The sequence below is a fragment of the Leptonotus elevatus genome, chromosome 10, assembly GCF_054856555.1.
Source record: "Leptonotus elevatus isolate MCC_2025b chromosome 10, RoL_Lele_1.0, whole genome shotgun sequence".
NCBI classification, from domain to species: Eukaryota; Metazoa; Chordata; class Actinopteri; order Syngnathiformes; family Syngnathidae; genus Leptonotus; species Leptonotus elevatus.
The window spans coordinates 4,451,069-4,523,157 of NC_141248.1; the positions used below are offsets into that span (position 1 = coordinate 4,451,069).

The following is a 72,089-nucleotide window of genomic DNA, read 5'->3' on the forward strand; positions in this document are numbered from 1 at the left end:
ACCTCAAAAATCTTGAATAGCTTTACATAGTTTCACACCATTCAAGATTTTAACTCTCATAATTGACATTACCCATGTTTGTCAATTCTTACTTAAATATTGATTGTGTTCAAGTCTTTCAATACGCTTACATTGACTGACATCTCAGCCTCCTTGTCCAGAACGTAGAGTATGTTCACATTACCTAGAAATCCCACAGTTATCTCTCTTAGGGAACGAGCGCAAGGCTTAATAATAAAGTTAGCGTCTGTCATAATGTACCCCCCGTGGATCACAGTTCATTAACTCAACTATAGCCTTACAAGAGCACAGGGGCTGAGAGGTGACAAGGTATTGATCATGAACTCCCCCACACACCAGACCTATGTTAGCCTTGTGTATATAGTGATGATTCAGCACTTAAACCGGAGCACTGATGTTGAGTCAAATGAGAAAGGAGGGGTAGGAAGGTGGTGGGTGGCAAACTGCCAAGCCATCAGAGTGGAGAATGGGTTGTGGGTGGAAGGGTAAGAGTAGCAGAATGGGGGTCGTTGCCGTTGGTGATGTCGTTCAGCGCTTGGAGTGATGGATAACCTTACCAAGAACACAGAGGTACGCACATAAGAATACTCACCTTATATACAAGAATCATGAAAGACATCCAGCATATGAACATTCAACACTGTTCTACTCTCACTGTAGCTCACTTTTCAAGCACACAAATAATCACACATACACTCAAATGGGGGAATCCACCCACTCGCAGCTAGTTTTTTCTCTTTTTACTTTTAAAGCACTTCTTGGCTCTGATGACTTGTGGCTTATCTGAAGCGCTGTGAAGATGTGAGCCACTGGGGGAGGGAGATGCCGAGATGGCCCGCCAGCCACCCCCATTCTGCTTCACTTTGAGTCGAGTTAAGCTGGAATGTATGTACTAACATTCATTTAAAGTAAAGCAGCAATTCAAACATCATTAGACACCTTGAACTTAACCAGCGACAAAAAACTATTTGAGATAAATACATGAGGAGTTTTTCATTTAATCATCTGAGATCTGTCGAGCCCCTAAAGTGACATGGGAATTATTGTCATTACATTTTCTTGTCCTAACGACAAACGTTCTAATAATAATGAGAATGTTTCTCATTCTAACAAGAAAGTATTCTCGTTCGAAAAAGGGACTTTCTCGTTCAGATGAGAAACATTTTTACCTGAGTGACAACTTATTTAGCATACTATACAACTTCAAATATCTCTCAGATACATCATTGTGACAACTTGCAAGTAAAGTAGCAATGTACCTATAAAAAAGTCCAAGGTAAAAATACAACTGTGACTAAGGACTTGGCCCGCTTTGACTTCGTCGTTTGATTGACAGCCACTGTCGCCAATCAGAAGTTACCGTGTTTGGCTGAGATCGCATTATTTCACTAAGTTGCATAAATTGATGTGCGGACATATGGAGGACCAAAACTGCCAAAATAAAAAATTCAATGACTAAATAAATAAATGACTAAATACATGAATAAATGACTAAAAGTGAAAATAAAAACGGTTATAAAAAATATAATTTTAAAATTAAATCCCCAAAAATAAATATTAATGAAAATAAAAAACAAATATATATATACATAAATAAAGACATTTGTATTTAATTTTTGAGCTATTTTTTTTTATATCCATTTTTATTTTCACTTTTAGTCATGTATTTATTTTGGCAGTTTTGGTCCACACTGTCATCGAAATGTTATTCAAATGAGGGGGCGGTCCTAAGCGTGTCTTGTGATGGACTCCACCGTTGCAAACTGCCTTTCATTGGTCAAGTGAGCGGCTCAGCAAAGAAGGAAGTCTCGCCAGCTTGCATGGAGAGCTCCAGCAATGGACCACTATCTTGTCCACTGTCACCACAACTTGAGACTTGAGTTGCTCGAGTGCTAAGTTAATTTGTATTTTACAAGCTATTCTCGATTGAGGCGTTGTTGTTTGTTTTGTTTACCTTACTTAATCAATGTGTACTGATATGTCTTTATTTTATTATTTGTGTTACAGAACCACACACACATAAATTTGGCTTGAATAAAGGAAGCTGAATCATCTTCGTGCATTCTTACCGATGCCCCCCGGCAATTACAAATATTTAGAGAGATCAAATTTGTATATAGTTTTTTTTTAAATATATTTCCCTATCATAAGACGTGTTACGGGGCTATATTATACAATAACTTATAGTCCAGTGATACATGGCTGGCCTTGGCAGTTTGCATTATGTCCTTAAAAAAAAAGAAAACGGTGTACATGTGTAGGTGCCAGGGTGATGTAATTAGTTGGGTTTCCGTCCACCCATTTTAATTAGAATTTTCAAGAAATGCGAAAATAAAACTGAATGGAAACGCTAGAAATTTGAAAAAGGCCCCAAAATTCGCAAAAAAAGTTTTTACGCTTAAAGAGGGTGGATTTTTAAGCCTATCGAAAAAAGGAAAATACGAATTTTGGCGATGGAAACATCTAGGTTTTGCGAATAAACACTGACAAGACCGGATCCACGTTGCACATTTTGATATTACGTCACACGTACGTTTGTAGTCCCAAAGTAATGTCGGACGATAAAGTAAGGCATGTTTAGGGGGGACGATGCAACAGAAATCTTTTTGGAATTGAATAAGAAGCGAATATTAATGTTATTTTAGATGGAAAACAGCAAAGAAACGCTACGGTTTATCAAGAATTACTAAAGCAAACTCATACGACGTCATCGCACGGCGCAGTCGGTTCCTGGTCTTCTTTTTCTTTTAAATTACAGGTGGATCACATCTCAATGGTGTATACCACCACCTACAGCGGTGGAGTCCCCTCTCAATATACGCAAAAAAAGAACAGATGGAAACGGGCAAAAGTCGCATGTCCGTTTTGCGCATTTTCAGTAAATCCACTTAAAAAAATCTAAATAATTGGATGGAAGCCTGACTACTGACAACAGGAGTAGCTGGGGTCTGTTCTAAAAAGAGCTTACCATTGATGGGACACTGTGACTTAGTAAAATGAAATTAAACAAAAGAAGGTTGTAAAAATGTATTTATTTATTTAAACTTAACATGGGACATACTTGTAATTGTACCAAATATTCTATATAAAAAAAATAAAAATAAAATTGATTGCCTTCAATAGGGTGGGGGTGAAATATGTTTTCATTTACCCAAATAAATTACTGCATTTAAAAAAAATGACATTTTAAAGCTGCAATTTTAATATTGTGATACCGTGACACAGCAATATTTTTGCTCACTGTTATCATACCATCAGAATGTAATATCGGCACATGCCTAGTGGCAACTTAGAACCATGTGGAAACACAGTTAATATATTTTTTTTACAACAAATATTATGCAACTAAGATGCAAATGCCCACATTATAAGTCTCTTTTCATCTTTGTTTTCATGGAGGTTACTGTACTGTCAAACATGGCAACACAGTGTGCTCCCGTCTGTGTTTTGATCTATATTGTCGCTAAAGTGGCTCCCTCCTTGATTTTCATCTGATTATGTCACTCTTGTGTAAAAAACAGTGAGTATCACTGGCTTAATCAATTATACATTACAGTTTTTGTACCGGCTTTACAAATCATGGGAGCAAGTATTCGGGATTGCAGCCTTTAATCTCTGCTTCTGGCACTTGGTTCTATTCACTTTACAGAAACACAGTCTTGTTCTCGTGACTTTAAATATTATTTTTTCCTTTCCATCTTCATTTCTTACTTCCAAAGGTGTGTATGTGTGTGTGCTTCCTGTGAGCATTAGTTTAGTGTTGAGGTAGTTTTTAGAACCTCCCCTCTGCCATTCTTTGTCTTTCTCTGTCACACTCTGCCGCTCCCTTTTTCATCCCCTCTCACTCCTTTGTCACGCAAGCAAAGAGAGTGAATATCTATTTTAAGCGATATGTGTGCCATTCCCACCCACAGACACAGCACCAAGAAAAAGATTGGCACGGTTAAAGCATGGTGAGGGTGTGGAGGAGAGCTGCAGCATCTCACACCATCCACATGAACCTGCCTTGTGAATGAACACGATTTTATTCAAAGTGCTGAGGTTGTGATAAACTGGAGATCAGAACTAAGGCAGCGTAGTCTAGACCAGGGATGGGAAACGTAAACGCTGGAGAAGGCCTCGATTTTTCATCAGTTGTGTTGGGGGACCACAGAGGCTCACACACATCTGAAACAGATGTACGACTATTTTAAATATGGACAAAATATGTGCAAATATGTGCTCTTAACGTATTCCATTTTTGATAACACGTTTCTCAAAACATTTAATAAAAGATCAACTGTCCTAACCCAACAGCAAAGGGTTTGGTCTTTTTTCTTCTTTTTTTCCCAGTGCAAAGGGCTCTCTCGCATAAAAATGACAATTCAAGGACGGCACAAACCTTCTGAACAACAAGCAAACATTAAGTGCCATAACTCATTTTGTGAATTGTTTTTCCACAATTTTCCACTCACTCAAAATTTTTATATTAACATACCTCATGTTTGTCCTGCACATCATTCCAAATCCGCAAAAAAATATTAGGCCTCCTCAGCTTGTAGTACAAGGAAGTATAAGACCCACTGCAAGTGCCACTAAGACATGTCTACCACTTAGTGGTGATAGGTGTTATTACAACTTAAAACTACTTTCTTCTCCATTCCCCTGTTCTCCGTGAAAATATGTATTGTATGTTGATCAGGGTATTTTGAAGAATTTTCTGTTAAAAAAAAAAAACGAATACAAAACCTTTTTTTTCTTTTTGGGGTTTTTGAATGCTCAACTTTTGAGGCGATCATTTAAGCTTTATTGTCGAAAAGATAACTCAATGACTCAATATTTGTAAATGCTGTATTTTTTATATTTCTAGGACTATACAAAAGGGACAGTAAGAAACTGAACAAAAGTATAACTCTTGGTAGCAAATGCAGATAACATTTTCTATGTATTGTTGGTGTGTTTTTTTCTCTTCTTCTAAGAAACTGCATTCATGGCAAGTTGTGCTTGCTTTAGTTTTAGCTCATGGCTTCTGCCCAATACTAATTGAACAATTTATCTCATGTCAGATACAGTGGAGATATTGACTGGCCATGATTGATCATCCTAAAAACCTCGTGTGCAGACATACTTTTTGAGAGGGTTTTTTTCTGTCTGCATTTGAGCACAAGACAGGAGCTGCAGTCCTCTAGAGAGCAAGTCCCTTGTCTTTCAAACATCTCACCCTGCTCTTGTATAGCCGAGTGTGAGATGACTCACAAGGCAATGCGGCGGGCGCTCACAGCTCCCAGGTAATGAGAAATGATGTTGGTGTCAGCGATGGGATCGTCCAAATCATCCCTGAGCTGAGTTACATAATTCAAATATCATTCTTTTTCCCACCCGCTCCTCTTTAATCCGTTATCATTGCCTTGTCCTCTGGCATGCTCTCCCTCGCTTCAAACAGATCAGATTTCTATTCCTCTATGTTCCAGTGACATCGCCTCTCCTCTGAGAGACGACTTCTGGGATTGGAATGGGGAGCAAGTCACCCATCACAGCAAAGCATGCTGGGAAAGGCCAGCGGGTGACGAGATAAAAACGTATAGTTCTTTCTTTTTTTTCTTTTCTTTTGATCTTAGTAGGTTTACTATGGATGTTCGATAGCGTTTATCAGACTGATACCAGAATGCGTTCTCATCTCTTAGTTACCAATACCGATGCGGTACCAACAGTACTTTTGATATATAAAATCCCCCCCAGGAAAACAATCACAGATAATCTTAAAGAAAGGCATATATATCTCAACATAACATTTTCCCTTAAAATTTAATAAAAAAAATAAAATTTCTTCTCATTTCTAACTTCTAGTTCTTGATCGTAAAATGACCACAAGAGGGCACCTGATACTGGTATAGGCAGCTGTCGCAACTACCAATACCTATCGATACCACTTTTTTTTCAGACCATTACCAACACAAGTACTCAATCCTTGAGTAGTCACCGATGCCAATACCAAGTGCTGATACCACTATTACTTTTTGATATGTAAAATTTCCCCCAAAAAACAATGACAGATCATTTTAAAGAAAGACATACAAACGCAGTATAGCTTTGTACCTTACAATTTCATGAAATGAATAACAATTTTCAGTTCTTCTAATTTCTTATCTCTTGAGTGTGAGTGATACCATTACGAAGAACCGATACCAACAATACTTTTGAAATATAAAATTTCCCCCAATAAAACAATCACAGATAGCTTTAAAGAAAGGCATTCATATATCAATATAACATTTTGCCTTAAGATAAAAAATAAAAAAATGGCAAATTTCTATTCTTCTCATATCTAATATATTGCTTCTGATGGTAAAATGGCCACAAGAAGGGCTGTTATGATTCGGGTGTGGATCCCAGAAAATGCGGACAGCAGAGCAGTTTGCAATATTTATTTACACAAAAGACACACACAATAATCCAAAGAGAAATCGCTTGCAAGGCAAGGAGGAAAACAGTAACAAAAAGCGCACGCAACGACGCGGAAATAATTTTAACAAAAAGTGCTTACACAAAAAGGCAAGAGGCAGAATACAACAATCACTATACTAGAAAACTTACAAGGGCAAGGCACGATCGTAGTACAAGGCGAGACGAGAATCGAGGTCGATAAACAGTCGAGACTAGGCTTGAATGAAAACAACTGTGTGAGTCGCGTTGGCGGCCCTCGTGGTCAACTGGCTGCAACACAACAACAAACAACAACTGAGCGCAGCCTAACAGCTCAGATCATGACAAGGGCGATGATTCCAGTACTGATACCAGTATCGGCCGCCGTCGTGAGTACCAATATCTTGAAATAAGGCCGGGTACCGGTATTGCTGGTATTGGTACGTGTCCATTTTTACCTTTTATTGGTGTCTGATCTTGATCGTTTGTCTTTATTTTTACCTGCATTTTTTGTAAAACCATGATAAAGACTTTTCGCTTAGTTTAGTTTTGCAACTCTTTTGTACAATACAGAGCAGAATTACTTGCAATATAAGGCGGAATGCCTTTTTCCTTTTGCCCATGTGAGTTACCAATGTTGCTCATGCACAAAGCTGATATTACGTCGGAAAATCCCTGTGATAGCAGCTGGTGACACGAGTGATTCCCAATGCAGGCCTCCACAAAAAGCATTTTCATAGACTCCTGCGAACAATGCGTTGATGCAACATATTGAACTCAACTGCCCGCGAACTCCATTTGTGCCCAGCTATGAGGAACGGAAATGGAGTGCACCAGATTGTTTTTTGCAACCTGAATGGGGAAACTTCCTGGGCCGATACTGATTCTGTATTGGCCAGATTGAGGTGAGATAGAGTGGAGAATATAAGCGGGGAGATGAGGTTGACCCCAACCTTTTCATTTCTGGCCCCCCTTGCTCTCCGCCCGCCACTCTGCTCAGGCTTGCAGGCACTTCCTAAGAAAGGAAGTGGAGCAACATATAACTCCAACTGTGGATAGAGGGTCACTTCAGCCTCTTTTTTCCCCACCCACTTGTCTTCCTCGTGATTCATTGTTCACTTGGACTCGCTCAAGCACAGTGTTTGCACTTCCTGTCTCCGTACGCATAAACCAGCACTTGCGTGCACCCATGAACATCAACTCCCGGACATTTTTCACTTTCAGTTATGTTGCCCTCCACTCCCTCTTTTTTTTCCAGCACAGGTTCAAATCTTAGATGTATTGGATTGTCTCCTTTCATCACCCAACCATTTGTTGGGAGGATGGAGGAGAGTGTACATACCCGAGAGAGTGTGTGTTGAGGCGTAAAGGACCCTCTCAGCCCAAAGCCAAGCCCTGTCCATCCAACAGAGAGCCCAGACGGTGTGATTCAGCCCTCCTGAAGCCTAGCCAACTCTTACCCACATGCACACGCACACACACTCTCTCGGAGACATACTCTCTCTAAAGTCACCAAAGCAAGGCCATTGAAGGGGTGGCAGGGAGACGAGGAGTGGACGGGGTGATAGTCAAGCCTCACGGCAAGGTCACCTTCGCTCGGCTCCAAGCTTGCAGACAAGATATGGAGACTGACGAGGGTACAGGTTAACTTTGACTTCTTACAAACTTCTCTTGAAACACGTTCAACTCCCTTCAGGGCAAACGCATAAATGGGTGCATGTATATGAGTCATGTTTTTAGAATTGCATGCATGATTTAGTAGGAGATGAAAATCATGAAGGAGTTGTAAGAAATGAATTGAAGGCATTAGACTTACATTTTTAAGAATGTGGTAATACTGCATGCATCACAAATTTGCAATAACTCACCAAATGTACCTTAAGTTCAGTATTTTCAAATTAATTAATTGTACTTTTACGAAAGACAAACTGAGTGCTCAATCCAATATCTGGAATTGAAAAGGACGGACTAAATAGTTTATCACTGAAATCAGTTAATTCATTTTAATCAGAGTGAATAAATGGTAAAAGAGAGCAATATACTAGCCCTGTGTTAGCTGGTTGAAAAGGCAATCTTTTCATCAAGTAGCCATCACCCCACTGATATTAATATGATTTGATGATTGTCGTCTGACATGCGTAGTGTATAGGCCTGCATTTCTAATTACATCCCATCTCAGGCTGGGTAATATCAGAGCTGGAGGATATTAATTAAAGATATGCAAGTCTTTTTTCTTTGTCTTTTTTTTAAGCCAAACCATCCAAATGTGATTAACATTTCTTCATTTACAGCATCCGTTTAAAGTAGCATAAATGGCATGTAATGTCATGCGGTTTTTCTGGTGGTGCTGTTCAGTGGGAGGATTTAAATTCATGCTTGAGCAGCCGTTCATCTCTGCAGGCCGACCACACATCTGGTAAAAGCAAAAGTATTTTATGCATTTTAAAAGAAAAATCTCTCATGTACATCAACAAGTTTTCTCCTAGTTCAAGGGTTTTTTTTATCCTGAAAGCAGGATTCCTTTCAAACATTTCCTCTTAAATACACTTTAATACAACTATATACATATATATTCTCAAACGGAAGTGGCCACTGAGCTTAGTGTCACAGAGTGTCATCAGCGGTTGCAACAGAGATACCAAGGGACTGGAAGAGTCACAGAAAGAAGTCGAAGTGGACATCCTTTGGCCCCATCTCATGTTGATGACCGCTACATTGTGAACAATGCCCTGAGAAACCGGATGTTGAATGACACTCAACTCCAGGCACGTTTAAGGGAGGTGAGAGGCACCCAAATGTCACGTCAGACCATTCGAAACCGTTTACATCAGTGTGGTCTGCGTGCTAGACGACCTGCAAGGGTACCTGGCCACACTGACAGGCACAGGCATCATCATCTTACATGGGCCAGGGGACATTTAGCTGGACGAGGGACCAGTGGGCCTTAGTGCTGTTCTCTGATGAAAGTCGATTCACGTTGAGCAGAAATGATGGCCGCCAACAATATTGGAGAGCGCTACGCATCAGCCACTGTTGTCACCAGGCGAGCTTTTGGTGGTGGCAGTGTTACAGTGTGGGCAGGTGTGTCCAGTCGGTACACAACTGCCCTACACTTTGTGAATGGTACAGTGACAAGCCCATATAGGGTTGCCATCTCCCTGAAAAATAAATAAGGGACACCTCATCGACAAGGACGGCTGATTGCCTTTAACCTTGCATGTTTTTTTTTGTGTTGTTTTTATAGGTGAAACAATTTTTTGACTACATAAATCTGAGTTGAATGGGGTGCATATTTTTGAATAAAATGAAGGCATGGAAAAGTTATTATCCAGAAACGTACTTTAATACAAACTAAGAAAATTAACTTATCAAAATAAATATATCTCAAACAGAAACTTTTCCTGCTTAACTTAAAACTGTATACATTAATACAAAACTTTAAGTAATAAGCAGAACATTCATCCTGTAACTTATGTTCAGCTCAATGCCATATTATGTGGAGACTATTTTTCCATTTATATTTTATCATTGTCAGTCAGTGTTTTCTGATCAGTCAACTTTAGAGCACAGTAAGATGAGTTATAGCTTAAACCATGCTTACAGTGTGATAGACATGGGCTACCTCTGCAGCAATTACTTCTAAATTAGAAAAAAAGTAACTTTTTTTACTGTATATATTTTTTGATGTTTTTTCCCCGGACATAAACGAGAACAAAGCGAGCACTACTAGCATGAACTGTCAACGAGCCGGCTTCTTTTTGACCTCCTTTTGGTTCAAGCTGCTGAAGTCGCGTGGCCTTGCGGTCTAAAAATAGCATTCGTGCGGTACCCCATTGATGCTCAACGGTACATGACGAGTTATTGAGACGTTAAATTTTATGTCGTGGTGTACACCCCATTGTTGTCAACTTTTCTTTCAATGAATTGTTTGAGATGAGGGAATCAAATGTCCTACTTTCATGATATGATATCACTGTAGCATGAACGTTTGACATTTCCATAAATTTCACCAGAAAGCCAAATATCCTAGTAGTGTATATACAATATATCTGCATTCGCTATTTTTGTTCATGTGAATGATCAAGTCACGAATAAACTCAAATTGGTTAATTATTTTACTCCTGAAAAAGGCTTTATAGTCCAACAAAAAATAAAGAAATCAATTTGATCAAAACATTACACCCTGGCCATGGACAGAACCCACAATGTTGGCTTCTCTTTGGTCCCATTTTAAATCCTTCCTCATTATTCTGTAGTAGCCTCATCCTTGCTAGCGCTAAGGTACTACCAGCGTCCAAGTTAGCAATGTCCCTTCCATTGTTGCCCGGATGGCGTGAGAGGCCAACAGCAAGGCGTTAGCCTTTGCTGGCCAACAGCGAGGTGTTAAGCAGACAAATATTCCCATTAACTAGGCACACAACTATTTGCAGGCGCATGCTTAAATGTAGCTTCTGTGCATGTGAAATGCCCACGTAGAATGAAGAGGGTCATCCCGTCCAAACATTTCTCTCTGACAATATATGACACATTCTGACATCTAATGGAAAATTCGGATTCAGCATTTGTTTTCAATGGGGCAATTTGCTGCTCAGTTCGAGTGAACACCAATAGTATATTTTTTTCATGAATCTAATCCCTTTTTGCTTTGCTGTGGCTCAACATTTAAATAAGCCTTATCAGATGTGATGGTTTAGTCTCATCTTTTCCCCAAAAGTGTTGTTTTCTTTCATAAATGTAAAATGTGATTAAAACATATCCTTTAACCTCTAATCCTAGAAAAAGGCCCTGGTGTTGGGTCATATTCTAATTTGTTATGTTCTGTTTCATTTAATAAAATAGTAATAGTAGTAGCAGTAATAATAATAATAATAATAATAATAATAATAATAATAATAGTTCTCTGCAATATAAGAATTACGCCTTATATATGCAACATATCCATATAACATAATGCTTTCAGTGAAATTTGTAGCAAGCTTGTAAAGTGCTTTGCAGATTTTTTTTTGTTTTTTGGGGGGAAAGTTAGGAGCTATCCATGTCTGTGGAAAATGGTGTAGTTCAAACTATATACTGCAGTGCTTTCCTCGCACTACAATTTCCTGTTAAATTTGTTCTTTGTGTCTTTTCTCATGCACTGCCTCAGGTATAATTTGAACAAGACTATTATTTGGCAACCAAAAAGTACTGCATTGAAAGGCTAGCACAAAATATAACTACAAATATCAATACAAGAAAATAAGAACAACTTTATGATTCATAGGGAACGTAAGAAAGGTGCCAATGGAATAAAAGCGAGCGAGGGGTGGGGTTGAGGGGATGCTGCAGTGTGACAAGCGACATAACGTCCTCTGAGATGCATTTGGACAGAGTGAGCATCTGTCAAAACAAGGCAGCCTCAACGGCCGCCTCACTAATGGCTGCAGACGTGAGCGACTGAGGGGGAGGAGAGACGAGGTGCTGGCACTTGCACATTCAAAGAGGCAACGATTATTAAAGCGTGAACACATACGAAAATATCTTCCAACAAACACCACCAGTAATTTCATATTAAATATCTACAAATCCACACTGTAATAGATATTATTCCACTTTCATGTGTGTGTGTGTGCGTGTATTTATGCACTCCAAGTGTGTAGTGTGCATCATGTTTTTGCTTGTCAGATACTTTCCACTATCATTCACTGTGATGAATTGAACATCATGTCAATCACTCATCTGAATTGTTTTTTGTATTTTCTTTTTTCGAGGTCCCATTTAGGTACATTTGCCTTTCACTCTCTTTTTTCTCCAGGCTAAAAACATCAACACTCCTTTGTGAGTTTAAGTTACAGTGCTGGGATTGTGAGCACCTCATAGCAGTGATAGAAATTTATGAAGCCATATTGTCATGGTTTAAGTCTTTTTTTTTTCTTTCAGAAAACACTAAAAATGAAACCAAATATATCTTATTCATTAACAATTAAAAGTTGTAATAATTTTGCATGAAAGTTTTGGCAGAGGTGGTCAGCATCTTGCAAAACAACGACATACTGTATTATACAAAAAAAGAATCACCTAATTAAATTGATTTAATGATAATTATGTATGTTTTCTAAGTAACATAGATGACTAAATAATGTGAAATGATGACAAATGAACCCCCCGCCCCAAAAAAAAAAGATCTACAATCAAATCTTCCAAGTACACAATTTACATGAAGAGGAAAATATTAATCCGTCCGATGAATGTGATCCAGTAAAAAGCATACATTTGCACAACTGTGATAGTTTCTTATTTTTATCCGCACAAGAAAAGAACAATGTTTGCCATTTTTGGGATACAGAGAAAACACTATTTAATAAAAATGTTGTGTGACTTATTTATCCTGATTCGGATTATTGGATTAGTTTGCATTTATTGCCAAGGATTGTCCAAAAGTGCATTGTAACTTCTTTTTTATGTCAAGTATCTCAAATGCTGTGCTCATGGGCCCCTTGGAGGGGCAATGGTCAATTCAGTGAGAAGTGAACCCCAATTTCTATTGTTATCTGAAGAAACTGTTATAGAACACCTGGTATTCCAAGTTACGAAAAAAATAAATAAATAAAGGTTGTGTTTTTTTTATGTGGAAAAATAAGTCAAAGTTCAAATTCTGTCCACTGTACACAATCATGAAACATTGATGCAACCTCTGAACTACAGAGAACGGGTGAAGTAATGGTAGTTATTACAAAAACGGCCAGCAGGTGGCAACAGAGTATACGAGATCAACCAGGGCCATGTTGAAAACAAGCTCATTTACCCACAGTTCTAAACAGATTTGTGAATAATGATGAAACTTCAAAGCTATATTTTAATGCTAATTGCTGGAAAATGGAAGCAGGTAGAAATATACTTTTTTTTCCTGCCGAAAGAAGAGATTTGAATCTTTATTTTGGAACGTTCCATGTTTTTATAACAATAGAACACAATATTCTGTGGGCCTTCCAAAATCAGTCAAAATCCAGTAAAACAGCCGAGAGCAAAGTGAAAATGGCTGGGAGTGAATGTAATGTATGAATGAATGTACTTCCATGTATGCAGTCATGAGATCAAATGAAGTCCTTCTGGATTTTAAGAAACGAGCATACAGAACAAATCTGATGGCTACTTGATTAACAATCATTGTTATAAAACCTCATAAGTTAAACACCCAACCTCGCTTTCTATTTTTTTTTCTTGTGCATTTCTTACACAAATGTGCACCCACACCACAAAGAGCATTGTACGGTATGTTTTTGTTGGGATTTTGACAAACAACAACAGTGACCTTTAAGAGAGGCGAGCCAGCAAGGCTGTGATCACAGGGAATGGAAACGGAGCCAGAGTGAAATGTCAACCGTCCCAGTGGTCTTAGCGCTGACGCAAAACTGGGAGAGAGCGAGAGAGACCTCGAGAAAAAGAGAGAGTGAGTGTGTATATGTGCATGTGCCTGTGTGTGGCAATTTTACAAGGGAATGCTTTTGTTACTGTATAGACATTTGTCCCAGTCACATCCAGAGCTATAGTCAGCTTTGAAGTACCAAGGTATTCCCCCGTAATTTACCAGTTAAAATCCTTTTTAATAATGGGTTTATTGTATGAATCACTATGACAATTGTGTAAGTGACATAGACATGGCAAAAAAATGGGACTTGCGTAATATCGGATCAAAACACCAAGTCTCAAACGGAACATCTTGTCACCTTAGCTACAGGTTCATTTCAATACATTAGAATAGCATAGAAAACTAAACAAAGTGCAATTTCTGGAGAAATTGCGTGTGAATGCTGAAAGCTGAATGCTAACATCTGAATGCATGTGGAATGCTTATTATAACAATAATGTTAAATGACATGGAATAAAATGGATGCTTAAGCTGCTGAATACAGAAAATTGAATTTTGAATCAGTACTGCTACCTGTGGCCAAAAAATGAAACTGCACATTCCCTTTTTCAAATGCACAATGCGCACATTACGTCACATCCACAGACAGAGTGCGGGAAATTTAAACCCAAATCTGAAAACTAATGGTAAAAGGCTTGCAGGAGTTCCCATTGTGAACAGCTAAGGTGTTAATTTACTAATTGAAAATGTTTGTCATAAAAAGTCAAATAAAAAGGCTATCGTAAAGAAATTTGGGGGCAAATTGTTACATAGAGCAGCTTTAAATAATTGGACAATGATTATTGGCAGGATTAGCATATTCATATCTATAGAATATATTCTTTTTATATCCTTTTCTGGATTTCTACAGTTCAACTGTCTTTTCTCACCGGTCTTTTGACAGTTCTTTTACTTTCCTGGTTGCTCTGAATCCACTTCAACTTTGTTATCAGTTTGAACATTACGATTGGCATTTTCAAATCTTTTTATATCCTGTACCGGATTTCTAAAGTTCAACCAGCTTTTCCCCAGGCCTTTTGACAGTTCATTTACTTTCCCCATGGCTCAGCATCCTGTAAGTCAGTGCAGCCCCAACTAAAATCTACAGTGATCTCTCAAGAGCTTTGAAACTAGTTGACTATTTATAAACAGATACTAATTACAACACTAGTCAACACAAATTTTGGTGCCAAGAAAGTTGCTATGGTTTTCGGGTATTTTGATGTCTCTGTATCAGAAAATGAAGTGTTTTCTAAAGCAACTCTAGTTTTCGAGATACTCCATATTTTTTCTTAAAAGTGCTTATAATATGCAAGGTTGACGTTGGTATTGTTACGGTCACGGAGTGGAAGACCCAAATGCAGGAAGGTAGGAGAGCCACGGGAGGGATGCTGATAACTTAGTTTTAATCAAAAACAAGGAAACACAAGATCACGCCCGAGGGCGGATAAAACAGCGAGTAGTGTGGGATACGGAGTAGCTCCACGGAGAAATGCTACCAGTCAAAGCACTCGTGGTGTCCACAGCACCTGGAAAGATTGCACCTAGAACGGTAGCAGAATCAGAACGTCAGGTCTGGTGAGTAACGTCACGGAGTAATAACCCGACACTCCTTGCTGTTTCTGCCAGGCTTTTATCTTGGCCTGATGAGCTAATGGGCAGCAGGTGTGTTTGGCGGGATCCGCCCTCCAGCTGTTTCCCCAGCATCTGCAAGGGAAAACAGAAACAGCTGACCCCAATCATGACAGTACCCCCCCACTAACGAACGCCCCCAGGCGGACCACCTGGCAGAGAAGGGTGTGACGAATGGAAGTCACGGACAAGTGACTGGTCCAGAATCCAGGAGCGGGGGATCCACTGGCGGTCCTCAGGACCGTACCCCTCCCAGTCGACCAGATACTGCATTTCCCTGCCGCGCTTTCGAGAGTCCAGTATGGCCCTAACCGTGTAGACAGGCTGCCCGCTGACGACCCGGGGAGGCGGTGGGGCGCGGCCGGCGGGCACAATGGGCTGACAGAGACAGGCTTGAGCAAGGACGTGTGGAAGACTGGGTGCACCTTGAGTGTGGGTGGCAGGTTGAGCCGAACTGCCACCGGGTTGATCACGGAGTCGACTTCAAACGGGCCGACAAACCGAGGCCCCAGCTTCTTGGAACTCCCCGCTAACTGCAGGTCCCGAGTGGAGAGCCATACCTTCTGTCCCGGTCGGTAGGATGGTGCTGGGATCCGGTGCCTGTCCGCGAGTCGCCTGTTGCGGGCCATTGTGCGGCACAGGGCCTTCCTGGCGTCCCGCCAAACCCTGCGAGCCCGGCGGAGGTGGATATGGACTGAGGGAATGGCAACCTCGCCCTCCTGGGAAGGGAACAAAGGGGTTTGATAGCTATAGGCAGCGTTGAACGGGGACAAACCTGTGGCAGAGCACACGAGGGTGTTGTGGGCGTATTCGATCCATGGAAGGTGGGAATTTTATGCAATTTTTCAAATTTCTAGCGTTTCAATTCAGTTTTATTTTCGCATTTTTTGAAAATTTTAATAAAAATGGATGGATTGAAACTCACCTATTGGTATTTAAAAAGGCAACATAAGGCACACACTCATGTTGTTGGTTTGTTATGAATCTATTATTGTTCATGTTTTATGTTATGTGTGTCTGTAAAGCGCTTTGTGACAGCTACGGATGCTTGAAAGCGCTATTCAAGTAAAGATGGCTTGACTTGACTTGACTATGAAACAACAAATGGTTCCACATGATTTGTCATATGCCAAAAATTGCCAATATATCATAAACTCTGCCAGGGTGTGTACATTTATGAGAACAACTGAAAATGTCAATCATATGGGGGGGAAAAAATATAGTTTTGGATTACTACTGAGTAAGAGTATATTTGCTTGTATATACAGTATGCAGTAGTTCAATAACTTATTGCAATGCTTATACTTGCTTATATTAATTTGAGTATTTTTGGTGTCTACATTGATAATAGCTTCTGTATACTGTTATAGATCAAGATTATATCAAGCCTCATGTAGCCATGTAGCGGAATTCAGAATTAAAGTTTTGAAAAAATAATAATCCAAGAGCAGCAATTTTCATCAGAAATGTTTTCAAAAGAAAGGCCCTCTTTTAAATCATTTGGTTCAAGCTACACTGGCTACTAAAAAAAAAAACAGCCAGAGAAAATCAATATGATGGACTCTGGTGTTTTGCAAAGAAGGCGCTGTGAGAAGCCAATTTCTGAATTTTTCATGTGATTTTCATCAAACAGAGACTAGGAGGTGCAACAAGCAATATTTCATTGGGCAGTCTTTCATGCATATTTTCAGAAGCTTTGAAAAGAGATCATGAAGCACACCCAGAAACACAATTGCACACTCTGATTTGCTGTGAAGCGGGCACATATTTAATCAAAGAAAATGAGATTACACAAGTCGCGTTGTGTGACTCCCATGGGCCATGACTTTGTATGAATCTACATCTATGGTGTACTTCCCTATTGTAGAATATCATCAACATTATTTGTTATGAAATATTGATCATGATTTATATGACTTAGCAGAATGGGATCAAAGAGATGAACGAGATAATGCAGATGTCCATATACAAGACATTACAGTCATGTCTAGCACATGTATCAGTGAGAAATGATTTCTACTTAACTGTTGCAACATAGGGCTAATCATGTGTCTTGTTTAGATGATTGGCAAACAACCACATTCGGTACCTTTCTCACATGATTTTTAAATTAGTGTCCATTTATTTATTTTATTTTATTTTTTATTTAGTTTTTTTTTTTAGCCACAAAGGTACTGTCTTCACATACTTGTTGAGGACTAATGCATTTTCCCACCTTAAGCAACAGACAGTTCTTGGCCAAGAAGAAAATCACTGCGCTGGAGCAATCTACCATCTCTTTGTTAGGATCAAGGGCGTCATCACAGGGACCCATTTTGAAGGTGTGGACGCCATCAGTTGTTCTTGTCACAAAGACATTTTGAACATGTTCAAAATGTGATTGAGGGCCAAAGAAACTGTTTGCATCCACAAAAAATTGTGAAAGTCTGACAAACTTTTGCAATCTAGACTACATTTGCTACATGCGCAAACTCTCGCAAGCCTTCGTTGGTCATTGAAATACGGTCTTTATTCAGTACTCATAGCCTCCATGGCCGCAATTCCTACAAATAAGTTACATTTCCTTACAAGTGTCATTCTCAAAAAGGGATTGCAAGGCGTAATTAACAGAGGGAAAGACGGAGAAGCCATGCTAATTGCCAAGCTACCTAATGCTATCATGAATCATTGGAATTTAATGTTTGGGCAATCAAGTACACTTTTTACAGATGTCTGACTGGAACCTCGCTAAACTTCGAACAGCAAAAGTTTACAGCAGGCAAGTTAATACGTGTCTGGAGAGAAAATTATGCAAAATATTGCTACACACTTAGTTAAACAGGACTGGAAATGAGTTGTTACGGTGTACCGCACATCAGACGGGAGGAGTGGTCCTAGAAGATTGAAAGTATATGAATCTTCCTGTTTTGTTTATTTCTTAACAATGCTCATGGCTCTAATGTTTAATCATCAACCAATATTGCCTAACATAACGTATTGTTTTAAGAAACAAAATGGGGGAAAAATGGATATCAGCACTTTGCAGGTGGTTAATTTGACCCTCAACACAACAGGAGGGATGATAATGAAATTAAGCGGTTCAGAAAATGGATGAATGAAAAGATGCATGTGTATTGAAAATATATCAATAATTTTGACTTTTGAGACTTGTGCGATAAATGTTCTCTCTCTCTTTTTTCTATCTATCTATCTATTTCTGTCTGAAATCTTATTTTTATGCCTCTTATTTGGATTGTGTAAAAATATGGAGCTCCTGTACCTGTTCTGTTTAATAATTTCATATATAGCAGCCCTATTGGATGCATTTCTCATTTTATGAAGTCTGTTTAAAGTCACTTCAAAATAAAATGAGAAAATCAAACTAGTCATGTTTTGTATAATGAATTCTTTACACTGAATTCTCTGTAATGTTTTGGTACAGATGACCATGTGTCGATATTTCTGAGTGTTAAAGTCATGCTGCTTCATGTTGCTAAAAAAAAAAATCTTTGAAGAGCCTTTCACAAGTGAAAGTCTGTCTATCACCATCAGTTCAAAGTGAGATGACCCAAAAATTAACAAGGCGAGGGCCAAATGTGTGATTGCAGCAGTATTTTGAGTCGGTTTGTGTTTGCATGAGTGAGTGAGCTCCGGGGCGTATTGATATTTAGGATGTGATTGACAGGGGAGAAGTTTATTAGGTGAGATTGTTAACAGAGTTGAGCCTGTTATCTGCTCCAGGCAGCCGTGAAAGGGGATGGCTGATTCACAAGGAAGCTATTGAGAATTTCAGAGGTGTTGTATGAGTGATTTGGGCCCGGGCCCGCATCACACTGATCCAGCGAGCCGAGCTTGTTCCCAAATCCACGCTGATCAATGTGCTGTCGCATTCTTTCTTTACTCAGACTCTTTCTCAGCATCTTTTTTCATGGCTGTGGTTTTCTGTTCACACGTTCCTTTAACCACTTTAAGTCTCTCTTTGTTTCTACTTTGCAAAGTGTGCGTTTTTGTCAATCTGCAGCACAAGTTGCGTCTCTTCCTTTGTTCTGCGTTTTTCAATAAAGCAGAAACTTTGCTTACATTGAGCACAACTTAATCCTCACAATTAGCACTTTTATACCGGCAAGCCCAAAAGCAAATAAATTTAGCTGATTTGCTTACACTCGACTTTCCCTTCTTGTTTTATCTCTATAAATATTTTATATCCCTTTTGTTTATGTTGCTTGCGAGCATTAGCCGAAGAGCCCCCTCCAATCCCATTAATTTCTTTGAATACAAATACAGTTAACACAGTGATTTCACCCCCTCATGGTTCAAATGGATCCGCTGTAAGAAATTTGGCTGCAGGGGTTGCAAACTTCATGACCGAGTACAAATATATGGAAATAACCAGCGAGGAATGTCTGCCCATGCCATTTTGTGGGACTGTGACGTGAACTCTTTCTGACCTTGATTTTGATTCACCAAACATTGCCACGGGGAGGAATTCATGTGCATCTGCGCTTGTGTGAATGCACTTGCGCTATTGTGCAAGGTTAACCACTGGCTAAGGCAAACAAAATATGACATCTAGTCCTACATGCTGCCAACAATATTCCAGCACTCTCTCTCTCACACACACACATAGCACACATATTAATGTGTGAAACAACATCGAGAGTATTTTAATGCAAATTCCCAAAGGCTGTCTGCTGAGCTCATTGGCTTTGAGAGATGTGATTAACCATTTCCGAGGGAGGTGAAGGGAGAGACGGGGAGAAAGCTGCTTCCAACAGAAGCATTTCCCTAAAATAGTTCTTATTCTGCTGAGCCATGAGAGTTTATAACAGTGTCATAGCAAATAGTAGGCCACCTAAGAGAAAATCCAATTTTGGAGATGATGATTGCTTCGCAAAGAAAAAGGCTGATAGGGAAATTTTACATGGCGTAGTAGATAATGTTGGGAACCTGTACTGTATAGAAGCACAGTTTGGTTAGTGGAGGAGGAGAAATATGTCTCATATCCACATAAAAATGGAGAACTGAAAAGTGTGTATATAAAATGGGAAAAGATTTCTTCATTACGGTAATAAACTATAATGAAAATATACAGTACAGGTCAAATTTTAGACACACCTCATTCAATGTATCAATTGTTTTATCTTCATTACTATTTACATTGTAGATTCGCACTGAAGGCATCATAACTAAGAATGAACATGTGAAGATATGTACTTAACAAAAAAAAAGGTGAAATAACTGAAAACCTGTTTTATATTCTAGTTTCTTCAAAATAGCGATCTTTTGCTCTGATTACTGCTTTGCACACTCTTGGCATTTTCATCTCTGGGAACTCCTTCAATACTGTTGGAAACCCATTTCAGGTGACTACTCTTGAAGCTTGTCGAAGGAATGGCAAGAGTGTGAAAAAAATCTTCAGAGCGTAGAGTGATTATTTTGAAGAAACTAGAATATAAAACGTGTTTTCAATTATTTCACCTCTTTTTTTAAGTACATTACTTCACATGTGTTCATTCATAGCTTTGATGGCTTCAGTGCGAATTTACAATGTAAATAGTCATGAGAATAAAGAAAATGCATTACATGAGAAGGCGTGTCCAAGCTTTTGGCAAACTTTTGTTGGACAAAATTAATATTACATTTCTTCTGGTCAAACCACATAATGTCCAAATATGACCACTGCATACCAGTTGCTAAAAGGGTAACTTTATTTATTTATTACATAAATAGGAGTAGATTTTACACCAATCTGATTAGCTGAGGCTGGATCGGACGATATTCTGCATTTTATGCAAAATCGGTAATCAGCTGTAACGTCTTAAATTTGTCCAATCGATTAATGATCGGCTCCATAAGTTATATTTAATGTTTATCAGCCTTTTTTGAAGATTTTCTTTTACCCCCTATACATTTCAATTGACATAAATTATATTTGGGTTTTCGCTATTTGTGGGTTGGGCCAGACTGTAGAAAACATACAAAAGTAAAAAATAAAACAAAAAAATATATATATTTTTTGTTGATTTGTTCTGATCGAATTGATGACCGATTATCTTTTTTTTAAACGCATTGATTGCTGATTGTTCAAAAAAATCCTGATTGTATAAAGCCTAGTTGTGAGATAGACCAAACCTGATAGCTGCTCCCATGGGTTTCTGATTGTCATGTGGATGATACAAACTCCTGTCTTTAAATGTATTTCAAAATAAAAGTCTCAAATTATTTTTTTCTTCATTGGCGCACCACATAATGATTCATAAAATGGGCATCATCGGACACATTTTTCTGCCAATGGCCCATGTGTCAAAGGGTCATATCAGGAACATCTACAAAATATGTATTTTACAAACAAATTAAAAAAACATAATAGAAAATTGCTCATTGTTTTGGGGAAAATTTTATCTATCAAATTGGTACAGGTTTTGGTGACTACTTAAGAGTTGAGTAAGCAAAAAGTTATTGCTTGCAAACCCAACCATATGAGAAGAGAAATGTACTTTATTACTAACAGATCTAGGATTAATTTTACTCTTTCACTGTAGAACTTGACTAGTAAGCACACTAAATAGTCAGCAGAATTGTTTTTCACGTACGGCTTGCATGAATCAGAGAAATTTGGCATTGGTAAAACAAACTTGCAGATGGGGCAAAACTCCTATGTTCATTTGTCCATCAGTGGTGGACACCAACTAATCAATATTTGATTAACGAATATCCCTCAGCTATGCATCCCAGACATATTGTTTCTTTGACAGGAGGGATAAAGAAGTGATCCATACATTTGATGAACATTTCTTATCAGCTCTTTATGTAGCTCACATTGGCCTTAGCTACCCTTTAGATTACAATGATTGGTGGACACTTCCACCAAGTAAATGGTTAATGGAGTGCACTTATATAGTGCCTGGGAGCAGTGCACAGCATTATACAAAGCAATTAACAATGCTTTAAATCCGCCCATATAAACACACTGTTTATACAAGGAGGCTGAATGTGAGACACTTGTTCAAAAACAGATGAACCTTCAACTATAGTCTGCCAAAACACATTGATCAGTTGACAAAAATGTAAACCAAATCATTAAGGTCTGGCAAGGGAGCACAATTAGCATATTTGTTCAAAAGTACTGTACAGATTTTGAAATGCTGCTGAATAATTTATATCAGCCTACTTTCTCCTTTTTTCGTGTGTTTGTCAGCTACCATCTAATTTATTGTGTTCATTTCAAAGATTGGCTGAGATTGAAAGTAGAATGCACAAATGAGTTGCAGGTGCCAACAAATGTTCTTCTCCACTGTACTCTATTATGACTCTCCCTGTAAGCCTGCTTTACAATTATGACACTCCTTTAAAGGTCCATCAGATTCCTTTTCCCCCTCACACTCTTTTATGCACAACGTAGGTCAAAATGAGACATAGCTGAAGTTTGAAAACATTGTGGTTTGTCATTTACCTTTGAAAGTCAAAAGGCATGCAAAACGAGCAGACTTGAATTCAGCATCGTTGTGACATAGATTTGTGACTCATTATTCAAGCACCTGCCCACTTTGCGGTTGCTACAGGCCCATTCAACACAGGATGACTGATGGCGACAATGCACCAAAGCTAAATCTGCATCAGCTGCCAACTATGAGGAATAAACTGATTCAATTTATTCTTTGAGAAACTACTAAGCATTTTGGAATCCGAATTGGGCAGTGTTTGTGCATAGGACTGGCTTCAAATAAATTGAATAATTGATATCGATTCGATTTTCCTTTTCAAGCCTGATATTGATTCATAAAACCATGGACCGATTATTTTAATCTCTCTTTTTTCCATGAATTCATAAGAAAATAGAATTTTAAAGGCCAATTTGTTTGTGTATTGTACTGTTTTCTTGAAATGTATTGACATAAATTCAAGTGTATTTAATTATTGCACTTTAAGACAATACAGAATATTTTTTCATTTACATTTTCAATTATTGAATTTGACTTAATCTCATCCTTGCTGATGTCAATGTTTATGTAACACTTAAGTGATTATAACACGTTACTTTCATTAATAATTATGATTTAGCCAGTTACTGACTCCGTGGAATTTAATGTGGAATTTAATGCTTGTGGAGTTTTTATCATATCCTTGATATTTAAGAAGAATTTATGTTCCATAATTAATCAATATTGAATTGAATTGAAGTGAATTGTATTGAATCGGGAGAAAAAAATCAAGATCGAATTGAACTGCACCCTTGTGAATTGAAATTCAATTGATTGATGAAATTTGAAACGATACGCAGCCCTATTCGTGCACACTTCATGGAGGACTTCGCCTAAACTTTTCACTCACGTTACAAATGCCACGTACACGGTGAGGCGATGAGAGCGTTCCATACAGTTAGAGCTACATTCGTATATATTTTAATGTGTTATTTATGTAAATTTTTAACAATAATTCGTTTTCATAATACTCTATATGAGACTTATTAAAAAGAAATTGTAACAAAGAAATTACAATTGTTAAGTAGAAGGTATGTTCAGTGTTTAGGACCATCAAAACATTTTAATAATCAAAAAGAAAAAGAAAATCAGCTAATTTACTTGTCACACATGCGTGATTAGATGAAAAATTTAGTTTTACTGTCTTAACATTTAGGGGCAGTCAATACACATTAAACACCCAAAAATGGGATCAAAATATCAAAGATCAATAGATATTGCGTACAACAAACATATGCCAACAACCTAAATTATCTTTTAAAGTAAAAGACCTTGGCTGGCCAAATGGCGCCATTCAATTTATGTTGATTTGTTAATTTCCTGGAGTACACATATGCTGCAGCAGTGGTGATGGATTTAATGCGAAGCAGATATGTCATCTCTCATCAATCATGACCTAATAGAGCAGCATATTGTGCCATACTTCTGCTATCTCCTCACATTCACATACAGAATTTTACCCAGAACACAGCTCAATGCCCAACACACATTATCACTCTTACCAGCTTACTAGTCATACGATGACATACAGTAGATAGCTAATTCTATACACACTGAGTGAATATGTGATCGCCTGTATGCACACCAAAAGTTGACTCATAGAAAGTTGGACCTCACAAGTAGATTGTTTCCTGAAAGGACAAAACACACTCACACAAACACACACAGAGCAGACAAAACTAACCATGCCAACTGTCTTGGGGGAATCTGACGCTAACCAGCCTTAACATTGGGTTGCCTCTAAGGGCTGTTGCTAGATAATCTTGAGTTGACTGAGTGAAGCAGACATCACACCAGAGGGGTGGATTACCCTGAATGGTAAAGCTGTTGGATGGACAATATAAGACCAATGTTGAGGTTGAAAGCAAGAAGTGGGTGATATTTAATATGACCTGTTTTCATAGTGATAAATTGCTTAGATAAAATAAATAGTAAAGCACTTAACTATGGAGCAAGTTTTTTGGCATATATGTAATATTATAGGTTTGTTACAGTTTTTCTCCATAGGTTTGACACATTTCTTGAAACCGAAATGACATTTTCAAAATACCATGGACAAATCCCAAAACTACCTTACAATTGGTCTCAACTGAATGGCATTTCTCATTGCTTTCATCAAATTGTCAATGTCTTAGTACATGTCTCAATTGCCTCTGGGCAAATGGTTGTGTACATTTAGCCTACAGTTAGCACAATGTGCCCACATTTAGTACATTTTCCAAATGAACAAACTGGATTAAATGTTTTTTCAGTCTAATGGCTGTCCTCTCCAAAACATGTCAGCGGGATTTCAGTGTGTAAATCATAATATGCAAAATCATCTGTTCAATTGTCAAAATTAGTCAAGCATATCACAGGGAATCAGTGTAGAGGATAGTTGAGACATTCACACAGTTTTTTTTTCTCTCGCATCATTGCAAGGGAAAATATCGGCTGCGACGTGGATGAAAACCTTTGGCCAAACAAAGAGCAGCGTATGGATGGCCAAGAGGGGGAAGGTGATGATAGTGACTACACAGTAAATTCCATAGAGTAAATTTTTTTACTTTAGTTATTAGGCCTAGGATTGTGCATATGTTGTAAAATTTTGCATATACTGTTCAAACTAAAAGTTATAATTTTGCAACGTTAAACCTGTGTCACTGTGTTATTGTTTTAATTCTCAGCTCCTATGAACCTAGCAGTGACGTGAGTTCTGAACTGGGTTTTATAAGCTAACTATGTTAGCGTACCTTGGTTGTGTTATCTACTCTAAAAGTACACTTATTGGTATGAACATTTTTATTTATTTACATTTTGTGATTGGTGTATGCTAATTTAGTTAGAAAACAATGTTAGTCAGACATTTTCAGCGTTGTACTAATGTAGTGCTGTATTGTATTTTAGTTTGTTTGAGTTTTACATAAAAGAGATAAAAGATACAAGCAACATCTCATCTGTTAACTGTCTATCTAGCTGGATAGAACAGTCACACATCTAGTGAGGACAGAACAGCATATAGGCCTGTGTAGTCTTCTTCTCTTGCGATCAACAAAATAATAAAATCAACTACTATTGGCAATGTTGCGCCCTCCCCTGCAGAAAATGTTTCTCTATTGAATGATAAGCCTTACAGTGGATGTACTCAATTTAGAGGCTTAAGAAAATGTGTTTGTCATAATCCTCTTATATACAACCACTGAGCAATGAGTCCACCATTATGCTGCCCCTGCTTGTTTACACAGAATTTATCAGCACTAGCAATGCGTCATAGTGGTATTATTACAGTGGTTTGTATTTTGTCGGACACCCAACGGTTATATATTACAAGGCTTCTGTTCGACCTGTATGATTACAGTATATGCAGAAACAAGATGCCACAATATACTACAGATACAACATGTCGCTGCCAGTGTCGGGCCAAAACCTTGAATCCCCAAAATCGACACTTTTCAGGAGAAACCAAAAACGATGTATTTTCAACCATTAACATTGCACCGCCCAAGAGAACTGTCACGGTGTGGTCACGGAGCGGCGTGGTGTCTGTCGGCGTGTGAAGTGGAGGACCCAAATGCAGGGAGGCAGGAGAACCACAGCAGGAGTGTGAAACTGGCATGCTTTATTTTACAGAAAACACTAACCAGGGTACTGGTTAATGCTAACTAAACAACAAACTGAAAAGATACAAAATCAAAATGACAGACAGAACTCCGTGGTTGACCGTGACAAGCGGCAATGATCCCACGCCGACTGATCACCACCCGGGAATTAAATACACTCACACTAATTGGGTAACTAGCCACACCTGGGGCCAGGCATAAGTGGCTGAGGGCCCGGATTGGTCAACCCGGAAGGGCTGGAACCCACTCAGGACCAATCGGGACCCTCAACCAAAACCAGATCTTCCCAGACATGACAAGAACAAGCCATTTTTAACATTTTTGATTGGTCAATAATTCGCAAAAATGACACCCACACCCGTGGACTGACCAAATTGTGACTGACGAGGTTTCAACCTGACGGCAGCAATATACTGCTGATAATTAGAACCACAATAAGTAATATTAGTACTGTAGTAGTAGTAGTACAGATAATAATAATAATAATAATAATAATAATAATAATAATAATAATAATAATAATACAAACTTATAAATAGAAGCAATTGCTATACAGTGTAAAAATCATGACAAAATAAAGTGAAACATAACAAGTGTCTTATAAAATACAATAAAGAACATTTACTAGCCTCTTTTGGTTGCATGTCTTTGCTTCTTGCCTTTTCATCATCTTTAAAAGCATTGAAGCTCAATTGTATGGCACATTTGTTGAAATAAGTTTACTAATAAGATTTAATGGCATGAAAATGGTTACCAATGTGTATTTGACATTGCATCATTTACAGTAAGTTTGTTTGAACCCAATTTTTGGGGAGTGTGAAGCTGCAGCTCATGAATGCACAATAATGCTCATGTTTACGGACAGATATGCAATTATAAAAAGTTAATTCTATTAAGAACACGTTGTATGTTGATAGCCAGCACTAATTGCCCGGACCTGTTTTCAGCAGAGCTGGCTATAAACCTTTCTGATCTTAACTTGTACTAATTATATTGTGTCAGTGGACTACAAAGAATTCAACTGCAACCACAGATATTTCTGTCTGGCTTGTCAAGGTTGGCACGTCATCAAACATTCTTTCTTCCCTTGGAGTTATTTTTCAGAGATATGATAACATGGTGTATTATAAATGACATACTTTAAAATTTCTTGTATACTATTACGAATAGTTGGCACCCATCCACCAAGTAAATCATTTGTTGGCTGCCTTTTTCCCCAAAAAATGTCTCTGTCAGTAAGCCATTTTACATTTTTGCTGTCTCATTTCCACCCTACACCATCCCAACACTAACTGACATGAAGTGTAACTTTATGGCTTGGAAGTGTTTCCCCCATGAATGAAAATATAAATTCTGCTTTTACTTTGTGGGAACTCACTTTTGTATTTTCAATCACTGGGCTGTGTGAGGATAAAAAGCTTGTTAAATGTACTTCATTGTAAATATTTGTGCTTATCTTAAATGACACATAGCAGTCTTTTATTAAAAACACAATGAATGCTATTTTCGTGCCCAGCACAAGTGTAGCACACAGCACCTTCTAACTGCACATGGGTAGAGTTTTCTTTCTTTTGCTATTTTCCTAGACTTTGCGTAGGTAGACTTGGGCGTAAGGGGGCGCTGTTGTTTGATGTAACCAAGCTAACCCTAACCGGTAGTGGCCTCCCTCATTTGCATTCAAATCAGGGTGCATACTGTGCCTTACATTGCAGAAGCAAATTGGCTCGCAGGGTTCCAAGAGACGAGATCGGCGCAAGCTGCAAGATTTCCTCTTGATGTTGATGTGGTCAAGTTGCGCATATGACATGAAACAATTGGAGACTGCCATGCACCCAAAATCTCTAACCCCCCGACCCCCCAATTTGTGACGGGCGGTGAGTTGGGTGCTATTAAAACATTTAAAAAATGATCATTACACAAGTCATTGTTTTCTACAATGCTCTATTGGGATTATCTCTCACTGTTGTTATATTTATGAATGAAATACACTGACATCCATCACACGTGTCCGCAAAGTCCAAGTCTGTCTGCCTGCTCCTCCATCTAATCCACCAAAAATCACATTACACCACCTGCGCCAGGAGTTAGTTAATATAATATAAAACATGTCCCATGTCCGTGGGACACCTAGTGCACTAAATTAACAAACTAAACTAAACTAGACATGCCTTTGCACGAAAATTAAGATGTGCCGTTTTTACGCCAATGGCAGTCTACTTTCTGTGAGCAAATTATCAGGTACATTGGGGGTGTGGCAGCTGTGTGCACCGGAACACCCAGAGAGACGTAACACGGACCCAAATACGGTAGACTAAACAGCGCTTTGTGACAGCTAAGGCTGTTTGAAAGCGCTATATAAATAAAGATGACTTGACTTGACTTAAGACGTTTTTACGCCGAGTGTTTGGCCGCCAATCTATGAAAATAGGGACGCATATATCTCATTTATAGACAAGCGATCATGTCCTCAAATGTCCTTTGCAACCTATGATAAATATTTACTTATTGGACTGGTATTCATATGAGTCATTTTTTTTCTGTCTGTGGTCTGCACCTACTGCACATTTCAGTGCTACTGTCACTTCCAGCCTTCTAATATTATGCGGTTTATCCTGTGAGCGATTGAACTGAGCCGTTTCCATTATTTCATAATGAAACGTAAAACCATCAGCTCTATAGCGGCTTGTCAAGGGCATTCAAAATGTTTATGATTGTGTGATTTGCTAAAAGTTATGATAAAAATATGTATTTATTGGAATCAGTTTAAACTAGTTTCAAACTTGCCGTTGCAATGCATTTATGCTAAGTAATAATTTGGGAGGCTTTTGGAACCTGCAAATTCAGCAAAATCTGAAAACTGCATTGTTTGAAGAAGTTATTTCAATCAAAGAGACCTTATGATGTGCTCTACCGTAGACTTCCCGCTGGGCCTTTACCCGCATCAAAAAAAAGCATCACTGTTCGTGAAGGTCTTTAATCCTGCACTATTGTGTCACTTCACATCTGGACTATGGGATACGGACCAAACAATGGTGACTTTTCTCTTCGTTTATCTTTGATCTGTGGGAAACTGAATGTCTCTAAGGTTCAAGCTGTTGTCTACTCTTATCAACCGTGCCTTATTAAGTAATTCCTAGATCAATCCCCCCAAAAAAAAACTAAAAGAGGGAGGGGCTGAAAATGAAACACAAGCAGTAGCTCATCTGATGATGCTCACCCAGGGGCATTGAGAATATGGCTGAGGTAAAATTCCCATACTATGAGGAGTCACGATCAATAATGCATCAGTGTGGATGTGAGGGACGCCGCTCAGAGGCATTTGCTTATCTCAGATGCCAGTTACCGCTTTCATCATGGGGACATGCTGTGCACGTGTGTGTGTGCAAGTAAGTGTGCGTGTGTGTATTGTGGTAAGCACAGACAGAATTCCGTATTTACGCATTTCTCATCATGTTATTTATTTCACACCTTGATGTTCTCATCAATCTGGTGCTGCTATGAAAATGAGTACTTAAAAAACAGGAATTGGCACGATTACTTTGAAGTCACTTGTCCAACTGTCTGGATCCTGGATCCTTTTTTATTTATTTATTTTTTATTTAAATTTTTTTAACCTTTAAGTGTTTATGGAGGTTATACCTCCATACAAAGAAACACACCAAATATATTGCATCGTTTTCATATGCATACTCATTATTTAAATGTGATTTTTTTTTTGTTGATCAACTTTTAATAGTACATTTGCATATCCAGCAGGGGTCACCAACCATTTTGAAATTGAAAGTAGCAAATAATGCTAACAAAATTTTGACTCTGTTCTTATTTAATAATTAATTTTGTTCATTTATTTGAAGATACTACTTATCACTAATGACTTCTCAAAGTAATTGTCAACAATGATTTAACAAGGTAAGAAATGAATGATCCTTTCTACAACATTCCTAGTTAATCACAATGTTAAAACAGGCCCATTGGCTAGTCATGTGATCTTTGGGGGCACTGTGTTGGTGACCCCTGATATTCAGCATCATAAAACCAGAGTATGCCTGGTGGGTTACACTGTGAGCATGTAGTCCTTGCATTTCTTGTTTGTATTTGCTGTGAAAAAGGCCCTGCCCTTGCTTAGAGGGACACATTGACCCAGTGGTTCGCACTAATGCTTCACAGCAAGCAAGTTCTCAGTTAAAATCTGTGGGTAGTATACTTGTAGCTGTGCTCGAGTGTAAAAGCCGGCATATCCTGAGTTTCGGACTAATGCAAGCATTCATGTGCTTGTTTTGCTATTTGGTTTTTCGTTCTTTCTTTCGACATGCGTCTGGTGGACCTGACAATTTGGTGGTTGAAAGTAGACTACTGCTGCTGGGACCACGTCTATGTATTGGCACAGGTAGTGTAACATAATTTTGGTGACTTTGATTGAGGTGCAGGCAGGCAGATTCTGAGCTCCGCGGACATGTGTGGTGACTGTCATCGTGTTTCATTCATAAATGTGACAACAGCGTGCATCAAACCCTCTGAATCATTGTAAAAATCATTCCTTTGAACATATTATTAATCTGATCTTTGGTATATATATATTTAAATCATCTTACGGTCTTCGATGTAGCTATGGTCTGCAAGTGCCCCCTTCATAGACATTTATAATCTATTTTGAGGGTGCTGAAGCACCCCTAAAATGAATCTCAGCACCCCCAAAATTTGAGAGATTAAGAAAACAACAACCCTGTATGTCCTTTTTAAACAACCAACAAAAGTGTAATACTATATAGTACTTGATTAAAATGTAATATGTAAACAACAAAAAATACCGCATCCTCCATTGCCTCAAAAATGGTTTTCTCCCCGCTATCCCTCCCACTTCTCCCCAACTGGGCTCTGAGCGTTCTAACTGCACATACAAATACACTGCCTTCCAGTCATATGTACCCGGCTTAAACCAGGATATGTGGTACAATTCTCAACTTCAACCACTTAATACCAAAGACAACATGCATATTTGATTATTTTAATCCATTCCTCTTTTGCTGTGGCTCAACATTTAAATAAATAACCTTTATCAGATGTGACAGAATAATGCAGATTTCACTAAAGAGTGTTATGCTCTTCTTTCAGAAATGTACACATGAATATGTGATAAAATGTACACAAAAATAAAATATGCGCCTTACCTGGCCAAGGAGTTCAGCACCCACAAACCTGTGATCCTGGAACTGCCCCTGGCCCCCTTCATAGATCTGTGATCCCAATCCCACTTCATATCATACACTCAGCCAGTGTCTTCTTCCGCCACGTCAAAGGCTATCAGAGCATCTCTCATGTGGCATTTGAAGGAAATGAGAGAACTTGAAGCCACTTATATTGCAGGCAAAACTAGTTAGTTGTGTTCACACCCACAACTATGGGGTGGGAACCACTGGGTACCTCACGATACGATACAATTAGCGATACAAGGCTCACAATAACGATTATCTCACGATATGACAATACCGTGATTGTCGATATGTTGGTCAGGTAATAAATCCACGATAATCTACGATAAAACTACTCAAGGCATAAATTGATGTTTTTTCAATGAGAAAATTGTTTCTTTTTGTACCAACACCGAAACAAAATTGGTGTCTTCTTCACAGTGAGTACTTAAGTGTATTTTTTTTCAAACAACTTTGTGTGAACAAATTTGTGTCTTTCTTAAATCTTTGACCGCCAAAAACGTTTAATAACATTTAGTAAAATCCAAATGAGCGCCGCCAAAGACGTCAAAAGACGTTCAATATGTTTTTTTTTTTTTTGGGGGGGAAACGGGTGGAGGAAAGCCTTGGCAAGCTGTGCTGAAAGTATCAAGCAGGTCGAGTTAGTATAATGACTATTTTTGGGCACTAGATGGCAGCGATGACTCTCTTTGGACAAGATCGGGTAGGCGTCAGTAGAAGACGTAAGGCGGAGCTAGAGTGTTGAGGGGAGAATGGCTGAGGAAGCGAAAATGGCGACCGGTTGCAAGCAGCTCACGCTTGAGCATTTTTTTCAAAGACGAAAAGCATCGACCAATGCTAAAGAGCACATTGATGATGATGATGGTGACTCTGAGGTTGACGCCGAAGTTGGAAGCGTTGACACCGAAGTTGGAAGCCTTGACGCGGCGGCTTCGATCACGTCCTAAAGCCTCACCGGCTAGCGATGCTAACGGCGGAAAACGAGCACTTCTGCACAGGCGGACGTTCAATAGGACGATGAAGAGTACCCCGAGTCCAATGCATATTCATCGGAGGAGTGGGTACAGTCTGATCACGGAGAAGACACTGGTGAATGGAGTGGATAAGATGGATCAGAACATCTCTTACCACCCGGTATAGGAACTGAAGGACACGAGGAAGCCAGACGTAACACCAGGTCACCGTATCATGATCCTGAGAGTAGACTTGATGACAACATGGCCAAACACACACTGTAGTATATACCTGCTACTCCACGGAAAAAAAGGCCGGCAAGAAAGTGCACGCGAAGGGGCAATCGCAGTGAAACTAATCTGTCGTGCAAATCCTGCTGCGTCCCCTTGCACGCAGGGGAGTTTTACACAATATACCTCACAAAAAGAAAAACTGTGTAGTTGAAACATCCACACCATTGTAAATAGTACCACAGTTGCACACATTTGTAAATAGTTTGCCAAATTGTTTTGTCAAATTGTTACACTGTTGAATGTAAATAAACGTATTTTGCTATCAAAAAACACTTTTTCATTGTTTGTGGTAGTGTTTTACAGAAGTAAAGCACTGTTTAGATGTTTGTGGCATCATTCATGGAAAAAAAAGGTGTCAAATTCACTCGAGTGCATGAAATAATATCGTTTCACAAAAAGCTTGATATCCGTATTTTGGTCCAAAATAGAGCATTTGGGTGAAACTAACCTATTTTCTATTGTTGATTACTGAAGAACGGAATAAGGTAGAAACAAGTCCAAACACAACATTTTCTGTGGACCTTGAAAGATCAGTCAAAATGCTTAAATCAGCTGGCACCCACACATCCTCTTTTCTGAAAATGCTTGGCAGTCAAAGAGTTAAACACTATTGTCATCCAACATGTCCGTCAGTTACATAGTGAATTGTTTCATTTTATAAACTGTGACGATTTTTTTGAGAAACATTGCAAAAGTAAATAAAATTACTTAAATATTAAATCCAATTAAATCAATATTAATATTCCTAAGAAATTGTGTGCTTCAAAAAGTCAAAAAAAGTTTTAAAATGTTATGTATGCAAAACTGAGTCCGTTGCTGGACAGATAATAAATGTCTTACACAAGTAAGGGGTGGGGGGGGGACTCCTGTAAAAACTGTTTAGGAATGATGATGATAATGATAGATGACAGTGATGAAGGTTTGCGACACAACATATTCCCCAGTCATAATGCAACTCAGCACTTCGCCTAAACCTCAGTCAACCCTTAAGTGTCATACGATCCTAGGCTGCACCTGGAATAATGATTTGAAAAGTCAGTATCTAAGAGGTGGAAAATAAGACCCTCAAGGAAACAATCTTCGTACCTAATAGCCCCTCCAGTATTGTTTTACAATGGTGCTTGATTGCTATATTGTCTTTCCAGTTTATCAACCATGCCATATTATTTGTCACCAAAGCAATATGGCTCACACAAAATGACCCCCGCACTGCACAACTGCCTATTTGTACAGTGTTATTATAAGTGATACACATTCGCGCTTGATTGCTTGAGTGTTTGAATTATACTGGTAATTATTATGAGAATGTACTGTTGGTGTTGAAGTGCCAGTTAAGAGGACTGTCTCCCACCTGTGAAGAATTAGTCTATAGGCTGCAGTCAGCCATTGCTGCGTGCTGGATCTGATTTCCACTCCATATATTCAACTGGCTGCTTTCCTATTCAACTCAATTTCCCCAAGACAGTTTCCCATCCAATTTTCTCTCCCATCGACTGCTTTTTACCAACCCCCGCCACCAGCAACACTGCAGCCGCCTGTGTTGAGTTTAGATTCAGGGATGGAAAGCTTCATAAACAATTTTCTCTACTTGCCGTTGAGCCACTTTTACCCAGGCACTGTGTGAACGCCATGCCAATTTCCTGAATCCATACTTCACAGCTACCAATTCAAGCCCCCGCCTCACCCCTCTTTCTTCCCTCCTCACTCCCTCTGTCCATCGAAACAATGTCCATGTCAGGACAATTATATCCACTTTCTGCCACACACACTAACTTGCTGTGTTTACCACCGAAGGGCTAGTGGCAGTAAAGCAATTTCCTCCTGATGTGACTGCTGTATCTCTCTTTCTCTCTCTCTCTCTCTCTCTCTCTCTCTCTCTCTCTCTCTCTCTCTCTCTCTCTCTCTCTCTCTCTCTCTCTCTCTCTCTTCTCTCTCTCTCTCCATCACATTCTCTCATGGCTCCTCCAGCCCTGCAGACATCTGATCTCATAAGCGATATATCTGCTGTTATAGCCACTGGCACCTCCTTGCATCCGGCCACCAACTCTGCCAGCGCTAGTTATTTTTGCTGGGAGGTGGTGGAAACATGACAACCGTAGCCGCGCAAACCGACGGCAGCCGGCTCGGCTCTCTGGGCCCATCGCATGTTGAGATTATTGGCCTGCCGCAGGCTCTACCCGTACCACGTTTTCCCCGCTCTCCATCTCTTTCAACATGTGACCATCTTTGGTTTCACAAGTCACATACATTTGCCTTGTCCCTCCACTCCAGGCCTGGTTACAAATAAAGAAGCCTCACTCACAACTTTATGACACTGTCCATCATGCCTGTGTGCTGTGGATCCTCTCTGGGCACAAGCGGCTCTCTTGCTACCATGTGCACTTAGAGTTGGTGGAATAAGACAGGATTTAGCCCACTAAAGATGGGAGAATATTAAAAAGTAAATAGGTTAGACGCTGCTATGTCCCTGGGGGCGGTTCATCCCGTGGACTCTCACTGTCAGAGATGGAGAGGAGCCATACACAAGACACACAAATGTATGTAAATTCATACACTTGCTTTTTATCCTTGAAGAATGTGTGCGTATACATGTTTATGTAACACAACAATAGGTCAATGCAGTTACAGCTAATGGGGTAGAGGTGTGGTTTTAATGAACGTGGAGTCCATCTTAACAAATGCCAAGTAGTCCCTGACTCTTTTTTTTTTGCATTATTTATACTTTGAATGTTCTTAATGAGGGCACAGTGACAGCGCAGTATCATCAACAAATATGGTGCTTCTGTTTTTTGTTGGGAAGCTTAAATAGATTAATGACATTTCAATTCAATGGAAAATATTGATTTGATTCAAGCGCAACAAAGTCAGTACTTTTTAGGAGTACCTTTTTAGGGATGTGCGAGTACTGATACCCGGTATTGTTATCGGGCTGATACCTGGGCTTATTTCAAGGTATCGGTGCGCGCTACTGCGGCAGATACCACCATATTTAGATTGGGACTTTTTCTGGCCACTGGATTCTTAGTGTTATTTCATTCATTAGTTTATTAAAATTGATTTTATTGTGTGTTCAATACAATATATGTGTATTTTATGAAAATACAAAAATAAAGAAGAATACATTTGGCATTAATTTCCTGCAATTTTAAGGAAAATGCTATTCTGGGATATACTGTATAGGCCTTTCTTTAAAATGATCTATACTTGCTTTTTTAACATTATGTATAAAAAGTATTAGTGGTATCGGTACTTTTTATCGGTATCAATGACTACTCAAAAGTTGCGTCCTCGTACTGGTATTGGTCTGAAAAAAATGCTATCAAACACCTAGTATTTTCAGTACAGTTAGGAGATATAGGTGCAAAAATATGTTACTGGTAATACCCACCCATCTTCTTAACCGCTTGTCCTCACAAGGGTCGCGGGGGGCGCTGTGGCCTATCCCAGCTGGCTTCGAGCAATAGGTGGGGTACACATTGAACTGGTGGCCAGCCAATCGCAGTGTTACTGGTAATAGTTAAAATAAATAAACAAATTGTATTAAAACACTTACCTTTGATTACTGCTTATCATCCCAGATTCTCAATTCTAAATCTATATACTGTACCCACCTCTTGGTTGTGCCTAATGACATGTCATAATTATTGCAGTATTACCAAGAGCGAGGGAAAAAAACAAATCCTGGATCTTCTGCATCTCATTTTTCTTCTTGAACTCATGCCACTCTGCAAAACATTTCTCTAAAATGAGTTCAGCAACAAGAAGAAAACATAATCCCCCCTTGATGGAGGTTTGTTCATGTCCGTTCTGTTCTTGATTTGATATGCAGAGTTGTTGTTGCCGACAAGACTGAATCATGGATCTACACTGAGCTGTGCTGATAAGAGGAAGAGAGGCGGTAGTAACAATCCAATCTCAGCCGCCGTGTTCATGTCAGCAGAGTGTTTGCACGCCAAACTTGTGGTCTGCAAATGAATTTGATCTCGGCTGACAGCTCCCGAGAAATCTTCATGCTTGGGTCACATGCATTTTCTTCAGGGCTATCCCAGGCGGCACTGAGACGTGCTTGTGATTCATGCTCTAATCTACCCCTTTACAGATGTCATATTGAACACCGTACTCAAACACATTAAGGAAGCTTTTTTTTTTTACCAATGCATATTTTTCATGCATTCAACTTGTACAAAAAGCTCTTATCATAAAAGTAAAAAAGCTTCAAATTACCATCAATGCTGCAAATTGGCTGAGCTTTTTTCTATCCCATTTTTACAACTCACAAAGCTTATTGAATTTATTGTTGCAGTTTTGGTACCAAATCAGCTCTCAGTGAAAACACAAGACAGATGTCGTATATCACCTTTTCAAACAAAAGCTTGACTTATGCTCTCATTATGAACATTATAAAATATTGCTTCTCAAACTTTTTACGCCAAGTACCACCTCAAAAAACACTTTTGGCCCACTCTTCCTTGCAGAATTGCTTTAATTCAGCAACACTGGAGAGTTTTAAAACATGAAGAACCTTTTTAATGTGAGGCCACAGCATTGCAGTCGGTTTCAAGTCCGGACTTTGACTAGGCCACAGCAAAATCTTAATACAAAACCTTAATTTTGCAAAATTGTTTGGGAGCAAGCCCAATATTTTATTTGCTGGTGTGATTTTGTATTGTTATCCTGCTGTAGAACTCAGAAATGCTTCAGATAGAGCACACAAACTGATGCCGAAACATTCTTTCTCAGGATTTTTATTTTTATTTTTTGGGGGGTAAAGAGCAGAATTCATGGCTGCATCAATCACATCAAGCTGTCCGGGTCCTGAAATAACAAATCAGCCCCAGACCATCACACTACCACAAACCAAGTTTGATGTTCCTTTTCTGAATTGCTGCATTTATCCCAATATAACAAGACACACACGCAAATGAACTCAGCTTTTCAAAATATGAGATTTAGCCATGGTTAATTCCTGATTTTACAATGGGTGAAGTGCTTTTTCCCACACAGGTAGCTTTGAATATTTTTTCCGCTTAATGAATAAAATCACCATTTAAAAATTGTATTTTATGTTAGGCCGTGTTATATTTGTCTGATATTTGCATTTGTTACGTGGTATCAAATATAAAAAAGAAGATTTCATCAAGTGGTGAACTAATCATTCATTAAAAAAATATATATATATATTTCAAAAACATGCAAAAAATATGTTATATCACACCAATGTAATTTTTTTTAAATATAATAGTAGGTCTAATAATTGCTAATTATATTACATAGGTCACACTGTGCCTTACAGGAGGCTGTAATATTTTGCCGCCATCTTTCTTCTAAAGATACTCAAAGTAGAAGAACTTTGTGAACATAGTTAGCCCCTGGTGGTGCTTGTAGCTAGTGTCGGACCCAATGGGTTGTCCGCCGCTTACCTTCCACAGTTGGGGCCTGCAGGTGGTCATCGCTGAGTCCCGTGCGTCAGACTCTCACAGTTTGTCTCCCTCTGCTATGGTCTCATAGCTTTTGCTAGCTCTCCCGCTTGTCGCTCTTGTTAGCCGCTTCAGCTAGGTCTTGCTAGTTGCTCTTGTTAACCACTCTAGCGTGTTCTTGCTAGTCACTTTAGATCACAGCTCCTGCAAGGTCTTGCTTGCCGGGCTGCTGAGTCAGTCACTCACTTCAAATAATAATTGGTAGTGATTGGTGGTGTAGTGTTTCTGAGGCACTGTAATGTGTGTGCTTCAAAATTGTTGCATTATATTTGTTCATCACTAGATGGTACTAAATTCTACAAACTGTTACTTTAAAGTGAGAAAAATACCCCCCCCCCCCCAAAAAAATTCTTTTGAGAAGAGGGCTTTTTCATGGCACTGTACACTGTTGTTCAAGGAGCTATTTGAAAATCCTGATTCATTTATTCATTAATTTACTGTAATTAACCAGCCATTGATCACATTGTCTCTGGAATCTTGACAAATGTCACCTCAGCATTTCCAACAAAATAAAAGGCATCATGCCTCAATTTAGAAAATGGACCTTCTGTTGATTGATGATGGGCTGCTCTCCATAATTGCATTTCACCCACACCAACGTTTGTACAAATTGTCATAGAAACATCAAGCATATGAACGGATTCTCATTACAAGAAATGTTTAAACAGGGCAGCATGAAGTAATTATCTAGGCTTGCATTATATTATTAAACTGAAACCTTTAATGAAGTGTAATGTTTACCACACTTAAAGTAACAAGTGAAAAAGCCACTGCTTATGTAATTAGGTGTTAATATTAATATTAACACTTAGCTGTTGTGTACAGATGCTGCAACTGATTGTGTTGAGTTATACTTGGGGCCTTATCTGGATTTATTATGTCACATGAGATTAACCACAAAATTGTGGAAAGTGCCAGTAGCTTTTTGGACATAGGCCTATTTCCCTAAGAATTCCATAAGCTTTTAAGCAGTAATGAGAGGTGTATTGTACTGTATTGTTGTCTTAAGAAACTATGCACTTTGAGCTGGCATCAACTTCCTGTTGAAGAAGGTTGGCACTTTAAGTGAAGGCTGGCAGAGCAAAGTGGCCCTCTCGCTGTCATTTTAGGCTCACTCACTGTGAGAACTTTCCAAAAATGATGATGGCGAAACCATCTCATCACTTTGTCATCGCGGCAATGGAGAGGGGACAGGGCTGCTGACTCCCCGGGCCCCTGCAGAGAGGCAGGCTCTGATACACTTAGCCACAGCCCTGCTTTAATTGTGCAGAAAATGTGATTTGTGCCCCAGCCTCACTTTCCAAGGAAAGTGGTGTTCACAGTCGGGAGTGTTTCAGTCGCATGAATAGGCCTGCTGTGGAGCCATTCAGGGAGTGTATTCACTTGCATTCAGTTCGCCTTTTCACTCAAGCACTGCAAATGTCGACTTATGGAAACATTCCCTGTAGAAGCAAGTACACAATTCTGCACATCATACCATAATACAAATGTGTGCAAATGGTCTTATAATATATTGTAACCATATTTCAGGTTAGCGAACACCTTTTTAAAACAAATTGGGGGGGTTTTCAAACTGATTTTACAACCAGCTATCCATTAATTTGTGTATGTAATAATACAATGATGCAATTATACATGTACACAGTTTCACAGTAAAGCACCCCAGATGGAAACAATAACTACAATGTGACTTGTGACCAAAATTAGTTTGACACGCCAAGCCTTTGACTAAATAGAACAAGGTCGTCTATAGGTTTTATGGAAATGGTGGTAGTGGTGGAGGTGAAGTGAACATAGTCCATGTGAACAAAAATTCACAAACAGCCAATTAAGAGTAAGAAATTGCTTTTCAATATTTTTAGACAGATTTAACAAAAATAATGTGTTTTAAAAAATGTAAACTCAAATTTTTTTTCGAACCTGTATATAAAACACAGACTGGTTATAAAAGTAAATATGTAAAGACAAAATCTACAAAACATATAAAACAACAAACACGACATTAAAGCAACAAAAGCAACATAAGAAATTTTCAGTGGTTCACCCAGTCATGAGCTACACATTTATACATAGATTTAAGGGACTAATAGTAGTTAAGTCGTTAAAGCAGTACTTCTCAATTATTATTTGTTATACAAGGTAGAAGAGAATATTTTGAACCCCTCCAACTCTCTGCCGAGACTATATATAGTATAATTTGACGATAAAATTGTTAAGTACACCTCTGCATGGGAGCTAATCACACTCTCTGACAATGAGCATGCCACTTATTGTAAATAATTATATAAAAAAGCTTGAAGCTGTTTGAAAACTCACATTTCACTTTGCTCAAAGAAGAAAACAGACCAACAAAAAACACATAAAAAAAACATTTTACCATGTTAATGTAAAAAAAACATTACATACAGACAAAACAACCACAAGCACAAGACATGCTCCTACGCTATGCTACCAACATTTATTAATTACAACAATACCCATAAACTGCCTCTAGCTGATAGTATTGCTTTCTGTTCCTTTCCAATATGAGTGTGGCACGTAATGGTGGACAGATCGATCCAAAAATCAATAATATTGATACCAAGTCAGTATCAATATTGGATCGTTACGAGTGTAATGATATCAATAGAGTAGTTTCGCTCCACCACTGCCGCTTGTGGCACCGAGCAGGCACTGTCTGCGAAGATATACGTTCTCAACTTAAACACATTACATCACTTTGTGCACTTTTATTATTTAAGAAACGCAGACATTGTCAACGTGTGGTGAGAATGCCATGTTTTTTTATTTACCATTAAACATTGCCCTAATCATGTCCTGTTCAATAATAATAATAATAATAATACAAAAATAAATTAAAAAAAAGGAATAAATTACACAAAAACACTTGAAGGTCATGAACATGAATTGAGATTGAGCAATTTGATAATGCATCGACTTTAACGGCATGCCAGATTTTCATGCATGCCAGATCCACCACACCAGCATCTACCGAAATTCAAACACAATCTGCTTCTTCCTCTGGTCGTTGAATCGGTGGAGGCTGATGTCTGTTGATCTCACTCTGCTTCATGTATCCCTCCTTCCTTTCCTCAGTCTTTCCTTGGGTCTCTTGAGGTCTCCCTAATTTGTTGGAATTTAGATGTTTGTGAAAGATTCTGGTTGATAACCCGGTGGGTAGTAGGTGATGTCTTGTCGGTGCTGGATTTCACTTTCTTTCTTTTCTTTGATCCTTCCTCGGGTCTCCTGACAAGTTCACGACTGTAACGGGATTCTGAAGTATTCGGTTTTGGTGAGCGGTATTGGATTTTTAATAGGTTTTAGGTGAATTAATGAGCACAAACTCACACGCACACACATACGCACACACACACACGCACACGCATATACTCACGCACATACACAAATAAAAGAGAGAGAGAGAGCGAGAGAGAGCAATGATGATTGACGTGTCGAATCGGTAAGATTACGAATAAACAATACTGAGCTCTCTCAAGAGAAAAAACAAAACACTTTAACGGCAAAACTGGTCCTGTATTTACTTGATATCAGATTGATGCCAAAATATGCAGTATTGCACACCACTAGTGGCAGGTAGCAGTAGTTTTCTAGATTTTAGTTTGAACTTCCCTTTATACTTGAATGGCAGTTAGGCACTTGAACATTGCCTGTAAAGTTAATCAAGTTTATGGTTGCGACATTTTCCATTATTTCTATGGGAAGATTATGATAATGTTGAAACAACTTGGAGAACAACTAGCATGGGTTTGTGTTGAAAATAATGAAGATGGAGGAAATATCTTCAGTGAGTCAAAAAGAGAATTGTTAAGTACGAGTGAAGGAGAAGAAGAATGAAGGAGAGACATTGGCTAAGGATGAGAGGGACCGTAAAGCCGGGTGAGGAGGAGGAGCGTGTACGAGGAAGGAATGAATGAGACTGATAGGGAAAAGAAAGAAATCCTGAACGTACACCCCTCACCTGGATATGGTGCTTGGGAGCATCGCTAAAAAGTGCTGATGTGACTGGAAGAGGGAGAGCTAGCTTTTCAGCGCAGAGAAAATTGCTTACTGGCCCTTCTTGTAAGGGAAAAAGGCTTGGGGTACATGCCTCACATGTCCTCTTTGTTTGGAGACTTTGCAGTGGCTAGCACTTTCCATCCCCCTATCTGTTCTCCATTTTTTTTTCATTTTCTTCTTCATTCCGTTTGTTCTTATGGCAACGCCTAGCAAGCTACTTTTGGATCAATTTGTTACAGAATAATCTCTGCCACTGTAGCTTTGCCTAAAGTTGCTTCTCATTTTAGCACTACAGGAAATTGGGCTATGCAAGGAAGAAAGCTAAAGATTGCCTGCTATAAGAGTCCATCGACAACATGCCTCCACTATGTGGGTTTATCGATCATCGATCAATTAATCATTAATTTTTTAGAGCACACAGGGTGTGAATGCTTTAGCTATTCATTTTAATATGGAAAAGAAACGATGTATTTTCTTCCCCGCAAAGATTTTCTTTTATTGAGGGTTTTCACATTTATTTTCGACAGAGACTGAGAGACCAACTGAGATAGATTGAGAGACTGAAATACTGAGAGAGAGACAGAGAGAGAGAGAGAGAGACAGACCGACAGACAGACATTCAGATAGACAGAGACTGAGAAAAATTAAGAGACTGAGAAAAATACATAGAAGAGTCACAGAGACTAGCAGAGACAGAGAAAGATTGACACCCAGATTGAGAGAAAGAGAGAGAGACAGACAGACAGAGATTGACAGACAGATTGAGACAGAGAAAGAGAGAGAGAGAGAGAGAGAGAGAGAGAGAGAGAGAGAGAGAGAGAGAGAAAGAGAGAGAGACTGGCAGAGACAGAGAGAGATTGACAGCCAGATTGAGAGAGAGAGAGAGGGTGGAGAGAAACAAACAGAAGAATCACAGAGACCAAGAGAGAGAGCAAGAGAGAGGGAGAGAAAGAAAGCAGGGGAGTGAGAGAGACATTGACAGCCATATTGAGAGAGAGAGAAAGTGAGAGGGTGAGAGAGAGACAGATTGAGAGAGAGAGAGAGAGCGAGAGAGAGGCAGAGAGAGGGAGAGAGAGAGCCCGAGAGAGAGGCCGAGAGAGAGACCGAGAGAAAGAGAGAGAGAAAGAGAGACTGGCAGAGGCAGAGAGATTGACAGCCAGATTGAGAGAGAGAGAGTAAGAGAGAGAGAGAGAGAGAGAGAGAGAGAGAGAGAGAGAGAGAGAGAGAGAGGGAGAGAAACAATCAGAAGAGTCACAGAGACTAAGAGAGAGAGCAAGAGAGAAAGAGAGCAGGGGGGGAGAGAGAGACATTGACAGCCATATTGAGAGAGTTGAGAAGAGAGAGAAAGTGAGAGGGTGATAGAGAGACAGAGAGAGAGAGAGAGACTGAGAGAGAGGGAGACTGAGAGAAAGAGAGAGAGAGAGAGAGAGAGAGAGAGAGAGAGAGAGAGAGAGAGAGAGAGAGAGAGAGAGAGAGAGAGAGAGAGAGAGAGAGAGAGAGAACACAATAGGCCTGACATTTCTTTTACTGGGTCTTAGCCCACATGTTAAGTCTGAAAATCCGGAAGCATGCTCACACGGATACACAGGAAGGACATGGACAACATTAGTACGCATTGTGTGGACATGATGTAATTCCAGAAGATTAAAATTTAAGCTTATTGAAACTCCCAACATTACTACAAGATTTCACCTGCGAAATATATAATCACCTGTTTATCATGTATTTTGAAATTGTCAGCCAAGGCATCTAAAAATTTTCCAGTTTAGGAAGCTTTTGTTAGAAATCAGGCCGTCAAACGAGGAGTGTGGCAATCCATTTCAGCAGAGAAAATGTTTGTAATGTTACTCTGCATTGAGGGAGAGACATATATGTAGCAGCAATTATTTTGTTTCACAATACTACACACAATTTGACATAAAATACTGGCAAAGATAAAGCAGACAAAATATTTGATCAGCAGTACTTCAGATGCCACACTTTAGGCTAGCCTGTGCCTGTATGTAGGCTGCACAATTCTACTAACAAAAGAAAGTTTTCCTTTTCCCTTTACTTCGTCAACAGTAGCTTGCCTCAAAAGGTCAAGACTTGCAGGATCCTTTCCTTGAGGTAAGTCGGGCAGAAAGTTGTCTTCTGCTGGAGTGGGAAGGTTCATTCTCAGGATTTCTTCAGCTTATATCCGAGCATTTTGGTCCCTTGACAACTAAAGAGGTTCTTCCTTCTTTTCAAATTCAGCATTTCAATTATGATGATTGTATATTATAAATGTGAGGATTTAAAAAGGAACTGAAGCCCATCAACTGAGACGTTCTAAGGATGACACCAGGGGCGTAGCCAGAAATTTTTCATTGGGGTGGCCAGGGTGAAACCATGTCTCATATAGGGGTGGCCATAAGTTCATATCTGACATGTCTAAATAAGTGTTTCTCAACCATGCAGCCATACCGTTTGCATGCTGACCTTGGGCTGCGTGCGCCGATGAGTGGGCTGCATAAAATAATATGTTATGAATTCAATGCGTTGGAGCTGTTACAATTGTCAATGAGTTGCTCAGTTACAATAGAGCTTTCTGCCACTTGGCGGCGATAAGGCAAATGCCAGTTACTGACCTGTACACAATAAGTAGAAAAGGAAACCGAACAGCGAAATTCACGACTAAGTATTAAACAAAAAAAACTATGTTGATGCCTTACCTCACCAAAAGACTACTTTTTTCCATATAGTTTTTCCTCTGGTAAAATCTATTACCTGTAGTTATTTTTGTGTTAGTAAACAGGACTCAAGACTCAGAACATAATTTGATGCAAGAATTCTTTGCCTGTTTGGCATCTTGTTGGATGTCAAAGTTCACTCATTAATAAATGTATTTTTGATGATCACATTGTTTTGTTATTTTTATATTGTTACAGCATTTTATAAGTGTATTTAATTTTATAATTGAATACAATCATAATATCTGAATGGACCATTTTACACATACAAGACATACAGGTGCTTTGCTTACCTTTGCCATTGGATGACACATTGGAAATGTTATCCATAAATTCTAACAGTTTTTGTCTAAATCTGGATTGTTATTTTTCTTATCACAAACTTAAGTCACAGTTCATTCCCAGTTACAAAATATCAACCAGTGCATCAACAAAAGCTGTATGTTAACTTAGTTTTAATTTTCTAACATGCTCTGCCTCGATTGACAAATATACCTTGGCACTGAACCGTGGATTGATGAGACAGTCCACCGATGAATACGACCTATGTGGTCCTTTAGAAATGTGCCAAATTACGACCAAGTGTTACGTATTGTAGTTTAGCGACCACTATTGGCCTTAACCATAACGGGAGTTACTAGGACTCAAACCCAGGTCATCTGGTCAGAAGACGAGCGTCTATCTGACTGAGCTAACAGGCCAGATGATCGTTTTAGTGTTGACTACATGTTTTGTAATGTCAACCATACTACAAATGCAACCTGTTCCTGACATCAACTATTAGTGTCCCATACGAAGACCTAACATGTACAACATCACTAAAAGCCTCATACTAACCCCAACTATTAGTATCCCTTTCCAGAAGTGACGATGAATTGACATCAAGGAGGAATATGCGCAGAACTTACCAACGTCTTGTTCGTCTTGAGACGTGACATGGGAGACCTGTCGCGGAATAGCCTACGCTCTATTTGGTCATATTTTCATTCATGTAAAAATGATCAATACCCCCACGACCCTTGTGAGGATTAAGCGGTTAAGAAAATAGGTAGAAGGATGGTCGTATTAATTGGATGTCTTGTTCCTCTAGGGGGAGATGTCGTGGAATACGCTCTATGTGGTCGTATTTTCGTGCATAGTAAAAGGACCAATATAGTCGTATTTGTTGAAGGACTTGTTGGGATTGATGGTTGGGGACCACTCATTAGAGGAAGAAGAGATCATATGCAGAAGGAAAGAAGACAATAGGAACACTTTTTACATTGATTTCAAATTCCTGCATATCAAAATAATGCTATACATCAAAGAGCCCGTATCTTTTAGTTGTATGCTGTAATCTTCCCCAACAATCTTCACAGTGACCTTCAGCTAAGCGAGACAACGACTACACAAAGTATATAAAAGTTTGCTTTTAAGAATGACACTGAAGAATAAGTAACTTTAAAAATATATATATATTTTTTACTTATCTATGTTTAAAATAATCAGCATGTTTAAGTGTTTTTTTCTGGAGGGGGAGGGTGTCACACATATTTTAATAATAATTCAATTTTGTCAAGTTTAATTTGAGGAACACTATCTACTTTCTACCTAATATATGACACAAATATGTAAATTTATAATAACTCATTTAATGACATTTACTTAAGTTTAATGTAAAGGGTGTGTAACCTTCAGTGCGAGTGGGCGAATGAGTGTTTCTTTTGCGTAATAGACGTCACACAAGATAAAAGTACAAGGGATTTATACAATCTCAAGGTTTGTCTTTCCATTTTCAACCCCCTCTGGTATTATAATCAGTCTTTCTAAAGCGTTTTAATCTCTTAATTCACTTGTATCGCGCAAAAAATGACTGGCTCTTTCTTTCCACCACCAGCACTTTGTATCTTCTAATCCTCTAAACTGCAGGAGATTTCCTGACCGGTAGCAACCCCAGCAGAACATTAAGAGACATAACCAAAATGTATGTTCAAGAGGATATCAGCTCCTATTGGAGGGAACATTAAAATGGCTTTGTTTCCTGCAGTCAGCATATCTCCCACAGTGATTCAGAGGGTATTTAATCTCATTATTTTTTAGACTACCAGTAATGTTTCTGTAGAGATAATGGGGGATAGTTTTCCTTTAGCTTGGTGTGGTCACTAAGGCAAATTCATTTTAGTGGGAATGTTATATTTAATGTAAGAAGAGATTAAATTGGATGAGGTTGTAAGACTGGTTTAAAAAACAAAAAACATGGGTTTAAAAAAGATTCAAGTGGAAAGTATTGTTCTTACTAAAGAACTCAAGACTAAAATCTATTTAGCCTAAATCATCTGAGAGTTATTGAAAAAAATTGTCTTTTTTATCATTACCTTTTAAGAAGATGGTTTGAATTTGTTTGCATGGGACTGATTTATAGATCCAGCCGTACATTTTATTCATTTAGAATTATGCCTCCATTCACTTGACTTGACTATGAACTTGTAGAGGATTCACCAAAGCGTTACATTGGAACCGCAAAGGACACTGATTGACCAATTTGCGTAGGTGGCCAGTCTGTCAACATTGACAAGAAGACGAGAAATTTAACGACAAGCACTGACAGAAGCGGGATTTTGTTTGTCCATGTAATCATTAATAATTGGGTCAATACTAGCAAATCTTGACCTTCCAATTGCATCAATAACAGAATGCCCATTTTGCTGACAAATGACGCAGAGTTCTGTAATGTCTCTCAAGTACTGTACGTTGACGGCAGAGGTTGGTTGGTTCTCACTTTCTGTGATATAAGCATTAAGCACGCAACAGCTGCTGTTGGCCATAGCCGACGCCGATAAAAGAACAGTGTTATCCGAAAGTACCGACATCTCACAAGCAACAACTTCTCCAATGTTAGCTTCAACTACTCCGCTCGCACTACCTCCTCTCTTCCCGTGAGTCATGTGGTGCATTCACAAACAGTCAGAAATAAACCAACCAAAGAGAACATGCCCTGACAGCAACACACACAACCTCGTTTGTTACAGTACTTCCACTTCTTTCCTGGGACTGGGCCGAGTCCCTCTTTTTCTCCTTCAGTAAACAAGTAAATATACACTTACCAGGTAAGATAACTTGACTTCCTTGCACACCATTCTCAACATTAGTGAGGAAGAGAATAGTAACACAACAAACAATGTCAAGCCCACTGAGAGCTTAAAGCTGCATTGTTCCTTCTGCTGTATTCGACCACGCTCTTTGACTTGATTGTTCGTGTGGATGAGGGGCTCTAATGTAATCATCAATAACCGTATCTTACTGATAACATTGACGGATGCCCACTTCGAATGACAGAAACATTGACGGACGGCCATTTCGTTGAGAAATGATGAATGACGGATTGACGATCGCAATGCAGTTCGGCTTGAAATATTGATGGATTGACAATGACGGAAGGGTCTCCCGACTGTTGACGATTGCTAAATAAGGCATGGTCAAAATTCATTGATGTGCACACCTCTGCCAAATAGTAAAGTAATCTTTCTCCCTCACAACTTTTAATCGGGAAATCAAAAACATCTTGACAATAATAGGCCTATGTTTTATGAAGCCCCAGTGTTAGTGGAATATGAGTTAAGCAGAAAAATCCAGCAGTTCTTATCAATATCAGATGGCGGCCATTTCGCCACTTACTGGCGAATAAAAATGGCATTACAGTTGCTCAGATATCAATCTATCACAGCTCAGCTTCAGAAAACAGGTGAGCTGTGATTGGTCGTTGCCTGAGCAACTGTGATGTAATCTTAAATTGACAGCAAGTGGCAAAATGGCCACCCCCTTAGAGACATAAAAACGGCTGGATTTTGATTCATAACTCTCATTCCACCAATGAAATATTAATCAGAATGTCATGTTTAGACTAGAGAAGTCACATATAACATATTAGTGTAAAGAAATATTTAAGGTTGACTTCCCCTTTAATCTATTTTCTAATCCATACAACATGAACTCTCCAGATATTTTTTAACCACTCCCAATTTTGTCCCAAACAAGCAAATAGTCATGGACATCTCACATCTGCTATCTCACTCCCAAATAGCATCCACTTTTTATCCAGCCAGGAAAGAGGGAAAAAACAAAAATGTTTCATTGCCTCTGTCTGACAGGCAAAATAAATTGCACTTACAAGATCCAAATTACATTGTTTAACCTCAAAATGATTGGCCCAGGCCCCTCTCCCTGGGCGTGATCCGCTGGGTGATGTATTGCTTTAGTTTACTCCAGCACTGCAAATCCCACAGTATTCTGCAGGCCCCCGGGAGCAGGGCAGAGGAGTAGAATGTGCACACCGTGATAGAGCTAGAGGAGGTTTTTTTCCCCTGCACTCCACTTTAATTTGGAAATATGAAACTGGCCCTGTTGAAAAGGGAGATTATTAGATGGCGCTAATCTCCTTGTATACAGCAGCCTTCCTCACAAACCTTCATTTTCAATCCTAAACACAATGAGGGGGGGATACCAGACAGCAAAGAGGCAGAAGTAGGGGAGAGAGAAAAAACAAAACAAAATTGGTGGTCTTGTTTGTTGTGCCGTCTTGTGAGCATGTAATAAGGCTCAAAATGTCACTGGTTCAAACAGTCGCCCTCTGGCAGTGGGGCATTGTGGGATTTGTATACTGGTGGGTGAGCAATGATGAGATCTGCTCATAATTTTGGGAGGGAGGGAAAGCAGGAAGTCCCTTGAGGATTTGTTTGGTGGATATCCAATTTTTTTTAATGGTGTAAACAAATGGAAACAACCCTCACTGTCAAACGCACTAATGACATTGTTTTCTGTCTCGTTAAAACAGTCACAATTGTTTTTGAAAGAGTAGCTTTCATATAGCATCTCAAACAATGAAAGGTTAGTAAATACAGTAGGAATGGTGGATAAAACGTTTTTTTTTCAGACTGATACCAGTGTGAGCATTCAACTTGATACTCCACTTGATACATAAAATGGAAAAATTATAAAGAAAGACCTATATATCCCATTATAGCATTTTCCAAACATTGCGTAAAACTAATGGAAGTTTGCTATCATCTTTTTCATCCATTTTTACATAAAATGCCTATTTTGAATACAACACTCAATGAAATGAATTTTGATGAATATGTAAATAAAACAAAACAAATCATTTTGCGGCCAGAAAAAGTCCCAATCAAAATAAGTGGTTGTACATCATAATGGGCTAATAATCTGTCAGACATGGATGCTTTTAGTTCCTGATCGTAAAAACAGCCCGAGTACCGATACCTTGGCTTAAGGCCTGATACGATACCTGGTAACGATACTCGCCTATCCCTACATTTGTGCCATAAAATTTCCCCCAAAAATAATGACAAAAAAATTGAATAAAAACCTATATATCCCAGTATAACATGAAATTAATGACAATTTCCTGTCTATAATGGCCACAAGAGAGCGGCTGATACCGATATCGGCGTCCGTAACAAGTACCAATACCTTGAAATGATACCTAATATTGGTACTCACCCATCAGTAATAAATAGTTGATAAATTGGTCATATCATTGTTTCAGAGAGTAATATGATCCCGAGCCTCATTCGTGTTTTACTCCTGGTTTGGACGGGGGTGCGACACTTGAGTCTAGATTTTGTGTGGTTTGCTATGTTGGCAATCTCATGCATACCACACACTATGATCAGTAAAACACTTTTCTATTTTTTATATTGTGTAATTTTTTTTCACGTTTAAAAGAAAAATGAGTTAAAATGTTATAAATCTTTGTGTACTGTGCCAGGCTTTAGTGGTGATAACTTTCCATTGTCGAACAATCCCAGATCCCTGCATCCCTGCTCTCCTAATCAAACAAATTTTACTTCTGTGTAGCGCTATGAGGAGGGTTTAGAGGTGTGTTTTTTTTGTGTTTGCTTGTGTGTGGGGGGAGGGGGGGAGGGTGTGTGGGGGGGGGGGGGGGGTAGTTGGTTGGCAGCATGTGTGCAAAAGCACGATTGATGCTTTGAGTAGCAACTGAATACAAATGAAGGATTTGTCAAACCGCAATATTTTGGTCCCAATAGATTCCCATGCACTGAGGTAATTATGCACACAGTTGATTGAATGCAGTCAAAACAAGGCAAATATATTAACTTGCTGCTTTTCAGAGAATTTGAGCATTAATATTAATGCACATGTACAAAGCAAACACCTACACATGAAAATATGAGTTGACAACAAAATATCCCCTTTTATAGACCCTTTTAAATACTTAAATGTATGTCGAAATCACACCTCTGCTCTCGCAGCCTATTGCAAACATGAAAAACTGTAAGGTTGGAAGAGCTGTTTGGGTTCACCAAAGGTCAAAACCGATTGTAGATGGTGGAGTGATTTATTCAGCGAAGCCTCAGTTAGGGCTCAATCATTCCCTGTGGGGGCCCAATAGCCCATTCTGTAGCTGTCTTTATTGTGTTCACACATTTTGATTGTTTCCTTTTATCATTATTCCTGCAGAATTAAACACAGCATGAAATAAATGCCACTGGCAGTTCTATTATGTGTTATTGTCACCATGCAGCACACACTCGTGCACCACTTCTGCAATCATCATAAAGACTTGTATTTTTCTTTCCATTCAATTCCATTATCAGAGTGTTCAATGTTTCTTCTCGAAGACTAGGTTTTTCAATATACTGCAATGTATATTGTTCAATCTGAAGTGAGACGGCAGCAATAAAAAAAATACAGATATTGTAAAAGGAAATGTCAGTAGAATTTCTGGGGATCTGTTTAAATAATATATATTCCCTGAAATGTATTTGGTTTTTCATGTTTGTTCTAAAAAAAAAAGTATACAGTAATGTCAGGCGAGTTTTGACTATGAATAAGAACTGAGTGGGGAGTTTGGGTTCACTTGAGGGCATGCCCTTTATTCTAAGTTGGAGCTAAATCAGAAGTTCCATAATGTATTCAAGTCTTATTTGAATGTCAAATCACATGTGACATTTCCCTTCCTATTCCTCCCAAACACATCTACATTATGCTTGTTTTATCAGACTTACTTGTCAAAAATTGACTTGGCGTTACCCTTTACACAAGACTGTGTCAGGAGACGAGTCTAGTCTGAGTTTTGTGACGGTGCTTTGCATCAGCAATTGTCTTCTTACAATATTGTGGTGGCATTTATCCATTTTGTACAGTGTTTTTTTATTAAGGTCGTGGCTGAGCTAGAGCCTGTCCCAAATTACCTTGGGCCAGAGGTGGGGTACACAATGGACAGGTCGCAAGTCAAATGCAGGGCACATATAGAGATATAGCCAGGATTCCATGTTTGCATATTTGTTTACCATTTAACCATCGAATACATTCTAGTGGATTACTAACTGTACTTTTGTTGAAAAACACGTCAGCGGGAAAAAAAGAAAACATGTTAATTAGAATGGTAATTGGTAAAGTGCACTTACGTTTTATCTATATCATTTATTGTCCAAAACACTTGACCAAGCCTCATATTCACTTTTTGAAAACATATCAGAATACCTAGATTGTATGCGGCAACATGCTATCGCCGCCGCATCAATCTTCGGAATGGTTTTCCTTTAATGTTGAAAATAACTTACTTCAGATCCCACTGGCCAACGGCAGAACCCAGGATGTTTGTTGGCATTCGCTAAAGTTTTAAAAATATCTGTGTCGTGTGTCTCGTACTCCTAGCTAGCTATTGCTAGGATAACCTTGGATGGTTGTCAAATAAAAGTTTGCAAAATAGCTAAATGGCTTTATGACTGGGCTTTATTGAATTTGAATTTATAATGGGCTCTATTGACTGATTGCTTAGTTTAATATAATGCTCATGCTCATTAGCTGGCTAAACATTCCCCATACATGTGCAAACAAAAACTCCTGGGTTTCTCTCTTGAAGAGTGTGTGTCACGTATTAACCTAACATGCTAATGTGGGAGGAAGCGAGTAGTGGTGCCAACTTCACACAGGAAGGTCATAGCCAAGATTTAAGCCCAAAACCTCACAACTGTGAGGCAGACATGTAACAACTAGGCTACCCTTCTGCTCTTTAGCAGAGAACCAAAAGTTAAAAAGCGCTAAATTACTATTTTTATTTCTCTTATGAGCTTTGTACTGTGCCAATATATAGATGCACTTAAAATGGTGTGTCATAATTTCTTAGCAAAAAGAGTTTGGAAGTACAGACACTTAATTGAATATAATGTTCATTAGATTCTTTCATTAGTAAATTTAATCTAAAAAAACTCAAAAATACGTCTGGTTTTCTTAAGAAATCCTCCTTGTGAGAACACTGCACTAATTTTTCTTCCATTACCATAATGATAAAATTAGACACAATTGAATCACAGTCGGGTTGTAAACGACACTTAGTGCAGCTCTTGGAATTATTGTTAAGACACAAGTTCTGTTAACGCTTCCTCGACCGACCTCAGCCATCCAGGAGAAGTTGATGTGGTCAGACAGTTTCTGTGTCCTTGCTCTGCGAAGGTTATCTTGTTGAATCAGATAGGATGGTGGGTGGCAGTAAAGAATCACTTTTGTGGTTACTGCATCACCCATGTATGGTGTGCCACCTGCTCCCAGAGGAGTGTGTGTGTGCGTGCGTGTGCGTGGGGGTGTGTGCGTGCGTGTGTGAGTGTGCGCGTGCGCACGCGTGGAATTGGAGCAGGTGGTGGCCCCTCTATAGGAAACGTCCACAACAATCAGTAGACACCCCCTCAACCTTGGGATCCAGGGTCCCGCCCAAGCCTCAGTCACATTGTTTACAAAGTGAAAGAGACACACAGACAGAACCTGTTATCCAGTCTTATTTACTCTCCAACTTAGCCACACACTCAGTTTGCTCACCGTTCTTTATTTCTCCTTGTTTTTAAGAAAAGCACGAATGATTCATGGCTTATGACACATTGACCTTAACGGATCTGCACTTCATTCCAACTCTGGTAAATACTGTATTTTTCGAACTATAGGTCTCACTTTTTCCTGCGATATATATATATAATGTATATTAAAATTTGATTTTGGACTGGCACCCATAATCCCAGTTCCCTAATTGTGTTGACTTTTGGCTTTACCAGCAGTGGCAAAAGAAGGCGGTAATGCATCAAAAGTATTTGCCAACCGCTAAAAGAAAGTAGAAGAAATGGACGCAGAAGATGATGAGTAGTCATGGCAACGAATGCGTGGGCATAGGCAAACTAGGTGGTCGCCTATGGCACCATCTAGTTGTGTGGGCGCAATTGCAGGCCAAAAAAACAAAACAAACAAAAAACGAAGGTTTTCAAAAATAAAATATATTATACAGCATATATAATCCATTCATCCATTTTCTTAACCGCTTGTCCTCACAAGGGGTGTGTGTGTGGGGGGGGGGGGGTGCTGGAGCCTATCCCAGCTGGCTTCGGGCAGTAGGCGGGGTACACCCTGAACTGGTTACCAGCCAATTGCAGGGCACGCAGAGACGAACAACCATCTACACTCACAATCACACCTATGGAGTGTTCAATTAACCTGCCATGCATGTCTTTGGAATATTGGAGGAAAACTGAGTACCCGGAGAAAACCCAAGCAAGAACGGGGAGAACATGCAAACTCCACCCAGGAAGGCCGAAGCCCGGACTCGATCTCACCTCCTTTGCACTGGGGGGCGGACGTGCTAACCAGTCAGCCACTGTGCCGCCAGCATACATAATTTATATAATAATTAGTTTTTTGGTTTGTTTTTATGTGGTTTATTGAACATATAAATGCAATAAAAAATAAAAGTGAATAAAAGAAAATAAAAGTTAAAAAGGAAAATAATTATTAGTAAAGTCAGAATTTACATGTGCAAAGGGAGTAGGAAGAAGTACAAGAACTTATCTAATCCTATCCCCACTAACTTATATCATGTACAATAAGTTATTATATTTAATAATACATTATTCAAATGGAAAAGAAAGCAAATGAAGAAGAAAAAAAACAATAATGGAAAATAAACACAAAATGCACTTTTCTTAAATAAACAGATATTAGTGTAAGTTATAAACCCTTATCCATTGCTTACTCTAAAACAAGTAAAATATAAAATGAAGCCCTAAATATTTAATTAATCTAATCACAATATGATACATTTCCAAAAATTATAACTATGAGATCATGACCTGGCACCCTGAACCTGACCCGCTGCTGTTGTTTACAGAGAAGGGTAGGGGGAGGGGTCACACATTATCTCAGAGTGTTAGCGCTATTGATGGATGGATGGCACGCTTGTGCTGTCAAAAACTTTTACAATGAAAAGGTCCAAGCCCTCAGGTGCTGCATTAAGAAAGCGGCGAAAGGAAGAGGAGGGAAAAACAGGCCCAGGGTAGAGGCATGTATCATCATTGTCTATAAAAATTAACATGAAAATAGCGTTAGCTTGTTAGCTTGCTTATAACTTGTTTACATCCATGCTACTCTGCGCATCAGAGTGGGGCAGAGCTTGCTGGCTTTAAAATAAAGCAGTCAGTCCAATCCAGATACCTGCAAATAGATTTGCATCAATCATTGTTTCACATAACCATGTTCATTTATGCAAAATAAGAATTGTGTGCTGGTTTAATGTAAATAAATACTTTATAAAAGCATACTGAAGTTTTTTGTACACTGTTTGTGTTATCTGTGAATCATCTTGTTACCACCAAAGTTTTGCTTGCAATCAGCAACAGTCAGGACACCCTTCCGTCATCGTCAATCCGTCAATATTTCAAGATGAACCGTCAATCCGTCATTTGTCAATTGCTCAGCAAAATGAGCGTCCGTCAATGTTTCTGGTATTCGAGGTGGGCATCCGTCAATGTTACGTCATCGTCAATCCGTTATCAAAACGGGACATCCGTCATTGACGATTACGTCGATGGATGAAAACCCCCTTTCGTCCCCCTTCCGTCATCAAGTTCATAAATTTGTTGAAGTTTCCCGTCAATTGTCAACAAAAAGGGTGTCCGTCAATATTGACGGAATGCCCACCTTTTATTACTTTTTTATATGTATCTTACACAAATATATTGTACATAGTTTGCAAACATTTTGTAATTGTTAATAATATGTAATAGTAATAATATAATATATTAATTTATTTACTTTTTGCCACGGGGGCTAGAATCTAAACTTTCGCCTAGGGCAAGGTTATATCTCATACTGTATGTTGAAAAATTATTAAATTTTCAATGACTGTACTATACTAATTTAGAGGTTATTGCAAACAACCCTTGATAATTCTTTTTTTGTGGGGATACTTTTTTTTCTAAATATAAAAGCTCCCACCTACTTGTCTTTTCCTGTTTGTGTCCTTCACAGTGCGTATAATAGCTCTCTCCGGTGAGTTCCACTGTAGCCATAAAAGCATTTCCTCTTTTTCATGTTCTTTTTAAGTTGTTTTATTTCAGTGTTGGGGGTTTTTGGGTCGACAAACAACCCTGTGCCACTTTTGCATTTTCTTTTGTCTTAGATAGTTGCTAATCTTATATCACACTTCCCGCCGCACTTGCACGCTCATCTTCTGATGTCCTTATGTGAACTCTGTTAAGCTTGGGTTTCTTCCTAACAGTGCTCTGACAACTTCAATTTCAGGTTCTCAATAAGTCAGAATAATATCAACAAGATATTTTACTTAAGATCAACAACTGACTCCCAGATAAGGGAATATTAGATTCCCATGACAGTTGTTTACCATTGTTTAGGATAGAACTGTTTACATACACAGTTGAACAAATGACGTTAACTTGAAAAACTGTGAAACCTATATTTCTTAATTTCTCAAGTTTTTTTTGCTGTCACTCTGCCTATAAGCTAATATATTAGCTTAAGATGTTAATGCTAAATTGCTAATTCTAAACCACTAATGCTAGCTTTTCAACGCTAATTAGGCTATATGGCCCGTAACATGTAATGACCAAAAGCCAAAAGTGCAAATTTAGCTTAGCTTATGATGTGCTTTACCCTCTCTGTGAATCTCTGTGCTAATTCTGAGTTATTTGATATGTTCAGGAAATTATTGAAATGGTTAAAGGAGTGTGTTTTTCAAACTAACACATGTAGGGTTTATTAATGCCAATATAACTTTATTTAAAGGTTTTTAACCCAGGGAGCATGGTAACCTAGTGGTTAGCACATCAGCCTCACTGCTATGAGGTTGGGGGTTCGTATCTGGGGCACCTGTCTCATTGTGTTGTTGTTGGTTTCTTTCTTCTTTTTTTAGGCACTCTGACTTTTGCGTTTTTTTTATGTCTGTCCAGCGATTGGTTGGCACTCAGTCTACCCAGAGTCAGCTGGGGCAATGATGAGGACACCATATGTAAAATGCATGGATGTAATTTATTTTTTAAAAGAAGGCAGAAATAACACTCCATAGACTAGACTGAAAATCAAAAGTTGCAACCTTTTTTGAAACAGAAATCCCTGCCTTGTGATGATCATTTAAAAAGTTAACAGCTAAAGATTTGCTTTAGAATTATAAAGTAAAAGTACTTCTGTGTGGGATTTCAATTATGCCCTTTTCCCCCTCCACTGTTGTTTCCTTAAAAGCGCTCCCCGATTAATTTCAGAGAGGTTTTCTCCAATTTTCTCTTCACATTCTCATTTTCATTAAATGCCCCAGTAGGAGACCTGCATACTGCGTATCACATTAGCTGGTTAGTCAGGGGAGCCGAGACGTTGGTCAACGTTTTATTAGGACCCATGTTCTTTGTAATGCAATGTAAATCAGCAGGTCAGGGGGTCGTCGAACACATTAATTCAGCGCTGTGGATAAAAAGATGTTGAATCTGTGTCTCATTATCTCTGTCCTCATTACATGCAATCATGTCTAATGCCAGACAAGGACTTTTAAAGAAAGTAAAGTAAAGCTCATCTCAAATATTACACTGTATGTGTGATGGTAAATCACAGCTAATATGGTGTGGCATTTAAAACAACTAAAACAATGGCGTTGTAGGGTTGCAGCACTTTCTCGTTTGGTGTCAACATGCTGATTAATTGTTTTAGTTGTTGTACATAATTAAAGCGTGCATCCAATTTAATGCTTTCCATACAAGATACTAAAACTGTAACTTTGTTGGAGGTACTCACACCCACCAGTTTCCTATACACATTCAACCAACCCTTCTTTATTGGAAAAAAAGGGACCCCCCCCTTTTTCCAAATTTAAGACATAGGTATAGGGTTTCCTGGTGAACAAAATCAACATGGCCTTTTTGTCGAATCTGGTTCTCTTCACCTTGAATTCATTTTTGCATTATGTTCTTGTATTCCCCATTTTCATGCAGCTTAACCCTATTCCTGTTTTTTTTTTTGGTCCAATGGACCCCAGGAAGTTTATTTTTTATATATATTTCTTCTTATTTGAGATATCAAGTCCATATGTTATGTAATCCTTACCCAACCTAATAGGAACACATGGGCTGGCTTAGAATTTAATTTCGGATAATGGTTTCTCATTGAAATATAGAAAACCTTTCGGGGTTCATTGGACCTCAATTTATAAAATCGATTTTGAAACTATAATTGACCTAGGAATGCCCTAAGAATATGTCTGCCTGATGCAGCTAGGGAGGTCAACCAAGGAAAACATGTAGTTCATGGTATGGTTCATCCCTTGTACCGATCAAGTCACAATATAGGATTGGAAACTTTGCAGACTGGCAAGTATGGCGCCGTACATTCAGGAGAAGACAATTCCTTGTGGAGCTCGGAATAAACCTTGTTGAAGAAAAAGCCAGGAGAGTCCAAAAGCTAGGAATACTATGCAAACACTCTAAAGTTGCTATCTGAAACCTCATGAGGAGACACATAGGGGGCAGTCTGCTTAAATGAAAAGGTGCTCTGTCCCCAAGATCAAGACAGAAAAACAAAAACATGCTGCTCTGACTGTGGAAATCTGTATGAAAAGATTATCCACCATCAAGCATTCTGGGTGATGAATGTTTGTAGGCACTGATACAAGAAGTAAAAGACCCGATTGAAAGGAAACCTATACAGAAATATTTGCAATTGTGACAGAAAGATGTGATGATGCATCAGACTTTTATGGCGCTTCTCTTTCTTGAAACTCAAAGACACTTCACAATGGATACATTATTCATGCCCTAACACATTCACACTGTGGTGGTGGTAAGCCACTTAAGTAGCCACAGCTGCCCTGAGGCAGGCTAATGGAAGCATGGCTGCCAGTGTGTGCCTACAGCCCCTCCAACCACCACAAACATTCGCACCTTACATACACCAGTGTGAGTAGCATTGGAGACAATGTGTGCAAAGTGCCTTGCCCAAGAACACAACAACACATGACTTGGGGAGAGCGGGGATCGAACAGCCGACCTTCTGATTACTGAACGACTGTCTCTACACCCTGAGCCACGGCCGCCTAGATCATTGGATCTCACATTCATATCTCACTGAAAGGTTATTGAAATTATGCATACATCCATTGTCAAGACATAATCATGTGCATTGTGGAAAGAGAGGCCAAGTGTGAAGGCGATTACAGTTTAGTTTTAGCGACATTGAATCTCAGATATTTCCAAATTATACTACCATATACAATAATAACTCATTTATTTTATGTGTCAGACAATGAAGAGTACTCAGGTCAACAGTCACAGCATGTACAACATTTTGTTTTCATATTTTGTTGGAAATTAAAATAATGGTGATTTTTCTTAACAAATACGATGTTTTAAAGTGAATAGCTGACCCCGAGCAGCTCCTAATTTAAGTGGGAAACTTCATGCAAAATTCCTCCTACAGCAATATATATATATATATATATATATATATATATATATATATATATATATATATATATATATATATATATAACAGATTTAATGTAAAGCACTAAACAGCCAAATACACTCGGGTTCCATTAGACACCAAAAAACATGTAACGTACCGGTAGGTTTTTCCTAATAGCAGGAATAGGGTTATAGGAAGTGTTCTTTTAGATTTGCTAGATAGCTAGTTGTGCTGGACAACAATTTGGCATTGCAAATCAGGCAGTTAGTACGCTGACTCCATTCACTCAACTCAATTGTATATTTATAGAGCACTTTAAAAGAACCACCGCTGTTTTCTTAAGATGTAACCCAGTAGCAGCAGGCCCAAGAAAACAGCAGAGGCCCCAGAATTTAACCCTGTGGAACACCATATGTTTCATTATATACAATATATGAATTCATACTGCAAATATTCGTCCGACCACTTTCTTTTTTGCTCGACATAGATAGTATAAAGGGATTACAATAATAACGAAATCACACGACATACCATCACAACAGTCACAAGTCGACTACTGACTGCACCGAATTCCCTGCAGCACAGATAGGCCGGCCAAGCAATGTAGCGTGATCACCTGCAGCTAATGATGGCCAACCGGGGTGTATTATCAAGAATCATTTTAGTAGGGTGTGTTTCTTGACCTCTGTGTAACCCCTGAGACTGGCTCACCAAACCTCTGAGGTTCAATCGAACTTAAGGGAGGTGGTGAATTCATAAAGCTTAATCATTCTATAACTGGGGTCACTAAGTAGCCCCAAAGGACCACATGAGTAGCAAGTAGTAGTTCCAAAAATAGCTCACCAGTAATGGACAATGGGAATTTCTCGGAATGTTGTATAAGTGATATAAATAAACTGTTCCACATTGGTATTTATCTGTTTCCTACTTATTGTGATAAATCATCGACATGGTTAGTGTTGTAACATAAATGATTGTATTTCATTATTAATAATAAAAACGAGGGTTGTCACTAACAAATATTTTTAGAACTGATGGATGGATTATTATATTGATTTTTCCATCGATTACTCAGTTAATCGCCCTTTTTAAGCCAGAAATTATTGTGTCAACCAATTTTGGTGTTTTACTTAATTGAGTTTGCCAATATTTTTTTCTCAGCTGTAATAATGATAGGGCTGGAGAAAAAAAAATGATATTGCAATATATTATTGCACTCTCTGTTGCAATAAATATATCGATACACTGACGGCAGTATCGATATTTTATGACAGCACACCAACGCGACGCATATAATGGATGTTCCCCGCCACTCAGACATGTCAATGAAGCTGGAAACATACTCAATGTAACGCCCCGCCTACACTAAGGCTAATTAAAAAAAAAAAGGTTTTACCAAACAATAGATTGACGCCAGTACAATAGCCTTGGTGGGCTTTTACTTTGAAGTCAGCCTGCGCGGCGACGTGAACGCCAGCTTGATTTCCCTTTTCAACATGTAGGCTTACATATCCAAGTTTTTTTTAAATTACAGTATTTTCTACCAACATTATCACAATGCCATCCCAAAAGTATATTTAATCGCTAACTTAGGACGCTAAGAAACTGCTAGTTAATTACGCCGTCATTGTATGATATGGCACAAGTCTCCGATGTTAGTGGTTAGCTGCTGGTGTTATAGTGCCTGGCTAGTACGGTGGCCCTAAAGCGCTAAACGCAAAAAAGAAGTGGCAACAGTAATGAGTGACAGCAACCTAGCTTGCTTTCTTTACTCCTTTTTCAATATCCTGGGCCTAGGCTACTTTGTAATTCACTCTCCATGTTTAAAGGAAGAAAATGTGCCTTAATTTGCACTTGGTCTTTTTTAATTATATATATATATATATATATATATATATATATATATATATATATAAGATAAAAATAACTTTGTCTTCATTTATTTTATAAAACACCTTTGCCAATAAAAAACATTTGACTCAAAATGTCAAACATTGCTGTTTAGATTTTAGGAACACGACTTTAAGCCACTAATAACTTGTTATTTTATACATGGACCATGTATAAAATAAGAATGTATCTACCTCTTAATGCCCTTAAAATTGTGTTGCTAAATCCTAAACGTCCATGTTAGACATTTTGAGTTGATTTTTTTTTATTTAATGGGAAAAAGTGTTTCATAAAATAGATCAATTTATCTTGTTTTGTTTTGTTTTGAAAAACGGTTTCAATCTGTGACTCAAATCCATGAGCATTTGCTGTCACCGTCAGGACTTAATCTCTCCTGTCCTGTTTGTCGGGGCGCTAACCCCTAAATGGTGGTAAAGAAGTAGAAGCAGAAGTACTGGTATCTAGACACTATTTGCGAAGAATAATTCACATACTGAATATCGTGACATAGTGTGGAGAACATTTCTGACAATATATTGAATATCGTAGATATCGTGTATCGTGATATTATCGGTATCGTGGGCCACATATCGTCACAGTTTGAAATCGTGAGTTACCCGTATAGACCCACTCCTAAATAATAACATAATATAATAATAATTAGGGTTATTTAATATCACTTTTTTCAGACTGATACGAGTATAAAAACTAAAATATTGATTAGTCACTGATACAATACCAAGTACCATTACCACTAGTACTTTTGATACATGCCCCCCCTCCCAAACAAACAAACAAAAACAAAAAAACAATGGCAGATAATTTTAACGCATGACCTATACAACCCAATATAGCATTTCTCCTTAAAATAATAATAATAATAATAATAATAACAACATATGATTAAACGATTTTAGTGTGTATCAAACTGGTAGCGCTTCACACTAATCAGCAACCAAGAGGTAGCTGTGACATTCCAAAAAGTTGACCCCCGTTGTTGAATATATGCAATATGTATTTCCACAGTGTCACTCAATGACATATTTTCTCTTACATGTGTAAGAATTGTTAAAAAGATAACTTTACACTTTAGCATCACATGTGCATATCTTGAAAAGCAGTAGTATCATATCACTGTCATGACAGAAGAAATACTGAAGCTACAGGGTTAAAATTCCCAATCATAATTCTGCAAATTAACTTTCTTCTTCTTCTTTTTAATGTCTTTTGATAACGTTGGGACAGATAAATCTCCAAAAGACACTTTGTTTCAAAAGTATCTTCCCATAATTTGAAATATGACACAAACACAAGTGGCATTACTCCAAGGAAAACAGCACATATCCTCATCATGTCAATGCAAATTTCCCAAAAGCAGTTGCCACTACTCATTACTGACGATGCCTGTCTCAGTTAGTGCTCTGCCTTTTCCTTTTTATTTCCCTCCACAGTCATATCTTCCAATCTTTCTTTCAATAGATATTGGTCTCTCAGCATTGTGCTAATATGAGCATACAAGTGATGCCTGTTTACTTGTGTCGCACAGCAACAGTGAGGAGAAAAGAAAGTGAATGCAAATATGTACTGATGCACTGTGCATAAGGTGCAAATTGGTACGTGTGTGTGCGTGTGCACATGCAGGGAATGCAGTTAGGTGTGCAGCCTAATCACCTGCTGCCACAGTGAGTCCAGAACCCTCTCAGCAGACGCCCCCTTTGGGCCGCCTCCATCAGCCTCAGTTTTCCTCCGGGCGCACACTTTAATTAATAATCACGTTAATTGGATTGAGGTCCCCGCTGTGCAGTGTGTGTGCGTGTGTGTGCGTATAGTAGAACGGGTACGCATTTGTCTGCATTATGTATGTTTTTATGTCTGCGTGTTTGAGGTTTGAGAAGACAAGCATTTGGTTGAAGTCTGGCGAACATTGTGCATTTGAAAGAAATTTGATGGTCCTCAAGAGCCAGCTCTTTTTTAACTCTTTGACTGCCAGACGTTTTCAGAAAAGGGATGCCGTCAGTGCCAGCCGATTTAAGCATTTTGACTGATCTTTCAAGGTCCACAGAAAATGTTCTGTTTGGACTATGGAAACACACATACTACCAAATGAAATATTGGACTTTCATCTTTCATCAGAAAAAAAAAGTTTCTACCTTATTCCGTTCTTTAGTAATCAACAATAGAAAATGGTTAGTTTCAACCGATTTCGCTTGTTTTGGACTCAAATACGGAGAAATCAAGCTTTTAGTGAAACGATATTATTTCATGCATTCTAGTGAATTTTACACTTCTTTTTGTCCATGAATGATGCCACAAACACCTAAATAGTGCTTTACTTCTATAAAACACTACCACCAAGAATGAAAAAGTGTTTTTTGATAGCAAAATACGTTTATTTACATTCAACAGTGTAACAATTTGACAACAATTTGGCAAACTATTTACAAATGTGTGCAACTGTGGTGCTATTTACAAATATGTGGATGTTTCAACGACAGTTTTTCTTTTTCTTTGTTCTCCCCTGCGTGGAAGGAGACGCAACAGCATTTGCACAACAGATTGCCTCTTCGCGTGCAAAAGCTCCACTTTCTTGCAGGCCGTTTTTTCCGGGGAATAGCAAGTATATACTGCAGTGTGTGTTGCCATCAAGCCTAATATCAGGATCATGCTACGGTTACGTTACGGTGGTGTTACGTCTGGCTTCCTCATGTCCTTCAGTTGCTACACCGGGTTGTAAGAGATGTTCTGATCCATTGTATCCACTCCATTCATGGTGGCATCGTAGTCCAGAAACAGTGTCTTCTCCGTGATCAGACTGTACCCGCTCCTCCGATGAATATGCATTGGACTCGGGGTACTCTTCATTGTCCGACAAAATGTCCGCATGTGGAGCTCCGGCGTTAGCAGAGCTAGCCGGTGATGCTTTATGACGTGAGAATAAAGGCCGTGTCCAACTGTGGCGTCCAACTGTGGCGTCAACCTCGGGATTCACCATCATCATCATCATCATCATCAATGCATTGGTCGATGCTTTTCGACAACTCTCGAATGTCCGATTGTGTAGAAGTACCCGGTCGGTTATTGTGCGCGTTTTCCGGCGTTAGCAGCACTAGCCGCGCTAGCCGCGCTTAGCCGGTGAGGCTTACTACGTGATCATAACGGTCGCGTCAAGGCTTCCAACTTTGGCGTCAAGCTCGGAGTCATCATCATCGTCGACATCAATGCGCTTTTTAGTATTGATCGATGCTTTCCGTCTTTGAAAAAAATGCTCAAGCGTGAGCTGTTTGCAACCGGTTGCTTCATCAGCCATTGTCTCCTCAATACTCTAGCTCCGCCTCACGTCTTCTACTGACGCCCACGGTGGGCGGCCCATCCAACCTTGTGCAAAGAGAGTCATCGCTGCCATCTAGGGGCCAAAACGAGTCCTTATACTAACCAGATCTGCCTGATACTTTCAGCACAGCTGCCCAAGGCTTTCCTCCACCCGTTTCCCCAAAAAAACCAAAAAAACATAGTGAACGTCTTTTAACGTCCTCGGCGCCCTTCCGTAGGTTTATGCTAAACGTTTTATAACGTTTATGGCGGTCAAAGAGTTAATACAAATATCTTATAGGTTGTAAAATATGTGACTTCCCTCCACAACTCGCTCATTCTCTTTTATTTCAATTATTACAGTTTTGTCAAATTTTTTTGTATGTAAAATTTAATTGTGAAATGGATTCCAGCATTAGACTGTCACAATTATCATGGAAATATTTTACTTGAAGTTGCTGTATGTAACAATGTAGCAAAAATATCTTTACGATAGTCTTTTAATTTGACCATTTATGAATAAAACATCTTCTAATTAGTAGATTAACACTTTAGCGGTCTACATTAGGTACTCCTGAAAGCCTCTGGTCAATAGTTTTCGGACTGGAAAAGTCCGCTATCTATCTGCGGATGTAACATTATGTGCATATTGTGAACATTTTTTTATGTTGTATAGATTTTTTCCCCTGCTTTTCTGAATATTTTTTCCGTTTTTGGATTTTTGCTTCATGTTTTTTAATGATAGAAAAAAATATTCCAAAAAAACAGAAAACAAATATTACGTAAAAAGAAAATTAAAGCCCCCAATAGATATCTCAGAAAACCAGGATTTTTTATTTTAGTTTTCATTCTTTTTTCAAGTGATTGCAATATACTTCCACCACACGTCTGAATTTTAAAAAACAAAAAAAACAGAACTATGACACTGGACAAAAGTATTGGCACACCGTTTAGCATGTTACTGCTATTGTGCAGTATATTAGCATTATTCTCATTTTCTAACTCATTCTGGTCATTTTGTCAGAATGTCAGAAAAGCCGAAGAAAGGTAAAGAACAAGGTAAACAAATGCATGGATAATTAATATATTATATAGCCTACAACATTTTCTGACAACATTATTAAGTAAGTAAAATGTACTATTGTTATATTCTCTGCCTTCTAATTGGTCTTGTGTTACATCCTGCTCACTAACCTTCACCCCATTCGCCTCATGAGTTTGCACCCTTTTGAGACCTGTCACCCCACTTTTCCTCTTAATCTCATTGGGGGCATTTGGCAGGAAAGGTGCTGCTTGCTGCAGGCCAGTTTTCTTTATTAGATGCCAGGCCTCAGATAGAGACCTCAAGGCCTCTGGGTAAACATTTTGACAGCTTTAACAGTTTTTTTTTTTTGTCTGTGAATTGGAGTTGTGTGAAAGCAGACAAAGGCATGTGGCCTTAGTATTTCACAGTAGCACTTTTCTTTGTAGTTGTTGAAATGGCATAATCATGTAGAAAGTAAAGTGATATATTTCAGTTTTTAAAATACATATTTCAATGAGTGTATAAAAGATCCACTATCACCCAACATGTTTTAACATAAAATATGAATGGATCATTGAAGGTTATGAAAAAATCATGATCGGCAGGTCAGACTTTTTAAAAGATCGGTGATCGGCCAGAAAGTTGTGAAAGTATGCAGTTCTATTAAAAGCGTCATCCAAATGGTGCAAAGCAAATAAGAGGATGTCAGCAAGTTTTGAAAAGCAAAATTGTGTTGACTAATTTTATGTGATAATGCTATCACACTGTACCATGAATTAACAAGCCACTATCATAGAGCTGCAAAGCTATAGACAATTTATGCTCTTGTGCTTTCATACTATTAAAAATAATACACATATGCAGTGTGTGAGGGTGAGAGGGAGAGGGAAAGAAAAGAGGTGCAGAGAGGAAGATTTCTTGGATGCATGCGCTTTGGTATGGCAAATTAAATTTGAATGCAAATGCAGCGGTATTTCTTGACAGTCGGTGATAAAAACCCTATTATGTTTAATGATATGCTTTGTGAATGTGCATGAGTGCAGAGTGGCCAGCACTCTGGGCATCTTCTAAAGACTGCCTAGACTCTCTATGCTGGATTTGAACAGTAGAAGTGTGCATCTGTGTGTGAGACAATTTTTTTTTATGTGCGTTTTTGAGACGAAATGGTTTGAAACGCTTCTATTTCCCTCTAAAGGAAGAGAGAGAGAGAGTCTACAAAAATGTCCGCATTTAGTCGGGCTAATCTTAACCTCCGAAAAATCCCTTTTAAAATATTTTAAGAAAGGCCCAGGTTGGGCTTTGATGTTTTTTATGTGTATGTGTGTTTTTTATCATCACGCTAATCTACTTTGCCTCTTTTGTGTAGGATTCACAAATTCTTTCCTTACATAAACATGCCAGTGAAACATTCTTTACTTGGTGGTACATCCCATTTGTCACGGCTGCCCATGTTGTGATGTGGTGAGGAAAGGTGAAAACAGTTGGTGGCATCTTTTGTATGGATTGTATGTTTCTTGCATTTGCAGTGTGGTCGTGTGTGTCTACAATCTGAGCGGTGTGACTTAATGAGGGAGGGAGTGTTTAATGACCTGTCTATTCAGAGCCTATTGATTCGGTTTGATGTCTCTTTGTGGAGATGCATACTTGGCAGGGTGATAGAAACAAACACATTAGTCATTGCGCTCATCATCCTTATTCCATCACTCGGATGCTCATACAAACAACCCTCCAAATTTCAAAGTCAATCAATAATTTCAGGTGAAAGTGATCACAATTTCCCAAAAATTCATCGTGTAACCGACAAAACTCGGTATGATGTTAGCTTCATACATTTATTTGGGAAAGAAAAAATACTGTTTTGAACATGCAGATAAATATCAGATGGTGACAAAGAACCTATTTGCTTTCTATTTCTCAATGATGATTTGAGTTTATTTCCACCCACACAATAATGTAGATAGATCTACATTGTACAGTGAAACTTCGCTATATTCCAATGTATGTCCTCACTTTACAACCCTTAAAATAACTTTTACTATTTTACTAGCAGGCATTTTATATGTTAATGGACCAGTAGTGGGTAGCTATTCAGATTTTTTTTTACATTTTTTTTATTTTTATTTTATTTTAAATACATACATTTCTTTGGGATTTATTTTCTCAGACAGTGCACACCTGGCACACCTGACTATTTAAAGTTAAAAGACTTTAAACCAGCTCAGAGCAGGTCCAAGTTGTGGCGATTTTAATCGAGGAGCAGGCAGACGGATTCTGAGCTCCGCGGATGTATTTGGTGGATGTAATCATATTTCATTCATAAATATGGCAAAACAGTGTGCATCAAACAATATGAGTCAATGTAGAAATCAATCCATTGAATGCACTATTATTATTATTATTATTATTATTATTATTATTATTATTATTATTATTATTATTATTATTATTACTATTATTATTATTATTATTATTATTATTATTATTATTATTATCTTCCTTAAAATCACCCTTGATCACGTTGTATGCACTTCACTAATAGTAAGGAATGGTAAATCGGTTTCCACAGAGCCCCAAATCCAAAGCAGCACCCATGCTCAGTACTAAGGCAAGCTTTCAAAAAGCTGCTTTTAGAAGACGTACTGTCACATTGGAAGGCTGTGGACGCCTTACAATTGGAAAGGAAAGTGTGCTGTCAGAGAGAGCAGGTGACGTGATAATCACGTTAATATTTCAGTTACATATTGTACTTGAGTGGCAGGAGTGCTTGAGAGCTTAGTTGAATTTGTGTTTACAATCTCACCCCCACAAACCTTTAACAATCACATTACGTCTTGCAAAGAAAATATTAAAATCACTAGAGCTTGTGGTTCTACAAGATTTTCATCCTGTTTGGCTTGGAAAGACGGAGGATATCAGATTGCGTGTTAACACCAAGGATGGTTTTAAGTATCTATGTGCTTATAAAACAAGTGAAGAAGTATGAAAGATTAAAGGAAAAGCAATCAGATATCATGCAAAGTTGTTTGCACATAAGATGACAGCAGTTGCAGTTAAATTCCGAACACGAAAGATTTGCTGAGTGTATGTCCCAAGTTGCCTGTCTCTCTGACTTACTAAATGTTTGTTATTTATTTAGAGTACCCCAAAAAACGGAGTACAGGAGCCTAGTGTGTCTGGCAGTGCTCACGAAGCATGAGCTTCTGATTACAGGCTGTGTTCAGAAATCGTGTATGCTCTGCCTCCCGCACAACAAAACATCTGCTTCATAACTATGTTAATGTTTGTATTTTTAGTTTAAAAAGGCTTCTCTTAACCAGAATTCCACATCACATTGTAGTCAAAGGTACAATCTTGGTGTACCTTTTTTGGCGCAGTGGGTCTTCGTTGTAGAGACCGAGAGCTGGTTGTTGTGGCTACGATACTTCTTCTTCCTCTTCTTCTCATTCTCATTTTTTCCACTCCCCCCCCCCCCTTTGCTTTCTTTATGAATTAAAAATACTCCTTCTTCCTCTTCTTCTTTTTCTTTTTCATCTAAATGCAGACAAAGAAGAAGAACTTCTCTCAAAAGTACGGAAGTCGAAGAATAGTAGTCGGTAACTATCTTACAGTTTACAGCGCCGGTATTTATTCATCATTTTGCATTTTAAAGGTTAAATGTATTTAGTGTAACAAGTATTTAGAAGAATGGAAACTGTGTGGAGGGGTTTGTAATGGCTTCGTAATGGCTTAGAGGCATACATTTAAAAAAAATATTTAAAAAAGTCAACATCTACTTCACAGAAATTCATCTATCGTGGATCATGGAACGTATCACCCACGAAAAGTGGGCGAACACGATTTCTTTGATTAAACAAGTTTAATTAATGCACGTCATTTAAGGGTGTTCCACCTCGTTTTATGAAGGTGTATGTGTCTTCAAATGCGTCATGTGGTGGCCCGGGGGATGGCTCCAGCCAGGTGGAATGAGAACAAACAAGCTGTCAAATGTAATCTCATCTCACAGACTGTGGACATAAGAATGCTCCAACATATCTGTCCATCAGCTTCGCAAGATCCATTGTCTTGCTCCATCCAGAGCCACAAACAACACATCCTGACACAAATGTTGGCTCTGATTCTGACTGCGGTTGTTTTATGACTGAACAGGCCAAACAGACAGAAAGATCTACTGTTCTCAGTACTAATACAATACACTCCAGATACAAGGAAAAAAGACCAAACAGGTGGATCTGTTGAAAACATCCACTTTTATATATATACAATAAAAAAATCTAAATGGCCAATGATAAGTATAACCATATCCTGTATAAACATGAGTTTATGTAATGTTTCTTGATTAAAAAAAAAAAAAAATTAAATCTTGGATGATCTCCCTTAGACGCTTGTAAATCACTTTTTCCTTTCTGTTCATTATTGTATTCCCTCAAAGTTATTTAGGTTTCCTTCATGCAAGCCAAAATATGAAAATGAACTTCAGGGGAAATGAAATGAAGTGGAATAAATAGGCTTCTCAGATAAATCCAACAGGGAATGTTCCAATCTCATAACGTGTTTACCTGCAAAAACACAAGCACTCATTCTACTTTTAATCCTCTCCTTCTAAATAGATATATATTTTTATTTTATGTTGGGGTTTTTTTGCAAGAAAACATTTGCGATAAGTCACTATCTCTTCTTTCATCATTCCAACTGCAGGTTATTGAATATCCCAGCAAACGGGAAAAACTAATTACGAAATGTGTCTGGCTAAAAGAGTTATCTAGTAGATAGCCCGCAGTGCAGCCATGTTTCAGCCTTTTAGTTTTTTTGTTGTGCAAACTAATTACTTTCTCATTTTTAATGGGGATTTGCTAAGCTGCTCCCCAAACTAGTAATGACCTTTCATTGGAATTATGACACCAGCAGATGTAAAGCATTTGATTAAGTCCATTTACACGGAGCCCAAGCTAGTTCCGACGTTCAGCTCTGATGCACTGGATTATGAATTATTTTTCTCTATGCTTGAGGTGGGTTTACAAATCAGTTGTATGAGGAATGAAGTGATAGATTGCCGTATATTACATCATTATTATTATGCTCACATGTTTACATTATCATTTCTCGAAACATTTTAGAAATGTTTACAAGCTCTTTATTGAAAAACGAGTAAGTTACAACAAATAAGTAAATAAACTTCACTAGAGTGTGGATGTTCATTAGTTCAGGGATTTGAAATTATGTTATTAGTTATAATCAATGATATTCATTGATGTGCCAACTGTAATCATGTGAATGACTTTTCACAATGATTATCAACAATGATTCAACAATGTAGTAAACAGATAAATAACAATATGCAACACTGTTTCAAAAAAATTATATCTAGAAGTGTTTTAAATTGATCACTACTACAACGTTCCTAAGATAACACAATTTCCCTTCACTGGTGAGCTATTTCTTATGTGGTTCTTGGGAGCTAATGCCTGCCGACACTATTTTGGCAAACCCTGGGTTTAGACATGCTATTATCAATACCACAATTAAAATAGATTCATAAAAAATATTGTCAATCTTTGACAGGAATAGGATTACCGTCCTGCCTACAAAGTCTCTGGAATACATGCACCCAAGATCAACATTAACATTCCAAAGTCCACATAGAGAGCTGAACTGAACTGCAGCATTTGTTGAAAACATGGCTAGAGCTCACTAATGTGCCTCACTTTTAACCTAAATAATTTCCTATACAGTAAAAGCTCTGCAGTAGAGCATACTATGAGATGCAATATGCAGTTTGATGCGAGGATTCAGAGAGCTCGCTGTACTGCCGTGTACAAGAGGGCAGAGGGCAGGACGTTGCTTTGAATTACAGGGCCAAAAGAAATGAACTGCTCTATTTCTCAGTGGTAACATAAAACCTCTGCATACAAAGAGTGTTTGTTTGCGCTTTAGGCTACGGCGAGGCAAAAAATAGAAAGGCAGGGA

General features: G+C 38.6%; 1 pseudogene; it reads right to left on the reverse strand.

Annotated features, from left to right (window-relative positions):
• Positions 1 to 15,565: 15,565 nt before the first annotated feature.
• LOC147166789 (uncharacterized) lies at positions 15,566 to 36,528 on the reverse strand (annotated as a pseudogene).
• Between the last annotated feature and the right edge of the window lie 35,561 nt (positions 36,529 to 72,089).